The 72089-nt window shown below is 30.5% G+C and overlaps 3 protein-coding genes and 2 long non-coding RNA genes across 5 annotated transcripts; 3 read left to right on the forward strand and 2 right to left on the reverse strand.

The window, feature by feature from the left end:
• Positions 1 to 25033: 25033 nt before the first annotated feature.
• LOC140178413 (uncharacterized) lies at positions 25034 to 25641 on the reverse strand. The gene is made up of 2 exons (XR_011871620.1): positions 25503 to 25641; positions 25034 to 25406 (listed from the first exon to the last, which is right to left on the reverse strand). It is a non-coding gene; the product is annotated as an uncharacterized lncRNA (long non-coding RNA).
• A 10223-nt stretch (positions 25642 to 35864) lies between these two features.
• LOC140178443 (zinc finger BED domain-containing protein RICESLEEPER 3-like) lies at positions 35865 to 36485 on the forward strand. Its single transcript, XM_072215522.1, has one exon. It carries the CDS (start codon positions 35865 to 35867, stop codon positions 36483 to 36485), a length of 621 nt encoding a protein of 206 aa, XP_072071623.1.
• A 33-nt stretch (positions 36486 to 36518) lies between these two features.
• On the forward strand, positions 36519 to 37474 carry LOC114925177 (zinc finger BED domain-containing protein RICESLEEPER 2-like). The gene is made up of 2 exons (XM_072215523.1): positions 36519 to 37350; positions 37440 to 37474. The coding sequence occupies exons 1-2, from the start codon at positions 36519 to 36521 to the stop codon at positions 37472 to 37474; spliced, it is 867 nt and encodes a 288-aa protein (XP_072071624.1).
• An 81-nt stretch (positions 37475 to 37555) lies between these two features.
• Positions 37556 to 38089, forward strand: LOC140178801 (uncharacterized). The gene is made up of 2 exons (XR_011871728.1): positions 37556 to 37883; positions 37972 to 38089. It is a non-coding gene; the product is annotated as an uncharacterized lncRNA (long non-coding RNA).
• A 1199-nt stretch (positions 38090 to 39288) lies between these two features.
• LOC112742149 (uric acid degradation bifunctional protein TTL-like) lies at positions 39289 to 40212 on the reverse strand. The gene is made up of 4 exons (XM_025791393.1): positions 40054 to 40212; positions 39837 to 39938; positions 39617 to 39743; positions 39289 to 39497 (listed from the first exon to the last, which is right to left on the reverse strand). Exons 1-4 carry the CDS (start codon positions 40210 to 40212, stop codon positions 39289 to 39291), a joined length of 597 nt encoding a protein of 198 aa, XP_025647178.1.
• Positions 40213 to 72089: the final 31877 nt, after the last annotated feature.

Consider the following 72089-nt stretch of genomic DNA (forward strand, 5'->3'; position numbering starts at 1 on the left):
GATTGACTATACTTTTCTTTTGTGCCTTCCAAGTGTTTGATTAAATGCTTGGAAGAATGTTAGACTAGAATTTTATGTTCTTGGCTTGAGAAGGTAACTTAGGATTTCTTGAGTCACTAGTGTCCAATTGATTGATAGTTGATAGCCATTAACTCTAGCCTTCATTAATCCAATTAGTGGAAAGCTAGGACTTATGGACTAGGATTGATATAACTCACTTGACTTTCCTTTGTTAATCAATTTAAGGATGACTAAGTGGGATTAATCCTTGCAACTACCATACTTGTGGCTAGTGATAATGATGAAGACCCTTGACAACCAAACCTTGCCAAGACCATTTTGTGAATAAAGTTTTCCTACCATTTACTATTCACATTCCTCATCCAAAACCCCAAAATAAACAAGTCCATAACCAATAACAAGAACACTACCCTGCAAGTCCTTTGAGAGACGACCCGAGATTTAAATACTTCGGTTTATAGATTTTAGGGGTTTGTACTTGTGACAAACAAATTTTTGCATGAAAGGATTATTGTTGGTTTAGAGACTATACTTCAACGAGATTTTATTTGAGAAATTCTAAACCGTCAAAAATCCATTCATCAAAATGGCGCCGTTGCCGGGGACTTGCAATGGTGTTATGTTATTGGTTATTGTACATATGTGAATAGTGTAAATAGTTTGTCTTTTGCTTGTTTACTAGATTTTGCTAGTTTTATTTTGTTTTTCCATAATGAATTCTCACTTTGGCTATGAGTTTGGCTCTAATTGTGTTGTAGGGAATGTGAACTTCAATGCTAACATGTACCAAGGATGGAACATTCCAAGATGGGAGGAGCCTCAAGGAATTGATCACTCCTATTGGCATCAACCTCCGGACACTTATAGGTATAACCCTCATCCTAATGCATGTCAATTCAATGGCTATGGTGAATCACCTTGTGACTTCCAAGCAACACCACCATATGCCTATGAATCTCATCCTCAACATGAACTTCAACCATTCTCACAAGCCTTTCATCACCAAGCACCACCCTATAATCCATATCCACCACATGACCAATCACCCATATCATATTCTTATGACCACTATGAGCAAGAACCCTTAGAATCACCGCAACCCTACCAAGATTGCTACCAAGAACCACCTCAATGCACACCGTTTCCACAATTTTACCAAGAGAAACCACCTTCTTACCATAAAAACTCTCTCCAAATTAATGAACCGTCCTACTCACCCCAAGCCCCAATAGACGATCCTCTCATCTTGTTACTTCAAGGACAAGAAGCCATGAAGCGGGATACACTTGAGTTTGTGACCAATTTGACCAAGGTGGTGCACACTTTAGCCCACCAATGCTTGAATACTCAAGGTACTTCCGTGACCACATGTGAAAAGTCAAAAGAAGAGCAAAGCATGAAGGAGAAATTGGGAAATTCGGTGGAAAAGGAGGAGTCAAATTTTGTATTGGAGCAACTAGAGGAACCTATAATCATTGAAGAAAAGGAAGAAGTGGTTGAAGATTTAGGAGATGTTGAAAGTCCAAGGGAATGTAGTCTCATGGAGCACTCTTCCAAGGAGCTTGATATTGAAGTTGAAGAAGGTGCGCAACCCCCAAGGCATATCATCGTTGGAGACTTGGAAGAGGCTTATCAAGAGATGGATTCAATCATGGATGAATTTCTCTCTACAATGGAATCTTCACCCGTTGGACATGGAGTTGAAATTATAGAAGAGTATGCACAACCTCCCAAGGAAGATGAGAAGGGCATGGTGTATATTGAAATTGAAGAATATGAAGAGGTTGATCAAGAGATGACCTTGTTCATTAATGAATTTCTATCCAAAATTGAATCGCCTCTCATTAAACAAGAAGAAGTTCTTGAAGGTAACACCAAGCCACGTAACAAAGAGGATGAGGTTGAAAGTGAAAAGAATTGTGAAGAGGTGGAAACAACTAAAGAGGAGCACGAGAAAGTGGACCTTGCATGGTCCAAGTGTGGGGAAGCCCCTCTCCCCAAATTACCATCCAATACAACATTTAAGTGGGTAAAATCTCTATCCCTGAGCTTTAATCTCTCACTTGAATATGGTTTGCTTGAAAATGATGGTCAACTTAGAACCCTCTGTGGAATTAAAAGTAAAAACGAGTTGTATAGTGGTTGGAAAATAGGTGTTAAGCTTATCAAGGTCAAGGCCTCAAGGTATAGGGATGATGTTGGGGCAAGGATTACTTTATGCGGATCTAGGAGGAAGCATTGGTGGAGTAAAGAGAATTCTGTGAGTCAATCACCTTTATGTCAACCGCTCATCCGACAAAACCATGAAACTCAACTAACAGATGGGTGTGAAGACAAGATATGGGATCCCGGTTCGCTACGGGAAGATCAACTATGGGGACTCATATCTTGGGTAGAACTGTGCCCAAGCTTGATGAACATGGTTGGGAATTCTGTCAACCAATTGAGAAGCAAAAATCCTTGGAGATTCAAGGACGAGTACAAACACAAGCCACCATGACAATAGGCTTCTCAAAATGTCCAACTTAAGGACTTAAACTAAAAGTGCTAGGTGGGAGACACCCCACCATGGTAAACTCTTTCCATCCTCTTTTAGTTTTGTTTAATAAGTGATTTGAGTTGCCATTGTAGGTAGATTTTCATTTCATATTGATTTGTTTGTAAAGATTGGTTGTTAGTATGTTGTATTCATTAGTAGTAGATGAATAAATCCTAAAATCAAATTGCATTTTTGTGAATTGTTTGATATTTGATTGAATAAAGAAGAGTTTTGGACATTATAGGGAGCTCTTGGGCATTTTTTCTGCTTTTTGGGCAAAAAAAAAAAAAAAGGGCATCGGCGCGCTAGCACGCTGTGCGCGCGCGCGCGCGGATTGCACTTCTGCAACTTCTAGTACAAAAACCAGAGAGTTGTGCGCGCGTTGTGCCAGCATTGTGCTTGGAGCACAAGCTCATCCACGCGTAAGCGCGCTGTGCGCGCGCGCGCGGATTGTCCCTGCTGCATCCACGCGTAAGCGCGCAGTGCGCGCGCGCGCGGATTTGCACCCTGCTTTTCTCCTCCCTCCTTTCTCCTTCTTTCCTCTTCTCTTCTTCTTTCTTTCTCATTTTTTTTTCTTCTTCCTCTCTTGAAAGATTTTTTTTTCTTTTCTCTTTTAATGTAAATTAAAAAAAAATTAATATTAAAAAAATAAAAAAATATATAATAATAAATAAATAAATAAAAATAGAAAAAAAAATTTTTTCTCTTCTTCCATTTCCTTTTGTCTATTACATTTGCACACTTTTATTCTTTGTATTTTAATTCTATTTGTTCTCATTTTCTTTTCTAAATTTCTCATTTTAATAATGGTGTTGAATTCTCTCACTCAATTGTTGAGAATTTCTTGCATTTGTTTTGGTGCTTCATGACTTGTTACATTATTTGTAATATTTGTCAACACACAAGATTAGTGCTTTAGTCCTTCCTAATTCATTACCCTTTTTTTTTTCTTTCTCTTGTACCGCTTCATCATTGAGTTAGGATAGAACCAAATGCTTTCATGCGTATCACTAATCTTGTTTGTGTCAATTCTTATTTGATCTTGATGCTCAATATACTCGCCATGCTTTAACTTTACTCTTGCATCAAGTATCAGTTGATATGCCTTTTGCTTATATTGATTTCTCACTCACATGTTGTAGCTACCATGTAGTAGAGAATCATACTCTTATTTGGCATTAGCCCCCGCCTATGTTCTATTTACTTTGATATCTTTTTTGTAGGCTTAATTTTCTTTCTTTTTCTCTCCTTTTAGGCTGGCCACCAAGAAAGGAGGAAACGGAAAAGCTTTCAAATGGGGCAACAAATAAGTTCACCCGTACAACCTTTTGAAGGAGCTCATCAATTGTAGAAACCCGCCCACCTTGCTCTTCTTTGCATGCACCGAGGACGGTGCAAATTTCTAAGTGTGGGGAGGTCGTCCGACCGATCTCCATGGGTAACAATTTTCTTTCAACACCAATTTTTAATTTTTGTCGTTGTTAGATTAGTTGTTGCATTGCATGATAGGTTGCATGATAGTTAAAATTTGTACATATTTGAGCATTTTTTTTATGTTAGGACTACTTGGTTATGGTGATGATTTCTTTTCCAAGAAAATTGTTTTTAGGGCACCCTACCAATTTGAAAATTTTTGTTGAACTTGCTTGAAAGAATTTATTTTGGAACATGGTTTTGAGCTAAGAACACAAGCTTGTGAGATTTGAGCCTAATGGTGTGGTTACATCTTATAACCACTTATTTTCCTTCTTGCGTGTAATTGTTCTCTTTCTATGATTGTAATCTTTGATTTGTTTGAATCTATATGTCCCATTATTCCTTGTATTCATGCATTTATATGATTGAGGCCATCATTTCATTAGCTCACTTATCCAAATAGCCTTACCTTTTACTCTCCTTTGTTAGCCGATTTTGAGCCTACGCTTAACCCACTTGTTCTTATTTTAGCACATTACAAGCCTTAAAGCGGAAAACAATGAATGTCCTTTATTTGGATCTTTGATTGGCTTAGGCTAGTGAGTGTGAGTGTCATCCAAGAGTGGGAAAACTTTGGGACATTGGTTGGGATAAAAGGGTGTTTGTGGTTTGCATTTTTATATTGGGGAATTGGTACATACTCATGTATTGATTAAATGTATAGACCTTATGCATTAATGTTCTTGTATATAGTTTGAAAGAAAAAGAAATAAAAGTGAAAAAGAAAAAAAAAAGAAAAGAAAAGAAAAAAAAATGTATATAGAAAAAGAAAGAAAAAAAAAGAAAAGCAATAAAGGGGACAAAATGCCCCCAAAGTGAAGCTCAATAAGAATCAATGCATAAGTGTTGTGAAATGAAAAGAAAATACATGAGTATGTGAAAAAGTGAGGAAGGGGTAGTTAGATTAGTACTTAATTGTATAGGTCATTATATAGGTTAGGTGGGAAAGTTTAAGTTAATCAAAGATTCAAATCCTAAGTCCACTAGCCATATATGATCCTACCTTGACCCTAGCCCCATTACAACCTAAAGAAAAGACCTCATGATACATGTATGCATGCATTGAATAATTGTTGATTGTTAGATGAAAAATAAATCTTGGAAGGCATGATTAGGGGAGAATTGAGAGAATCAACCCCAAACACCGAGCGACTAGAGTGCAAACACTTCCGGTGAGGGTTCGATGCTCAATTTCTTGATTCCCGGCTTTCATGAGCGTTCTTCTCGCAAGTCTACTTGAACTTCATTTTGATATTCGAATTGGTAGGATTCATGAATCGTTATATGATCTTGACCCTACTTGTGCATGTATGACTTGGAGGATTGATTTATTTTTAACCAAGTAGGTAAAACCATTTTGCATTTAGTTGCATCCATTTAGATAATTGCATATAGTTTAGGTTGCATATAGTTTATTTACATTGAATAAATGTTGATACCCTTTGTTTCTCTCTTGGCTTAAGCATGAGGACATGCTTGGATTAAGTGTGGGGAGGTTGACAAACCCCATTTGTAGGGTTTATCTTGTATTGATTTTTGGGGATTTTATCAACTTTTACCCACATTTATTCAATGAAATAGCATGGTTTTATAACTTCTCCCTTAATTGTGCTTAAGAGTGAAAACATGCTTTTTAGGACTTAAAACAGCTAAATTTAATTCACCTTGATTCTATTAGATGCCTTGATATGTTTGTTAAGTGATTTCAGATTTAGGAGGCAAAGATTGGATTAAGGGAATGAAGAAAAAAGCATGTAAAGTTTGAGAACTCATGAAGAAATGATGGAACCAAAAAGCTGTCAAGCCTGACCTCTTTGCACTTAATTGACCATAACTTGAGCTACAGAGGTCCAAATGATGCAATTCCAGTTGGGTTGGAAAGTTAACATCCGGGGCTTCGAAACGATATAAGATTTGCCATAGTTGCATCACTCATAGGGGCGCGCACGCGCACAGTACGCGGATGCGCCGTTGGTGGCACATGACTCACTTAATGCAACACGTGGCCAGCGATTTGAGAAGCCTTGTGGGCCCAATCCAACTCATTTCTGATGCTATTTAAGCCAAGGATTGAAGGGGAATCAACATACTTTTCATACTTCACAAACTTTATTCATTAGTCATAGTTTAGTTTTAGAAATAATTAGAGTTAGAGAGAGAAGCTCTCCCTTCTCTCTAGAATTAGGATTAGGAATTAGGGTTAGATTAGGATCTCATAGTTCTAGGTTTAATTCAAGTCTCCTTCTACTTCTACCTTCAATTGATGATTGCCACACTTTGGTTCTTCTCTCTATCCCTATTCTCTTGTTGTAATTTCTCTTATTTTGTTTCTAGGTTTTGTAATTGAGATACTCTTGTTCTCTCTATTTTCTTTTAATAATGCAATTTGAGGTAATTCATGATAATTGTGACTTCCTTGATTGTTGTTGTTAATTCTTTACATTCAATTGTAGTTAGAATTCATTCTTGTTGTGATTGACTATACTTTTCTTTTGTGCCTTCCAAGTGTTTGATTAAATGCTTGGAAGAATGTTAGACTAGAATTTTATGTTCTTGGCTTGAGAAGGTAACTTAGGATTTCTTGAGTCACTAGTGTCCAATTGATTGATAGTTGATAGCCATTAACTCTAGCCTTCATTAATCCAATTAGTGGAAAGCTAGGACTTATGGACTAGGATTGATATAACTCACTTGACTTTCCTTTGTTAATCAATTTAAGGATGACTAAGTGGGATTAATCCTTGCAACTACCATACTTGTGGCTAGTGATAATGATGAAGACCCTTGACAACCAAACATTGCCAAGACCATTTTGTGAATAAAGTTTTCCTACCATTTACTATTCACATTCCTCATCCAAAACCCCAAAATAAACAAGTCCATAACCAATAACAAGAACACTACCCTGCAAGTCCTTTGAGAGACGACCCGAGGTTTAAATACTTCGGTTTATAGATTTTAGGGGTTTGTACTTGTGACAAACAAATTTTTGCATGAAAGGATTATTGTTGGTTTAGAGACTATACTTCAACGAGATTTTATTTGAGAAATTCTAAACCGTCAAAAATCCAATCATCATATATCACCGATTGTCGGGTGTATATCTCGAACTTGGCATGCGACTGTTGCTTCTAGTGACATTTTGAACTTAAATATATTTCTGAACTCATATAAAGTCATATAATCCAAAAAATGTAGAGGTATATGTGATTGATATATATATTAGGAGTTTTGAAGTCTAACTGTTACTATTCTAATTGTGCTTGACCTTAGCTTGTAGTGTCATTTTATGGATGTTTGGGTGAATTGAATATGATTTTGAACTGGTTTAATTTCGTTTAATTAAAAAAAACAAAATGGTTATGGGACTGGGTTTGGGTGTATGTGGCTGATATTGGGGTGTATTTGACTGATATATGGGTGTATGTCTCTGATTATTTGGTGTATTTTTTATTTATTGACAGCATCTCTTTTTCATTGCAGTAAAAATGGCAAGCAAAAACCAAGGTGGAAAAAAATACAATGTAAGCACAAATATATGTCTTAGAACAAGTCAATTTTTTCTAATACAAATATATCTTATTCTAATGACTCTAATTTTGCTTTCTTTACAGCAAACCAAAGACTTGAAGTGTGCAACCCATTTGTTGAGTAAAAAGTTTGAAAATATGAGCGAGGAAAAGAAAGCAATTGTTCGGGATTTAGGTTTTGGTGGACTGATGCACATCCCGCCACTAAGGGTGCATCACAAACTATTAAAGGAGTTGGCTAACTCCTTTAAGTTGGGAAAAAACACACTTGAAATCAGCTACGGTTCGTTTAGAGTTAAACCCAGCACAATAGGAGCTGCGTTTGGCCTCAACGCATCAGGTAACTCATTACAGAAAACCTCTATATTTCCATTCTTTGTAATATCTTATTCTGCTATTATATAATCAAGAAACAAACATAGGTGTATATGAGTGATATTGGGGTGTATATGAGTGATGTTTGGGTGTATTTCAAGTGATTTTCAGTGTAAGTTATTTTCTTTTTTGTAGGAGATCTATTTCCTCAGAAAGTCAGTTATAAGGAACTTTCTGAAGAGAACAAATAGATTTTTAGAAGATTCTAGGGAAAGACTTTAAAAAATCTAACAGATGAGATGATGAGTATTGGTGTTGGAAATGAACAGGATCGCTTGATATTCAAGAGGATTTTCATTCTCTATATATAGATGGTGTTTCTGTTGCCAACAAAAATAAACAAAATCTCTCATGTACACCTAGCTCCAATTTTTAAGATGGAAAAAATAACCATATACTGAATTTCATCATCAAGGGCATAACTAATTACAATCTGAAAAAGAAAAAATTAATCGACGGATGCCTGTGTGCCTTGATGATAATCTATTTCTATTTGTCAAAAAACAAAAACAAGAAAAGATAAGAAAGACCTGCACAATCCTGGATTGCCAACTGGAATAGAGAGCAGTTGGTTGAAAGGATGAGAGTAAAAATGGATGAGCATGTGGTAAGTAAACATAATACATTGGGTGTATTTTATTTCCGTGGATGCTGTTAACTAACATTTCTAATGTTTCAAAAAATTGTAAAGATGGCAGAAACAAAAGAGAAATTGAAACAAATGAAGAAAAAAGAAAAGAAAGAAAAAACAAAAACAAAAGAAGGCAAGTTCATCATCATTTGAGAGTGATACATCTGAAACTGAAGTCTATTCTTCCTCTGAGTCTAAAACTGAAGAAGACTCAGAGGAACCAAAAAGGAAACAATTTACCCGAACAGCCAAAAAGTAAGTAACATACTTGGGTATATTTTGTCACTTTTAGGGTGTTTTTCACTAATGATTGCCTTCCAGAATGGAATCCAAAAAAAGGAAGAAGATTAAGGAGGATTCCGATTCAGAAATTGAATCGAATGATGAGTAATGTTCTGAAATTATCATCGCTTTCTTTTCCATTTATTCTCAAAATTTTATGTATTAACAGAGCGTTTCTTATTAACTTTCAGAAGCGAAGAATCATCACCAGTAAAAAAATAAAAAACTAAGAAAAAAATTCAGAGAACACCCCAAAAGTAAGCACTGCTTGGGATAGTATTTTATCATCAATCTATTTTGTTTTTCTGATTCATACTTTTTTTTCCAGGGCAAAATCCAAAAAGAGGAAGCAAGTTGTTGAGGATTCGTCTCCTGAACAAACTCAATCCTATGATGGGTAAGATACTTTGTAAAGCTATATTACCACTTATCATTAAAATTATATTTGTTAACATGTTCTTTTATGCATGTACTGCTAGATCTAAAATTGAAACTGAAGTATTAGAAGAATTCTTAAGGGAATCAAAAAAGAAGAAAACCAATGAAAAAGCTGCTGCACAGGGGTTTGTTATTTTTGGGTGTATAGTAGGCATTCTAAGGTGTTTTGGTTTCTCATAATTATTTGTGGTTTCCTAGGAAGAAGGGAGCTCCACTGCCATCGACAGAAGGTCACTATGATTCATCCGAAACGTAAAAACCTTTATTTGATAAAATCTTGTTATTCTGATTTAACCGTATGGTATTTTTATGGAATGATATCTATTCTATGTTTAGAATACCGGAGGTGAACTTAGGAAGTGAGAATGATCCTTTGTCTCAAGGACACACAAATCAAAGCAGCATAAACAAACCGGCGGATAGCATGTAATTTCTCTTTCTAATACCGGTTGGTTTTATCTTTTATTACCTTCTGCTTCTAATTCTGTATATATTTTTTTAGAAAAAAGTCCTTTATTGTTTTATTCAAGAAAAAAAGGCAGGAAAAAAAGCCAAAACTGCAACTACGTAAGTTCTCAAAAAATAAAGCCTGTGTTTCTTTTGAATGCTTCCGGTGTATTTTTGAGTTTCTTTGGGTGTATTTCAGGTTGAGTCTGGTAGAAGAATCAGCCAATGACCCAGCTGAACAGAACATGATGGTTGTGCGGGTAGAGACACAGTCACAAACTGAAGCCCTTTCAATGTGAGTTTTACAAGTAAATTTTAACCATATAACCATTTTATTTTCACGGGCTTTCTTAACTTTTTATTTTTGTCTTGTTTAGAGTTCCGATTCAAGTTTATGTACCTCTGTCCTAGACAACCCCTGTGCCAGAAATTGAACCAACCCCTGCAAAGTCTCCAAGTGAAAAAATTAACGAAAAAAGAACAAAAAGGTAAGGAATAATATTAGGGTGTATTTGGTTACTGTTTGGGTGTATATTGTCCTTGTTGGGGTGTATATTTTACTTACTTGGGTGTATATCTTCACATAAGATCTGTAACTGGTTTTTTTATAATATGATTCGTTTTATCTAACCCTGCAGCACTCCAGAACCCCCGAAACCTGATGAAAGCACACCCACGGTTCCACCAGCTCCATCCAGAATGTAAGTTCAGCAGAGTAAAATTTAGTTTTTAATATCATTCATCTATTCTTATTCTTATAGTACATTATATGTCATCACGCAGTAATCCATCACCAGAAGACGCTGCTGCACTGATGATGATGGCACGGACAACATCCTACATTCCTAAAGAAGGTCCGATGCCATCATTTTGCCTTGGCTTGACGGATTCAAGCCAAGAAGAAGCAGCAACACAAGAGGGGCAGAGAGCAAAAACTCCTGAAACACCAAAACTAATCAAACAATTAGGGGAACTGGTGGAAAAAATTGCAAGCAGTGGAGTGAAAACACCATTGGATTATGCAGAAGGTAAAAGACCACAGATTGAAAAGCAGAGTGGCGAAGAAATTTTTGAAAAGTTTGAAACTCCTGCAAGGACCAACGAGATGTCGGCTGAAATGAAAGAGAAATGCTACGTCTGGGCCACACGTGTGAAGATATACGGAGACGGAAGCACTAATGAGTATGACGCCGTGTGCACACTCAATGCCCAAGATCGATACATTTTGTTAAAAGTCCACTTTGCATCGCTGAAAGCTGATACACATATAGAAGCTGAGATAATATTAGAATAACATTAATGATTTTATCATGAAATGTAACTGCAATGTTGATTGATGTAAATTGATTTGAGCTTTTTTTTTCTAGATTGTCTCTGCCATGTGCCTCATCCTTAACCAGCAAAATATTAAAAGATTTCAAGAAGAAATATACTGTCTCCCCTAAAATTGTGGTAAGATGTACTTCAACGAATTTTAGGTGTATTTCTTAAATCCTTTGGGTGTATTTCTGTAACTGTTTGGGTGTATTTCTGTAATTCTTTGGGTGTATTTCTGTAATCGTTTGAGTGTATTATATATTTCATTTGGTGTTTCACAATTGTTACAGAACATGGCCATTGGAAATCATCCAAATGGGGAATTCTTACAGCCTAAAACCAAAAAGTCATTCAGGGTGGAAGACTACCCAATGTTTATACCCTTCTTGGACCTCAAAAAAATAGCATCACATCCATATGTAAGTCTTCGTTTCTAAAACTTCTCATCACAATTCTTTACTTATGTGCCAATTAAACTAAAACACTGTTCAATGTGGACATGCTTCAGATTTTTGCACCTGTTTGCTATTCCGATCATTGGTGGTTATGGGTGGTTAATGCAAGAAAGAGAAAATTTTATATACTCAACCCGTATCATAAGACATGTCCCTCTAAAGCCAGAATGAACCTAAACAAATTTCATTGTAAGTTGTTTCTGTGTTTTGTATTTTAATATTTGGGTGTATTTCTGTTCAATATAAGGGATAGTTTGTCATTTCTTGGGTGTATTTTTTTATTAATTTATTCATATATTACTGATTTATTTTGTGTTTTAAGAAATATGTAATCTCGAGAATAAGGGTATATGCTGGGGGGCACCTCTCAAGAAAAAGGATCAGGAAATTGAACCACCATACATTAAAATCTCAGGTCAAAAAATAAGGTATAAATCTTTCACTCTGAAAATTAATCTTTCCTATATATAATTTCCTAATTTATTTTTTGTACTATAACTGTGCTATTTATGTAATGAAGTGGCTTGAAATAGTTCAGCCCGAAAACGTTAAAAAGCGGAAGTATGAGTGGGACAATTGGACTCAGGTAATTGTGTTTAATAACTATCTATTACTTTACTAAATTAACATGGTTGATTAAAAAGAATATTCTTTTAAACTGTAGGACGAGGTGGACCACTATAGAGTAGAATATGCTTCCCGGATTCTATTCCATGAAATGAATTAAGACAAAGCTGAAGCCATTAGGGGAAGTGATGCAATAAAATTGTCCAAGCCATCCTCAGTGTTATTGAGTCCATATTGTCAGATAGATTCTTATGATATTAACACTGATTAATCTAACTGTTATGTAGTCTTGTAATAATTTGAACACATGCTGTAAAATTTTACCAATATAATCCAGTTTTATTATAAAAAAAATTTCCATAATTAAACTGTCTCTGCTGTATTCAAGAGGTCTGAATTACATGTGCTAAAATATGAAGGAAAATATCAAACCAGTTATACACCCAAAATATGAAATTTTACACCCAAGGAAAGTTGAATATACACCCAAATTTCTAAACCCTAATGCTAGATCCCTAAAACCCTAAAACCCTAAACCCTAAAACCTTAAATCCTAAACCCTAAAACCCTAAATCCTAAACCCCTAAACCTTAAACCCTAAACCCCTGAACTCTAAACCCTAAAAACTAAACAAAACAATAATTTATAACATAAACACCAGCATCTGAAAATATATAAATGTAAAATGTCAAATACAAGAAAATTCAGAAATACACCCAATAAACTGAGCTTTACACTCATATTCTGTAACTATACACCCAAAAAACTATTCCCTCCTGTTGGTTCCCTGAACTGATAATTTATAACATGTCCGTGATATTGGCTGGAACTTGGACGCACCACTGATGCAGCATCAAAGAAGTTTAACTGAAAATAATAAACTCATATATTAGCAAAACTATTAACAAGAAAATTAAACTCAATCACCACATATTTAAAGAACATTACTTTTACCTCTTTTAAAGCTTTCGTTTTCTTCTTCTTTGAGGCATTTGCAATCTGTTTGTCCAACTTTGAACCTAGCCTATTTTTTGGACGTCCTCTTGTTTGAACCCTTGGAGGGCTTTGAAGCTCGTTAACGGATTTCAAGTTGGCATCTTCATGAGATAACGAACATGTCCCCTTCCTTTTGCCTTTCAGTTCTTCCATCTCAACCATGACGTTATTGTACGCACAGTGTAGAATGACAGTCAGCTCCTCCGATTCTGATACAAATTCGTAAATATTTTGCAAACAAAACACCAATTCGTCAAACCTCTTGCTTCTTGCTTCCAACAGTGGCTCATCGTGGCTGCTCTTGATGTGTGTGTGTCTCCTCTTTACCTTCTTGCTCCATCGTTCCAATATATATCTCGGTGACACTTTAGTTACTCGTTCAAAGCTTAAAATGCTTAGTGCGTGACGGCACAATATCCCTCTTGACTCGAATAATAAGCATTGGCATTTTACTTGGGCTGCTACTGAGTCGTAAATAACCACAAACTTGGTGAATATTGAGTTGAAAACTTGTTCTCCAACTTCGTATACTGAATAGCCTAGAGCGGAGTTCGTTAATCTTGTGATGCAATTCGCCTTCCCTTTGAATTGGGCTTGGACTTCCCTAAACTTTTGGTGAGTGTACACATGTTGAAACTAAGCTTCAATGGAGGATTTTGTTGCACACGGTATTACCGTATGAAAATCTGCAGCATCCGATTCTCTCTCTGCTTGCTCCCTGCTTCCGAGGCAATTATTATATTGTTTGACAAATTAAATAAACGAGCTATTCCGGGTAATGAACTTGTTAAGAAATGAATACATGCTCTCGCTTCTTTGTGTGCTTTTCATCCCTGCCCAGAAGTGGTGATCCAGATAAATTGGAACCCATATATGACGGTCTTCGTAAAGATCTGCATAATACACCCAAACCAGACTATATTACACCCAAAAACATGCAATTTACACCTCTGCTGCCGATTTTAAATAACATTACCTGAAAGCCACTTGTTGTCCACAAGACCATACTTCAGCAAAAAATCATTCCAATTCCTATCAAATGAGTCTTTGCTATGAGAGATCCAAACAACTTGGCTCATTTCTTGTTCAATTTCTGCATGTCCCTTGTACCCATTTAATTTGCTTGGAATCTTCTTCGTGATGTGCCAAATATACCAACGGTGAATTGTTGTTGGCATACAAGCCTCTATAGCCATTTTCATTGACGCGCATTGATCGGTGAGAAACCCTTTCGGAGCATTTCCTCCCATACAACAAAGCCAACATTGAAATAACCATTTGAATGATTCAATTTCTTCGTTTTTCATCAAAGAACATCCAAGAAGTGTTGACTGACTGTGGTGATTCACCCCGACAAAGGAACCACAAACCAAATTATACCTGAAAGAAATTACGAGATTGCGGAATGAAAAATCATTACGTACACCCAAATAATGATTTTGTATACCCAAAAAAATCTAATATACACCTCTGCAGTAGATTCATAAAACAAACATTAATTTAACATCATAAACAAGAACAGCATATTACCTGTTTGTATTGTAGGTGGTGTCAAATGAAATAACATCTTCGAAATACTCAAAGGCAGCTCTGCTCCTTGCATCAGCCCAAAAAGCCAGCTTAATCGACTGATCGTCCTCGAGTTCGAGCTCGAAAAAGAAATTCTGATTCTTCTCTTTCATTCTTAATAAATATTTCCTGAATTCCTTTGCATCTTCTTGTTCCGAAACATTCCGCACTTCTCTCGTGATGTAATTCCTCACGGCTTTTTCGATAAAATTTAACTCGCGGTGATCACCGACTGCCGCAATGAATGACTGGTAAGTTTTGCTTGGTCTGATACCAGCCTCCTCGTTATTCTCTATTATACGACGAACGGACATGCTTAGTTCTCTGTGCTGTTTGAGCATCTCTGCTTGAGTTGGATAGCAATGATGTGAATGATGCAACACGACCTTTGAAATAATCCAAGCACCAACATCCTTCAATGTGTGTATATAAATTCTTGCAAGACAATTTAAACCAGTTGTGGGATTTGTCTTCTCGATCGAAGATATTTTAGATTTCTATTTTCCCTCTCTACTACATGTAATCAATTGATTCTTAATTTCGTTTCCCTTCTTATTTGTGCTCCGAACTCTTGTAGAAAAATCTGCAGCCTTGGCATAGTCCTTGTAAAATTTTGCAGCATCTTCAAAGGTGTTAAAAGTCATTCCAATCTTGGGAACAAATTGGTCATCAACAACACAGAGGGGCTGCAAAATACACCATGTTAAAAACAAGGATATACTATAGAGTTTCTGCACGTCATAAAAAAATTAATAATTCAACTAAAATACACCCAAGAATTCCTGGTCTACACCCGAACGACAACAACTCAAACTAAAATAACAAGAAAATCCATAAACTGTAAATACACCCAAACTTCCCTAAAATACACCAAAAAAGTTCTGATCTACACCCGAATGTCTGGTATAAAATGCAGAAAATTAATCAAAACTAGTACATTAGATTCAATTCACAGTCAATATTCACGCATTAATTTCACAGTCAATGTTCATGGATTATTCAGCTAGACAATCATAAACGACTAACTGCATCAAATTCAGATTCAATAATTAAGTGAAACTAAATCACACCTCAGGAATTTCGTTCGATTCAAATTCAAAATCCACTTTGCCCTGGTTCAGCTGACAATCTGAAGTTGAATCATCCATTATCTTCAAAATGATTTCAAAGCTTGATTTCAAAAACCATGAAAATCGAAAAAAAAAAAAACGAAGCAAGAATACAGAGAGAAAAACGCACGTAAATGACGAAGAAAAAACCAGTGATAAATGCACGTAAAACAACAAATGAAAAGGTAAAGAGAGAACGCACGAAGGAGATCGAACAAATTTGGGAAGAAACTCGAAAAAGGAAACGAAATTTTTTGAAAAATAGAAGTTATATATTCGCGCGTTAATTAATTTGGATTGATTTAAAAATCTGTTAAAGTGGCGCGTAAAACGTACGTAACATAAGCAGCGCGTTTAGAAGTTTCGTTCTCTTAAGGGCTTGTAAAGCTTGTAAGCGCAAAACACTTGTATGTAGAAATTAATCCGCATCCTATATAACAAAAAAAAAAGTTATATTGAATTGAATTTATATTCTCTCTCTTCATTCAAATCATTATTGATCTGTTGATTTTCTGCATTCAAGTCTGCGGTGGACAATCTTTTGATTTAATGATGAGATACTCGTTTACTAATATAAAGCAATAGCAAAGGAAGGACTTTTAATTTGGTAAAAAAAAATTAAGAGCCTTTGCGTTTTTTCTTTTTTTGGTTTGATAATATCATGTTTTTAAGTTTGTAGTTTTTAAAAAAGGATAAAATATTAAATTTGGTTTTTATGTTTAGATTTAATTCTGGTTTAGTCTCTATGATATAAAGTGTCATATTTAAATTTAAAAAATTTTTATTTAATTTTAATATAATTCTGCGGTAAAATTAATATTAAATAATAATTAAAAAATTTTAATTTTTAAATATAAAAAATTTATATAATCAAACTCTTTCGTTGTCAAAGAAAATTTTCCACCGTAAAAGTGATATGGGCTTGTCCTCGTTGCCACTGACGAACTTTGTCACGAAAATTGAGTTCTCGATGATGTTCTCTATATGCTTGAACCAAGACTAGTGGATCGTAGCAATGCATTTGCGGCTGATCCTCAGCTCTCGAGTTTGTACTTCTTCTCCAGGAAAGGATATTCAAGTTCGGTGGAACTATAACGTTAATTATTTAACATTGACTTCAAAACTACATTAAAACTAAATGGCAGGACTACATTGAAGTTAAATGAAATTTTTTTTGAGTTTAAATAAGACACTTTAAACTTTAAAAATCAAAATAGGATTAGACTCAAACGTAGAGACTAATTTAGTACTTTACCTTTTTAAAAAGTAAGTATTCTTAAAAGCACTTAAGATAGAATTTTTTAAATTGTATTGTATTTATTAAAATTAAAAAATCTAACAATTAATTAATTTAGGTTGGTTGAGTGATCAATTCACTCATTTATTTAAACAAATGTCAAAAATTTTATATACAATAATTCATTAACTAATAACAACTAATCTTTAAACAGAATTTAAATTTATAGCAAATCAGTCTTTAGCCTATAAATTTCAAATATACTATAAAAAGCCAAAAAAAAATCTAAGCAGTGTCAACTATAACAACGAGATGGTTTTATTTTTTATTTTTTATTCTACTGTGTCGTGGTTTGTTTTTATCTTTGTTTTACTTCGTTGCATTGAGTTTTTCCATTTTTTTAAATAAAAAAAACATAATCTCGTACATTAATTAATTTTAAAATTAATTTTTATATTTATTTTTATTAAAATATTTTAAATTTTAAAATTATTTAATTAAATTAAATCTACATCTAATTAAAGTAAATTAATTTATCTTTTTTATATAAGTATTTGGTACTTATAAATATAACTTTAGCTAATATATATTTTTAGAACACATATTAAAATTATTATTAGTAAAAATTTTTAAATTTTATATTTTAATAAATATATAATAAATATATTAATTTTTTTATAAATACCTTTTTAATTAATAACTTTAGCATGTCCTGGAAGGGCAGGTATTTGTTAAACCTATAAATATTTTTGTTTTGATAGATCAAATAAACTTTAAAGTTATATCTCGGTTTCTGTTGTTATTTTTTTTTGTTAAATAATGATTTAAAATATTAAATAATATTGATGTGGCAAGCAAAATCTTAACATGATAATATCTGTTATTTTGGTGTCTAACTAATAATAAAGAGTAAATAGATCGTACACATTTTAAATTTAACTAAAACAAAAAAAAATTATAATGACCTAAGCAAAATAGTTTAGAGACTAAAATTATTAAATTCTAGAAAAAAAAAACTTGTTTTTCCATCTTTAATTTATGATTTTTGAATTATAGAAAAGTTTCTAAAAACTCTCTAGAAAAAATAATAACAATTGATGAAGTTCACCTCTAAAGCTTCATCGTCTTTTTTTTCCCCTTTATTATTACAAAAGGGTTGTAACTTATTTAGTTCTATGTTTCCATTTTTTTTTTCTTTTGCACTTACTACTAGTATTTTTGTTTATAGGAGAAGTGTTAATTATATGTACGGTTTTAATTTTATGTTTAATTTTGATATTAAAAACATTGAAAAGGCGGAAAAAAAATGAAAAATATGGTTATTTAATTTATCCTAAAAAATGTAAAAATTAAAAAATAAAAAATATTTATCCTAAAAAGAACCGTGTAAAATATTGATATTGAGATGTGGTATATATGGTGACAGTGATAATATTTTTAGATATGTACTAAAAATGAAGTGATTATAGGTTAATTCCGTAGGCTTCAAATTTTAATACAATAGATTCTAATTGTACAAAGATTTTGCTTTTTATTTGATAATCAATAAACTAATGAAAAAGCCAATGAATAATAGTTCAAATGGTATAAATTCTTCATACTCAATTAATAAGTTGCGGGTTCGAGTCTCATATTCTTTGATAAAAAAAAATGTCTCATATTCTTTGGTAAAAAAAAAAAAAAAAACATAATCACGTATAACAGTACACGTGACAAAATAAAGTGGTTTTTAGTTGGAATGATACTAAAAGAAATCTAAAATTAAATCTCATCAATTATATAGTATTATTTTATTTTATAATTAAAATGTTATTCCTAAATTTTAAATATCAATTATATTATTCTATTAACATACATTATTTTAATTTTGATATACTATGATTTAGATTAAGATATATACATACGTCTATCTCATCCTACCTCCATCTACACACACATGTATACACGCATCTATAAAAATATTTAAAGATAATAAAAATCAATCACACACACGAAAATATTTAACACATATACACACATGAAAATATTTTAAGATAATGAAACACACACACATAAAAATATTTAAAGATAATAAAAACCAATTACACATACGAAAATATTTAAGGATAATAAAAATCAATCATACACACATGAAAATATTTAACACACACATAAAAATATTTAAAGATAATAAAAATCAATCTAAATCATCAGTCACACATACAAAAATATTTAAAAATAATAAAAATCAATCAACACACAAATATTTAAAGATAATAAAAATCAATCACACACACGAAAATATTTATAAATAATAAAAATTAATTTAAATCAGTCTAAAATTATTTTTTTTTATATATATATAAAAATTAGTCTAAATAAATCTAAAACGGTCTTATTTTATGTTTATTAATTATATCTAAAATAAATACATAATATTATATATAATAAATATATAATTTTAAATAATATATATATAATTAGAAATATCAAGTTAAATAAAATAACTTTATATTATTATCTTCGTAATATTAATAGAGAGAGAGACACAACACATACAAAAAAAAGTTATTAAATTCTAGAAGAAAAAAAAACACTTGTTTTTCCTTCTTTATGATTTTTCAATTATAGAAAAGCTTTTAGAAACTCTAAAAAAATAGAAATAAAAAAATTGATGAAGTCAGCTCTGAACTCCGTCTTTTTCTTTATAGTTACAAAGGGCTTGTAACTTATTTAGTTCAATTTCGCTGAACTTATTAGTATTTTTTTTAAAGAATGAGAAATATTAATTATATATATTTAACGTTTAAATTTGTACATTTTATGTGTATATATATATAACTAGTATTTTCTGAATTATATGAAGCCAGTAAACAAACGTCAAATCCATGGATAACCCATTTCGTCGTCCAATATCAACAACTATCTTTTTGATTGGTACTGCAGTAGCCCTTTGGTTGGGTGTTGGAGCAACATTACCTATTGAGAAATCCAAGTTACTTTCTTTTTTGTCTAAGTTTCTTCTCTTTTAAGGGGTAAATTTACCCATTTTGGTTTTTTATTTCTAGCCCAGTTCATTTTTAATTTGGTACGGGAGCTCCCCTAAGTGTTCAAGTGGGCGGAGCAACTCTAGGACGAATTTTTAACGTACTTGGCGAACCTATTGATAATTTGGGTCCTGTAGATACTCGCACAACATCTCCTATTCATCGATCCGCGCCTGCCTTTATACAATTAGACACTTTCCTTTCGCGTGAGGAAAGGAATCTTTCTGTACAAATGAAATTCTCGAAAGGCTATACAGAAATATGTATATAGACTTATTTACGTATTTGTACTGAAATACTATTTCAATTGATTAATCAATACACTACTCGAAATCCTTATTTTTGAATTTTATATATATATATATATATATATATATATGTATATATATTAATTTTGATATTTAAAATGATTGAAACGATCGTAATAAAATGTAAAAAAAAAAATGTTATTTAATTTATACTAGAAAAGAAACGTAGACTTAATTAGTATCGTACCAAATAACTAAATATAATTTATTTTTAAGAAATTATTATTTTTCCTTTAGTTCAAAAAATAAATTGAATGAAAAATGAAAAGTATAAAATAAAAAAAAAAGAAAAATAAGATATATTGAGATTTGAGAGATTGAAGAATGAAGGAGAAAGAGAATCATGTATTCCTCATAATTTTGTTTTTTTTATTACAGCTTGCTCCACATTACAGAGGGAATGAAACAATACATCTACTACTAATTATATTATTAGCTTCATGAATCTAGTTCACAGTTTATTATTGGTTTTATGATGATAATATATGAAATAATAAGGTATCAAATAATAAATCAAGGCTTGATGGCATGGCAATCTGGGTTATAACTATGATAAAAACAATCACAAATATGATCATTATAGCAAAAACCACTTGTAAAACCCAATGCACTTGAATACTTGTGATGGCACAAATTATAGCAATCGGGTGAATTGCAATGCTGAACGGATTCTCTTGCTTCACAATAGTGAACGTCACGTCTTGCCTCTGCATCTGAACCAATAGAACATCAACACGTTTGTATGATTTTATTTTATTTCTTGAACTTATAATAATATAGGAAACATTTCAAGTGCACCGGAGACTATCGATGGACCAGTTATTTTAACTGTTGATTTTAATTAATATATATTATATATATTTTTTATAATTCAGATCAACACTTAAAATACCGGTACTCTCAGTGTGCTTGAAATGTTTCCAATAATATATATAAGGATATATTAGCATTGTAGTACTAGTACATACCAGAGCCAAAGGAGAGAGCAACCATTAATAAAACCATGATAAAGGCTGGCATAGTTTGTGTCTTCATCTTTTTTGGCTAGACAATAATGCAAGTGTATGAATGTTATGTTATTTGATTCATAGAGGTTGAGCTCTTTTTTCCCGATTATATATATTGTTTTCACAGAGGTTGAATTATTTATTAAATATGAATAATAGATGATGCAATTTTAAAGGTGTTTTTTAATATTGTTAAATTCTAATGTTATATACATATATAGTTCAAATTATTCTTATGGAGTATAATTTAATAATAATATACAATAAAACGTAGTATTATTATCAGTTATTACAAAGCGTAAAATCATTCTTCTATATATTATCTTTTTTTATTAATTGGCTCTTCCTTAAAATAAATCACTATTGCCTTTCTTTGTTTATAAAACAATTATTATTTTTATATATAAATTTAATTTTAGTGCATTTGTTAGTGTAAAACGATTTTATATGTATATTTAATTATGTAATATTATATTAACAAAAATAACTATCTTTCATATTAACTAGCATGAATAGTTATTTAAAAAAATAGATATAATTATATAACTATATATAAAATATTTTATACTGTCAATGTATTAAAATTATATTTTTTTATGTATATTATCTCTTTACTTTTTTTCCATTAATTTCAAAAAGGAAAAAGTAATGGTGGGACGATTGGAGAATGATGAGGGGATAGAAGTTTACGAGTATGTCTAAAATTGTTTTGAATAAAAAAGGAAAAAGAAAAATAAAGAATGCAGATATCTTTTATAAAAAAAAATAAAATAAAATAAAATAAAAACTATTTAAAAGTCGCGTTTAATTTGTTCCCGCGTGGTGTCTTATGGTTTATTTATTTATTTTTTAATGTACTTTTTTTATAAAAGATATACGTATTTTTTTATTCAAAATATTTTTTAAAAAATAAAAAAATAAAAATATCAATATTTTTATGTGTTATATATAATATTTTAAATAAATTATATTTTTATAAATATTTTAAAAAAATTTGTATTGTATAATAATATTTTTAACAAATAAATTAATTAATAAAATTTTAATATAATAATTTAATTATTTATCAAATAGTATAAAATAAAATTTAATTATTTTATAATTTTATGTTATAGTTTAAAATATTATTTTAATATAACTTTTGAATATTATAAAAATGTTATTACATAATAATTGATCTTAATAAATAAAAAATTATATTTTTTGTATTACTCTTTTTTATAGTAATTTTTTAATTTGAGAAAAAGACAAATAAGTCCTTAATCTTTTGTCTCGTTGGACATTTAAATTCTTAACGATTTGAAAATACATTTAAGTCTATGACATTTTCAAAATATGGACACATTGATCCTTCTGTTTACTTGGGTCTGGCAAATCCAACAAAAAAATCAAACATAACTTCCGTTGTACTGGCCTGGTTAATATACGAATGCACAAGTGGGAGAATTTTTAAAATAGGACAAATTAGACACAGGGATCCATATGTCCAGATTTTGAGAAAGTCGGGAACTTAAATATATTTTCTAATTCTCAAGGATATAAATATCCATCAATCAAAAAGTTAAGGACCTATTTGTACTTTTCTCTAATTTTAAAAATATTTATATTAATAAAATCTAATAATTTATAAAAATGTAACACATCTAATAAGATTTTTTATTTAAATAAATTAAATAAAATCAATAATTACGGAAATAGATAATTTAAAAATAATTACGAAAATTCGTCGCCCTTGCTTATCTCGTTCACAATGTAAACGAGATAATTTTGCACGTATCTCGTTTATAGTGTAAAAGAGATAAGACATATGGACGTGACACGTGTATATGTCATTTACATTGTAAATGAAATACAGTGAGATGGACCTTCAACAACTATAAAAGGATATATAACCCTTGGCATTCTCCACATACATTTCATTTCTTCTTCTGTTCTATTTTTTCCACAAAAGAGGGCAAAACATGGCAGAAATTAAACAAAACATATTACCAAGAGAATGATAAAATTAATTAAATCCAAAATAGAGCAGCTATCATGCAATAAAAAACAAAGCAGCAACACCAAATCAAAGAGCAACCATCATGCAGCACTTCCATGCTTTCTACTTTCTTTCTACTACTCTCCCTTTTGTGATCAAGAGAGGAAAAACAAAAAACATCTAACTTGAAATATGTTAAGACCTGCAACAAAGTGTCAATTTAGAGTTCAAACATCTAAATAACTGAAATTAAAAGGAGCAGTTTTAACAGTTTACAGTCATCCAAAACAAAATATAGAGTAGTTTAAAAGTAACCAATAACAATGTTCATGAGACAAAAGTGAACAGAAAGTTGCAGCAACATAAGACAATTTCAGGTATCCGAACCATCCTCTTCAGAATCAGCATCTTCTTCAGGATCAGTGACAGCATTGTCATTCTCTTAGAGATTATCAATAAATTTCAAGAAAACTGCCACTCTATCTCTGGATTTTCTGAGGAAGTTCTCATATTTGGTGGTTAATTTTCTTTGCTCTTTACTCAGCAATCAGATGATTTGACTTAGAGACAAACTCTTACACCACATCCTTAACAACCCCATATAAAGTAAATTTGTGTCCAGTAGAAGCTAGAGTACCCATGGTAGAAAGAGGAGGAGATTATTCTGGTTCATAGTCATGATCATCATCATCATCAAGAACCACCCTTTCAGAACGAGTGAGTCCTTTTTTCTGCTGTTTCATTGAACTACCTCCTTTTAGATATGAGTGTCTATTTTCATATGACTCATTTGACAAGTCAACACCAAAATATTCAAAAATACAGGTTAAGAACATGCCTAAAGAAGAGCTTTATCCTTCTTCTTACTTCTAACACAATCAAACATATACCTTACCATTAAGTAAACAAAAGAAATTTCGGTTTCGGTGAGACTAGCATACAAAACTAGAGTATCAGTGTAAGACACTCTTTGATATGAGCCACTTTGAGAAAGGATGACATGGTTCATTATGCGATGTAACTGAGCACGAGTGTAACCCAGGGCCTTGTGAGTAGAAGTAATGCCATCAATCAAAGAAATGTGTTCACATACATAGGCCAAAGCACCATTGTAAGAGAGACCTACTCCCATCATCCCACTTACTCGAACTATGTCACGGCCTATTACATAAGAATGAAGATTGTCCTCATGATAAGTTATATTTGTATAAAATTCTTTGACTAGAACTGAGTAAACTGATTTTTTCATTTTAAAAATATGGTTCCAGTCCAGAAATTCAAAATTTTCAACAAACTCAAAACCTTTTTTTTTAAATTTGGTAAATCAATAAGAAATGTGAAACACAAGGTGCGATGAGCAATAACCCCTTTATAAAAATCATTATTCATGGCAGATTTTCTTAAAAGTTTTATTAGAGAAAGATTAGATAGATGCTTGGTCTCATCAAAGTTGAAGTGAGACTATCCAAAAGCCACGTTATTGCAACCATTATTGAAGCAAAAATCAAATAAAATAATTTTTTAAATTAATTTTTTATTTTTAAATAGGATAATCGTCCGTGTTATTCACGATTTAATAGATATATAACTTATATATTTACTTTTCTACTAAGAATAATAAATTTCAATTTGAATTATTTTATTATTCTAATACATTTTTCATATTAACTTGAAAATAAAATGCCTTATACAAATACTTAAACTAAGGCACTTTTATTTGCCAAAATATTTCTTATCTAGTAAATACTAAAATAATATAAAATTTTTTCATCTTCGTTACGACAAACTATACTTCGGACAGACATATTAATACAAGAACAATAACAAAAGGAACAAACTAAAGGTATTATGAAGGTAACTTAGGTAGGAAAAGATCAAGGGTTTTTGAGGGCATTGCAATTTGGGTCGTAATCATAGTAAAAGCAATCACAAATATGAGTATTATAGCAAAAGCCACTGGTAAATCCCAATTCAGCATGTGCATACTTCCGAATACACAAATGATAGCATTCCGGTTGGCTGCAATGTTCAACGGTTTCTCTTGCTTCACAATAATGAACATCAGGTCTTGCCGTTGCTAATAATAATCCACAATAATCTGCACCAACAAACATATATATGCATGTAATCTTCATGTAATATTTTTTATTTATTTATTGCAATTGTACAATAGTGTATATGTATTATTACATACCAGAGTCAAAGGAGAGAACAAGAAGCAAAACAATGATAAATTTTGGCAGAGTTTGCTTCTTCATTGTTCCCGGCTTCACAGTTATTATTAAGATATAGATTGATTATATATATATATAGCTATAGGTGTTTCAAAGATGTGATTTTGAATTTTTGATAAACCAAACTTGTCTTTTATAGGTAAGTGCCAAAGATTGTATCTTTCTTATTACCACAAAAATTACCAGAGATAAGTACAAACATTTTATTGAGTTGTTTTGTCTTTGTGTATTACATTTAGAATAACACAATATTTATCGACATTCATTTAATATATGTGTTTATTGTGTATAATTATGTTTTAATAAAAAAATAAAAGATTTTATTCTGAACATACTTGAACATATCTAAATATCATAACGTATGAGCGTGTCTAACTTTATTCTTAACATATATTTTTAAAATAAATTTAAAAATAATATATATTATTATTCATTAAAATAATACATTAAAAATAATTAAAAAATTAATTTATATTTTAATATTAATAAAATAATAAAATATTATTACAATTTATTTAAAAAATGTTATGTTATATATATGTGTGTGTATCTCTATATTTTATAAGATTTTAAAATTCATATGTTAACGCATTTTATATTGTATCATGTTTTGTGTCTGTATTCGCGGTCCATTGTAACTAAAAACTTAAAGAAACAATAAAGGGTGTGTTTGGCAAACACGTTGGAGTGGATAAAAATGTGTTTAAATTCTTTGATGTTTGGCAACTTTTTTTTCTTCTCTTTTTACATCCTAAGAGGGAGTTCATTTGAAGTAAGAAATTGTAGCGCGTTTAGGTTTGTTGTTGGTCATTATTGGTTTTAATAATTTTTTCTATAATTTTTTTTTATCATTTTTAATACTTTCTTTTATATTTTAATTTTTTATTAATTTTTTATTGTAATTTTGTTATAATATAAATTATTGATTTTATTAAAAATAACAAAATAAATAAAAAAAATTGATCATACATAACAATAGAATCATAAGTAATAAAATTTTATCGTTCAAAATAATACTAAATAAAAAAATACTGAAAGCATTAAAATAATTATAAAATATTTTTTATTTAATATTGTAAAATTCATCATTATAATTCTTTTACACTGTTTATTATTTTAATTTTTTATTATACATATGATTGTTCTTGTTAGAAATGATAAATTAAATAAAAAAATAATTATAAATAATAATAAAAATATAACTAGTAAAAAATTAGAATTTAAAATAATAATAAAAATAAAATTATTAAAAATATTTTAAAAAATATTAAAATATATTATTTTATATATTATTTTTAATTTAATAAATAAATATTAATTTTTATTATAAAAATAATTAAAAATTGTTTATTTTTATATGTTATTTTTAATTTTATAAATAAATATTAATTTTATTATAATAATAAAAAATTATAACATATTAAAATAAAATATTATAAAAAATGCTATATAAAAAAATACTAAATAAAAGTATAACAAAATATTAAATATATTTTAAAAAATAATATTATAATTTAATATTATATTATTTTTTAATAATTAACTAATTATTTATCTAAAAATAATTTTAATTAATATTATTCAAATAATATTTATTTTATTAAAATTAATTTTAGTATAAAATTGTTAAACATAAATTATATTGACATAAACTCAGTTTTATCCAAAATTAAATTTATAAAATCATTTTTATTCAAATTTTAATTTGACAAATCTCAATCCAAAGTCTAAACACACACAAAATTATAAATAACAAAAAAAAAAAAAACAAAGTTATATTGAATTGAATTTATATTCTCTCTCTTCATTTAAATCATTATTGATCTATTGATTTTCTGCATTAAAGTCTGCGGTGGACAATCTTTTGATTTAATGATAAGAGATACTCGTTTACTGATATAAAGCAATAGCAAAGGTAGGACTTTTAATTTGGTAAAAAAAAAAAAATTAAGAGCCTTTGCGGTTTTTCTTTTTTTGGTTTGATAATATTATGTTTTTAAGTTTGTAGTTTTTAAAAAGGATAAAATATTAAATTTGTTTATGTTTAGATTTAATTCTAATTTAGTGATAATGGTATAAAGTGTCATATTTAAAAGTTTCATTTAATTTTAATGTAATTCTGTCATAAAGTCAATATTAAATAATTAAAAAAAATTATTTTTAAATATAAAAAACTTATATAACCAAACTCTTTCATTGTGAAAGAAAGTTTTTCACTGTAGAAGTGGCATGGTCTTGTCCTCATTGTCACTGACAAACTTTCACACGAAAACCGAGTTCTCGATGATGTTCTCTATATACTTGAATCAAGACTAGTGGATCGTAGCGATGCATCTGCGACTGATCTTCTCGAGTTTGTACCTCTTCTCCAAGAAAGGACATTCAAGTTCGGTGGAATCATAACGTTAATTATTTAACATTGACTTTAAGACTATATTAAAACTAAATGGCAGGACTACATTGAAGTTAAATGCAATTTTTTTTAAAATTTAAATAGGACTCTTAAAAACTAAAATAGGATTAGAGCAAAACGTAGAGGCTAATTTAGTATTTTACTCTTTTAAAAAATAAGAGTATTTTTAAAAGCACTTAAAATGAATTTTTTTTTAATTGTATTATATTTATTAAAATTAAAAGGTCTAGCAATTAACTAATTTAGGTTAGTTGAATGGTTAACTCACTCATTTGTTTAAACAAGTGTCAAAAATTCTATATACATTAATTTATTGGCTAACAACTAATCTTTAAATGGAGTTTAAATTTATAACGAATCAGTATTTAGCCTATAAATTTCAAATATACTATAAAAAACCAAAAAAAATCTAAGCAGTGTCAACTATAACAACGAGATGGTTTTATTTTTATTTTTTTATTCTACTGTGTCGTGGTTTGTTTTTATCTTTGTTTTACCTAGGGGTGAGCATGGGTCGAATTGGTTCGGGTTTAGGGTGAAATTAGAAGCGAACCAATTGAATTTTAATCAGTTCGGTTTAGTTTGAATTTATATTTTTTTGTGTATGTATCCGAACTAAACTAAACCGATTAAGAATGGATTGGTTCGGTTCGAGTAATTAGGTACTCGGTGAAACAGAAATTCATAAAAAATAAAAAATAAAAGAATGAAATTTTTATCTTAAAAATTTTGTAAGTACAATAAACATATAAAATCAATAGAAATAGTTCAAACATGTTAAACACTAAATACATTAAAAACTAAACACATTAAAATCCAAACATATTAGATATTAAAATCCAAATATATTAAACACTAAACATATTAAAATCCAAACATATTAAACACCAAACACATTAAAAGCTAAATACAAAAATACAATAGAAATAATGAAAAAACAACCATTTGTACCCATGAACTTTACGAACGCTGACAAAAGTACCCATTAAAGATGGAAACTAACGTTGTATCCATTAAAGATGGATTCCATATGACAAAAGTATCCAAATCCTAAATTTATGTTGACTTTTTAATAAAATTCCAGAATTACTCCCACCATTATCTTCAACCCCTCTTCTCTTATTTCCCAAATCTCAAACACCTCCATTGTCTAAAAATCTTAATCTCAATACCTAAAAACCCCAAATTACCATTTTCCTAATCCTAATCTCAATACCCCCTTTCAGCAAATTTCAACCCTCTCTTTATTCTTTTCATCAATTTTACCACCTCCTTCACCAACACCATCATCACCGCCACCGTCACCAACCGTCAACTTCATCTTCCTCCTTTTCCACTGTCACAACCATAAACAACAACAACTTCACTCTAACTTTTAATTTTACTTCTCATCATCACTTCTCCAATCTCAAATCCTATCAACACTCCATTACCGCCATTACCATCACCACCCTTCCTCCATCACTTTCAATACAATGTCAGAAGGAGAAGCACCTTTGGATGTTAAAAATTGAAACTTTGACAAGATTGCTTTGGTGGGATCGCATGTGAGTAACACAAGAATCTTTGCACATGATGGTGGTGATTTGGGAGAGTGAGAAATTTCAACTTCGTTAATTATATAATAAATTTGTAATTTGTACTATTGTAAATATAGGACCTTTTTCCATGGAGTCCATGAGCTTGAAGTGGACCTAGGAGGAGTTGAATCACACCACAGAACCTTGCACGCTGGATCTCGGTTCAGTCTCACTTCCGGAGCTTCTCCATCTAGCGTTGCGTGGGAACGGATGAATTGCCTGGTTGCCTTGTTGTCGTCTTTGTCATCGTCAGCGTGGAAAGATGGCGGCAGTGGTGGTTACTAGAGTAGTAGAGAATAGAAGGTGATTAAGGTAGTGGCAATGGAGGTGTTTGAGATTTGGGAAAGAAGAGAGGAAGGGTTGAAGATAAAGGATGGGGTAATTCTGGAATTTTTTAAAAATTCAACATAAATTTAGGATTTGAGTACTTTTGTCGTACGAAATCCATCTTTGATGGATACAACGTTAGTTTCCTTTTTTAATGGGTACTTTTGCCAGCGTTCGTAAAGTTCATGGGTACAAATAGTTGTTTTTCCTAGAAATAATCTTTCAAAGGAATAATCTTTCAAAGTCTTCACTCCATAATCCTTCATTAAAAGGCACATATATATATATTATTTTTTTTTTCAATTGATATATGGTCGGATTTACGGGTTGATTCAGGTTTCGCACTTCCAGAACCGTTATCCGAATCAATTACTAGAGAGAGCCATTGGTTTGGTTCGGGTCGGACCCGATTACCCGTTAGTTTCAGAATTAATTTAATTGGTTCGATTCGGATTTAGACAGGTAATCGGATACCCGCTACCTGTGCTCACCCCTAGTTTTACCTCGTTGCATTGAGTTTTTCCATTTTTTTAAAAAAAAAAACATAACCTCGTACATTAATTAATTTTAAAATTAATGTTTATATTTATTTTTATTATAATATTTTTTAATTTTAAAAATTATTTTATCATTTGTTATTATTTATATTTTTATAAAATAAAAATTTTACCAAATTAAATCTACATCTAATTAAAGTAAATTAATTTATCTTTTTTATATAAGTATTTGGTACTTATAAATATAAGTTTAGCTAATATATATTTTTTAGAACACATTAAAATTATTATTAGTAAAAATTTTTAAATTTTGTATTTTAATAAATATAAAATAATATATTAATTTTTTAATAAATACCTTTTTAATTAATAACTTTAGCATGTCCTGGAAGGGCAGGTATTTGTTAAACCTATAAATATTTTTGTTTTGATAGATCAAATAAACTTTAAAGTTATATCTCGGTTTCTGTTGTTATTTTTTTTTGTTAAATAATGATTTAAAATATTAAATATTGATGTGGCAAGCAAAATCTTAACATGATAATATCTGTTATTTTGGTGTCTAACTAATAATAAAGAGTAAATAGATAGTACACATTTTAAATTTAACTAAAACAAAAAAAAAATTATAATGACCTAAGCAAAATAGATTTTAGAGACTAAAATTATTAAATTCTAGAAAAAAAAAACTTGTTTTTCCATCTTTAATTTATGATTTTTGAATTATAGAAAAGTTTCTAAAAATTCTCTAGAAAAAATAATAACAATTGATAAAACTCACCTCTAAAGCTTCATCGTCTTTTTTTTTCCCTTTATTATTACAAAAGGCTTATAACTTATTTATTTAGTTCTATGTTTCCATTTTTTTTTCTTTTGCACTTACTACTAGTATTTTCGTTTACGAAAATGTTTGGTAACAAAAAAAAATCAGTCAAAAACAGCCATAATTTGTTTTATTTAGTATTCATTAATTATTGCGATAATTAATTAATGCTAAATAAGGCAAGTTCTAGTTTTTTTTCTTCCTATTTTGTTTATAGGAGAAGTGTTAATTATATGTACGGTTTTAATTTTATGTTTAATTTTGATATTAAAAACATTGAAAAGACGGAAAAAATGAAAAATATGATTATTTATCCTAAAAAATGTAAAAATTAAAAAATAAAAAATATTTATCCTAAAAAGAACCGTGTAAAATATTGATATTGAGATGTGGTATATATGGTGACAGTGATAATATTTTTAGATATGTACTAAAAATAAAGTGATTATTGGTTAATTCCGTAGGCTTCAAATTTTTATACAATAGATTCTAATTGTACAAATTAAAGATTTTGCTTTTTATTTGATAATCAATAAACTAATGAGAAAAAAAAAACACACACACACACACAATCACGTATAACAGTACACGTGACAAAATAAAGTGGTTTTTAGTTGGAATGATACTAAAAGAAACCTAAAATTAAATCTCATCAATTATATATTATTATTTTATTTTATAATTAAAATGTTATTCCTAAATTTTAAATATTCAATTATATTATTCTATTAACATACATGATTTTAATTTTAATATACTATGATTTAGATTAAGATATATACATACGCCTATCTCATCCTACCTCCGATCCATCTACGCACACATGCATACACGCATCTACAAAAATATTTAAAGATAATAATAATCAATCACACACACGAAAATATTTAACACATACACATAAAAATATTTTAAGATAATAAAATACACACACATAAAATATTTAAAGATAATAAAAATCAATCACACATACAAAAATATTTAAGGATAATAAAAATCAATCATACACACATGAAAATATTTAACACACACATACAAATATTTAAAGATAATAAAAATCAATCACACACACGAAAATATTTAAAGATAATAAAAATAAATCTAAATCAGTCACACATACAAAAATATTTAAAAATAATAAAAATCAATCACAAACACAAATATTTAAAGATAATAAAATCAATTTAAATCAATCTAAAATCACACACACATAAAAATATTTAAAGATAATAAAAATCAGTCATAAATACAAAAATATTTAAACATAATAAAAATCAATCACACACACGAAAATATTTATAAATAATAAAAATTAATTTAAATCAGTCTAAAATTATTTTCTTTTATATATATATATGAAAATTAGTCTAAATAAATCTAAAACGGTCTTAATTTATGTTTATTAATTATATCTAAAATAAATACATATAAATATATAATTTTAAATAATATATATAAAATTATAAATATCAAGTTAAATAAAATAACTTTATATTATTATCTTTGTAATATTAATATATAGAGAGAGACACACAACACATACAAGAAAAAGTTATTAAATTCTAAGGAAAAAGAAAACAAAACGCTTGTTTTTCCTTCTTTATGATTTTTCAATTATAGAAAAGCTTCTAAAAACTCTAAAAAAAAAAATAGAAATAAAAAAATTGATGAAGTCAGCTCTGAGCTCCATCGTCTCTTTCTTTATAGTTACAAAAGGGCTTGTAATTAGTTCAATGTTTCCAACTTTTTTAAAAGAATGAGAAATATTAATTATATATATTTACCGTTTAAACTGGTGTATATTTTATGTATATATATATATATATATATATATATATATATATATATATATATATATATATATATATATATTAATTTTGATATTTAAAATGATTGAAACGATCGTAATAAAATGTAAAAAAAAATGTTATTTATACTAGAAAAGAAACGTAGACTTAATTAGTTCGTACTAAATATAATTTCTTTTTAACAAATTATTATATTTTTTCCTTCAGTTAAAAAAATAAATTGAATGAAAAATGAAAAGTATAAAATAAAAAAAAAGAAAAACAAGATATATTGAGAGATTGAAGAATGAAGGAGAAAGAGAATAATTTATTCCTCATCATTTTATTTTTTATTACAGCTTGCTCCATATTACAGAAGGAATGAAACAATAGATATAAGGGAGCTCGTAATTAATAATAAGGTATGAAATGATGAATCAAGGCATGATGGCATGGCAATCTGGGTTATAACTATAATAAAAACAATCGCAAATATGATCATTATAGCAAAAGCCACTTGTAAAACCCAATGCACTTGAATACTTGTGATAGCACAAATTATAGCAATCGGGTGAATTGCAATGCTGAACGGATTCTCTTGCTTCACAATAGTGAACGTCACGTCTTGCCTCTGCATTTGAACCAATATATAGAACATGAACACGTTTGTGTAATTTTATTTTATTTCTTGAACTCATAATAATATAAGGATATTATTAGCATTGTAGTACTAGTACATACCAGAGCCAAAGGAGAGAGCAACCATTAATAAAACCATGATAAAGGCTGGCATAGTTTGTGTCTTCATCTTTTTTGGCTAGACAATAATGCAAGTGCGTATGAATGTTATGTTCATATATATATATATATATATATATATATATATATATATATATGTTATTTGATATTGTTTTCACAGAGGTTGAGTTATTTATTAAATATGAATAGATGATGCAATTTTAAAGGTGTTTTTTAATATTGTTAAATTCTGATGTTATATACATATATAGTTCAAATTATTCTTATGGAGTATAATTTAATAATAATATACAATTAAACCACTACAACAGGACTGGCAGATAGCGGCGGCCGGTTTGCGGCGGTTGTAGAAATCCGCCGTTAAATATAAATTAGCGGCGGTTATTACAGCGGTCGGGTGTTATTAGAGTTGCTATAAATTTCACATATAGCGGCGGTTAGGATCAACCGCTGTTAAATGTAACCAAATTGCACACGTAATTGCTGAACTAGGGGTGGCAAACGGGCCTTAATCCGCCGGGCCGGCCCGCGTAACCCGCCAAAATAGGCGGGTTGGGCTGGAAATTTGGGACCGCCGAAAGACAAAAGCCCGCCTAACCCAAACCGTTTAAACCGTGGGCTTTGGCGGGGCGGGGCGGGCTTCCCCGGCGGGCTGAAGTTTTTTTTTTTTTTTTTTTTTTTTTTTTTGGGCTGAACCCATTTACCCATTTCCACCCCAGACCCAGAACCCATGAACCCACCCACCCGGCCAACCCCCTACCCGACCCGACCCCCTACCGGCAATCCCCAACCCCAAACCCCAATTCCCCATTCGGCCATTCCTCATTTTTTCCCCAGCCAAACGGCCGAAACCCTAATGGCCTAATTTCGCCCTAACCCAATGAATCCCCAACGCTGAACGCCCCCAACCCCAAGAGCCAATTCCAGATTTGCAGCTTCCTCACTCAGTCACTCCTCAGTCCTCAGTTCGTCGTCGACTCGTCGGCAATACTCAGTCGTCTCCAGTCTCCTCGACGGCTCTCAGCTCGGTTCCTGCGTTCCTGCGTCTCCAGTCTTCTCACTCGGTTCCTGCGTTCCTCACTCGCTTACCTCTCAGCTCGAACTTCAGAGTTGCGTCCTCGCCCCTGACGGTCGCTGAGTCGGATTCAGTTTCCTCACCGTCGATCTTCGGTCGTCGTGGCCACCGCTGCTTCTCCGTCTGGCCGTCGTCGCTGCTGCCTGCTGGTCTCGGTCCTGGGCTCCTGGGTGGCTGGGTCTTGTCCTCTGACTCTGCTGGTCTCGCTATCCGTCACGGCTGCTCCTCGCCTCCTCTGTGGCTCTGTCCTGGTCGGTGGTCCTCGCCTCCTCTGGTAAGTTTTCTGGCTTAGGGTTTGAGATTCATCAATTTAGGGTTGTTTGTTGTGTTTTGTGACTGCTGTTTGATATAGGTAAATTAGGGTTGATATTTAGTTGAGTTTTGAACTTTTGATGATGGTTGATAATGGTTGAGTTTTGCCTATTTGGTTAAATCTGATGCAGATTCAGAAATTGTTTCTTATATTTTGTGTTGTTTGATAATGGCTGAGTTTTGAATATGGTACATAATGGTTGATATTTTGTTTCCTGTTTTTTTGTGTTGTTTCATAATGGTTGTGTTTTGATTATGGTTGATATTTGGTTAAATTTGATTATGGTTGAGTTTTGACTTTTGATGATGGTTGATAATGGCTGAGTTTTGCCTATTTGGTTAAATCTGATGCGGATTCAGAAATTGTTTCCTGTTTTTTGTGTTGTTTGATAATGGTTGATATTTGGTTAAATCTGATTATGGTTGAGTTTTGATGATGGTTGATAATGGCTGAGTTTTGCCTATTTGGTTAAATCTGATGTAGATTCAGAAATTGTTTCCTGTTTTTTGTGTTGTTTGATAATGGTTGACTTTTGATTATGGTTGATATTTGGTTTAAATCTGATTATGGTTGAAATCTGATTATGGTTAAATCTGATTATGGTTTTTGTATGGTTAAATCTGATTATGGTTGAAATCTGGTTAAATCTGATTATGGTTAAATCTGATTATGGTTTTTTTATGGTTTGCTAATGGTTGAAAATCCTAGTTCATATAAACAATTTTCATTTACTTTTATTTCAGGAAATATGAATTCTGAAACTGTGAGTAACCTTGTTACTACTGGAGTTGGTTCTGAGGCTGCTCCGGTCGAGTTTGATGAACCTAGTTCGAAAAGGCTGAGACCAGCAACCTCTGATGTTTGGAAATTTTTCAAAAAGCTCGGTCCAGATAAGGATGGAGTAGAACGTGCTGAGTGTAAAGGATGCAAGAAAGTGTTTAAAGCTGGAGGTAAGCGATATGGCACTTCTACTATAAAACGTCATCTTGATAGTTGTACTCAAATTAAGCATGAAGATATTGGTCAAACTATAGCAGAATTGCAACTTAAAATGGGTTCACTTAAGATTGATTCAGGAGTGGCTAGAGATATGTTTGCTGGGTATGTAGTTGCTGGGGATAAGCCTTTTAATATGGTTGATGATAGGAGATTTAGAAATTGGGTGAAATATATTAGTCCAACTTTGAAACTTCCTTCTAGGAACACGGTTAAGGCTGACATAGTGAAAGTCCACAAGAGAGAAGCTGCGAAACTTAAAAAAATTTTAGTTTCCATTCCAAATAGAATTTGCTTAACATCTGATCTTTGGACTTCAAGTACCAATGAGGGGTTTATATGTTTGACTGCACATTTTGTTGATGAGAACTGAAAATTACAGAGTAAAATTCTCAATTTTTGTCATATGCCTCCTCCTCACACAGGATATGAATTGTCTTCTAAAATCTTTACGCTTTTGACTGAGTGGAAAGTTGATAAAAAGATTTTTTCCATTACTTTGGATAATGCTTCTTCTAATGATACTTGTGTTGAACACTTGAAAAGTACTTTGGATGTGCATGGTTCATTGTTGTGTGGTGGTGAATTCTTTCATGTTCGTTGCTCTGCTCATATTTTAAATCTTATTGTCCAAGATGGAATGAAAATATGTGGTGATGCAGTGTGTAAGATTAGAGAGGGTATTAAGTTTCTGAGAAAATCTGAAAGTAGAATGGTTAAGTTTAAAGAATGTTTTGAAGATATTGAGGGACTTGAGTATACGACTGCATTATGTTTAGATGTTCCTACTAGGTGGAATTCACTTTATGCAATGCTTGCAAGTGCTATTCCTTATAAGAAAGCTTTTGAATTGTATAAAGTAAAAGAAGCTGGGTTTAGGGAGTATTGTCCTTCATCAGATGAGTGGAGAAGAACTGAAAAGATATGTGATTTCTTGTTACCATTTTACGAAACTACCAAGTTGATGTCTGGAACTTCTTACCCAACATCCAACTTGTATTTTTTACAAGTTTGGCAAATCCAGCTGATTTTAATGAATAGTTTAAAGAATGATGAAGTGCTTATAAGGAACATGGGAGAAAAAATGATGATTAAGTTCAAGAAATATTGGGAAGAATACAGTGTTGTTCTTGCATTTGGGGCAGTTCTTGATCCTAGATTTAAACTCAACACTTTGGTTCATTGCTATAATGAGATTGATCCTATTAGTGCTAAAGACAAAGTGGAGCATGTGAAGAGTAAGTTATACAAGCTTTTTGAGGTTTATGACCAAAATTCCTCTACAACTGTGGAGAGTTCTTCCCAACTTTCAAGTAATTTTTCTCAGGCAACATCTTCTGCAATTGGAACTCAGCTTATTAAAATTGTTGGTGTAAGTATTTTTATCTACTTGATTATATGTATTTTTAATTTTTCATGCTTTTTGATTCATATATTGTTTGTAATGCAAAGGATTTGATGTCCCGTAATCAAGAAGCTGAAGTGAAAAGTGGAAAGAACCAACTGGATATTTATTTGAGTGAGGCAACATTATTTTGCAATGATGCAATCATTGATGTTTTGCAATGGTGGAAAGACAATCATCATCGTTTTCCAACACTATCACTAATGGCACGAGATTTGTTGAGCATTCCTATTACTACCGTGGCTTCAGAATCTGCATTTAGCATGGGTTCTCATGTTTTGAATAAGTATAGAAGTCGTTTGTTGTCAGATAATGTTGAAGCGGTGATTTGCACCAGAAATTGGATACGTGGATATGATGATTTTGGTATATTATATTTATGACATACATACTTGAGTGATTTTGACCATTATTATGTACTATTTTGCTAATATATTTATTTACTTTTTTCTAGAGGAAGATAAAGATCAGGAAGATATTGCAAAAGGAGAAGGCTATTCTTCAGGAGTTGGTTCCAATGATGTTATTGACTTATATGAAGATGAAGATGAAAATTAAGTGTATTGAATTAAGTTTAATTTGCTTTGAAGACTATTTATAATTATGTTTTTGGACTTTGGATTATATATTTATTTTGTCTATGGGACTATTTATAACTATGACTTGAGTATTTTGGATAATTGGATTATGTTTATTTACTTTGAAGACTATTTATATACTTTGAAGACTATTTATATTTAATATTTGTATTTATATTGATTTAAATTGAAGATATTAGATATGTTCTTATAAAAAAAATTAATTAGGTGGGTTTAGCCCGATTTATATTGATTTAAATAAAAGATATTAGATATGTTCTTATTAAAAAAAAAAAAAAAAACTAATTAGGCGGGCTTAGCCCGCCAGCCCGCCAGCCCGCCATTAGGCGGGGCGGGCTAGGATTTTGGGACCGCCAGAATAGGCGGGGCGGGGCGGGCCAGCCCGCCAGAGGGCGGGCTTCCGGCGGGGCGGGGCGGGCTTGCCCGCCTGACACCCCTATGCTGAACCAATACTTACCTTTTAGCGGCGGTTTTAAATCAACCGCCGCCAAATTTGCTTAGTTCCTCACTCTCATATTTGAATATAGTCTCTTTTTTCATTATTAAGAGAATATAAATTACTTTATTTCTCATTAGTTTCATCAATCTTTTTCTGAATTTCGATTGTCTTTCGCAAATTGTGAAACTTTTTATTGGTAAATAATTTGGGTTTTCCCATATTTGATTTTTTGATATAGTCTAATTAGTTAATTTTGATCAATTTGTTTGACTCACTGTTACCTAAACCGTGAGACCAATTTCTGGATTTGTGTTATGTATAAAAGATTAATCACTTTAAAAAGAGATTTTATTTCAGTCATGTGAAAAAAAATTACAAATTAGATTTTCTCATTTACTATAAGATATTATAAGGTTGCATTCAAGCATAAATGGAAAAGAAAATTGTTAGATAGTTATCAGTTAATGGCAGCTTTAATCGATCATAAATTAAAGTAGGGCTTTTTCGAAAATATTCGTTATTCAATCCGAATCTTAAAATTCCAAAAGTAGTCACATATGTAATACTGCAACCAAACCCATTAAGCTAAGTGGATGTGACCTAATTCTTAAAATACAAGGTCAAAATTTCTCTTCAACATCGTATTGACCTGGGTGAAAATACTCTGTCAAGAATCTATGACTTTCACGTGTTATAGGATCTGGTATTTCATCTCCATACCATGGCATTTTGTTCAAATCGAAGCCCCTTTTGCAACATATACATGATCTTGTATTTGCTGGTTATCGAAAGTTTCTTTGTCTTCTTCCAAAACCTTTTTGTTATCAGACTGCATGGAGATGTCAATTCTAACAGAGAAAATTTCATCTAAATTTTCTGCTGAATCAGTCTCTATCCCATCTAGACTGTCCTTAACTACTTCGCCTGAATATTCAGTTAACACTGAAAATATGAACATCATACAACAAGAAGGACATTCGTCAGAAATTAATTTAGTGAAAACATGGTATGTTAATATCAGTAGAAACTTTTAGAACAGATCAAAAATAAACAATAGTTACCATCTCCCTTATTAGTACTTTGGGCATATCTCTTGGATAGAAGATCTGTAATGTGCAATTCTATATACTTCATTTCCTCCTTTGATGCAATATCCAACTCAACAACATGGTCGTTTCTAAAGCGCGTCTACATAATACCAGATATAGTTTATAGTATTTTTTTGTAAAATACACTAATTATTTACAATGAAATTTTTGTATTAGGAATGTATTCTTATACCTTCAATTCAGCAAGTATTTCAGAAGAACTCTTTTCAGATGCACATGTCACAAAAGTATACCCAAACCTCTTTTCGTACATTGATCCCCATTTATGAAGTTCCTACACGTTTGAATGTTAACATAACAAATATTATTCCAATACATTTGGTTCTCGTATATAAACTTAACATATACATTATTCAATTAAACAATAACTGTATACCTAATGAACGAACTTGCCTGGTATAATTGTTTGCCTTTTTTAAGTATTCCTTGAAACAAGAGCGTCCTGATATAGCCTCCAACCAACACCTAACATTCACTTTACGAAACCATATGTCTCTAGCAACAGCAATTGCATGTTCCAACAAAGAGAACGGCGCGGCTACAGCCATTTCTGTAGTAAATGTCGGGCTTGAACAGCATGATGAAAAGTCATTCATTTCCACTTGCCTTGTTATTCCTTCATATTAAAATAACTAATATTTATTAGTCATAAAAACATTAAGATTAGTTAAAGATTATCATATATGTTATCTTTAAATAAAACCGACATTAAGAACAATAACATCAAACAATATAGATACCTCATTCTGCGTAAACAAATAAAAAAATGGATGAAATGGAAAAAAAGCTTTAATTAATGAAAGCTGTGATTCCAGTAAAGAGTTCATTGAAATACGAAAATGCAAATCGTGATGTAACCAGCCAACTATATAAAAAAACTGATTGATAACTTATTAAACACACAAATCTTTTGTAAAAATTAGGTTTTACAATCTCATGTTTCATTCTGCAACATCATCAATATTTTCAGATACATTGTCTGTGGGGTCTTCTGTATCATCATCCTTTGTCAACTGTAAATCTCCAATGTCCTCTGTCGTTGACATGTTTAACCCTGGCTGTGGAGAGAAACCAACTTCAGCTTCTTCATTCTCTTCTCCCATATCATACAAGTCTCGTGGCTTCACATGAACAACAACGCTCCAACCTTTATCTACTTCATCGTCCACATAGTATACAAGATGAGCCTCTGATGCCAATATGTACGGTTCATCATCTTCTCGATCACCATTGTGTATTGAACGAGAGAAGTTAACACTAGTAAGACCCAAATGATCTTTTTTGATTCCTCTAGTAGTAGTCGTATCCGCCCAAATACACTTGAACAGCACAACTGAGAACCGACTACTGTAATTCAATTCAATTATTTCTACAATTTTTCCATAATATGGAACACTACCAATAGCCACTTTTTGGTCACGCATGCTTGCATAACTTCGTGTATTAGACGAGACATATACTCCACTATTTTGGATTTTCATCCCTTCATCCTTTGCCATAGTTCTAAACTTATACCCGTTGACATTGTACGCCCCATAACGCCTTGCTTGCAGTTTGGGTCCACATGCAAGGCATTTAAGCTCATTTGAATACTCAGTGCTCTCCATCGGTACCTGACACCATATAACAGCCATTCTTACATGCATCATAATTAAAGTATTATAGTATGACTCGCTGTATCATTACTCCTTGGCATAATGCTTACTGTATACTAACCTCTTGCTTGAACCACTGAACAAATTCCTTGTGCACAATGCTGTCTATTTTTTATTGCGACCTTGTTTGACCTCGCAGCATTCTCTTTGTTTTTTGTCTAAATGAACTATTTGAAATAGCACAACATTATTCACTAATAGTGAAAGGCTTTACAGATTTATCTCCGAGAGTTGAAATTTAACATAATATCACTTACTCAATAAATTCAGAAACAGCCTCGCAGTTGACTAGCACGTGACGATGTGCTTGATGTTGTTCCATCTGACTTAGCTTAAAATGAGTTGCAGCCCCTACCGCCTTTCCAATTTTCGGGAACATTGTTTCACATGCATCAGGGATCACTCCACTAGGTTGATCGTCAACTCGCACCGGTCGACTCATCCTTGTTTCAATGTCATCCAGATATCTAGAACAAAAGGTTAGAATCTCCTCAGATAAGTATCCCTCTGCAATTAATCCTTCTGCTTGAGCCCTGTTGCGCACATATTGCTTCAAACGTCCCAAATACCTTTGAATGGAAACCATATCATATAAGTATCCTTCTGTTTTTTTTTATTTTGTTCGTCATTATTGTCCAGCAAGTTATTAAGAATTTTTTGGGTTGTCAATCAATAGGCATATACACTACTTACAAGCTTCAGCTTCTTGTATTTGTTGTAATTAGAAGTACATAATAATTTAACCTTTTGTGGTTTTAGAATCATGGACTAACCACCATGTCAATGATAAAAAAAAGGTTAAGTAAACACTATGTGTAATTTCTTGAGGGTGATGACTTACCGTGTTTGGACAAAATGGATGAGCAGAGGCGGTAGTTTCTTCGAGCTTTTTATGTTGTATACCCAAGTAATTGTACTTTCAATCCTTCACAAAAAAAAATGTAGATTTATGATACCATTCAAATGGGGAACAATTCAACCAATTTTGATACCGAAACAAAGTAAAGTTTTTACATTACCCATATTTTAATAATCACCCATCCCAGAGAACAAATATATTGAAAGTTAAATTTTACCTTAACCGAAAATGCGTTTGACATCAATTTTAGAGCCATTGATTAGTTAATTATAACTCTCTTACTGTTGATCTCTGTATTTTTTTGGCAAATTAAATTGGGTGCATGTAATTCTTAACCAGGAAACAAATATCATTTGGGATATTCTATGTATATAATAAAAGTAAATAAATCCTCCTGCCAACATGTAACTAGTATATGATTAAAAGAGGTAAAATGCAATCTAGACTTATAAAATCTTGTATGCATAGATTCAAAAATTAAAATATATCTTGTGCATATTAATGATTTAAATACCATAATTCAATGCACAGAAAGCTTTGCCGCTTGGCATAACAGAAAGAGATGGATAGGGGAGAGCATAAATTTTTCAATACACAACTTCTTGAGTTATTAATGATAAGGTATGGTGAAAAACTAACCTGACACCTTTGACATTGAAAATTGAGAATATTGTAAACTAGCAGCATACAATTCTTTATATAGGCTTAAAGAATCTAGATTTTTATAACGGTTTCGATTTGGCTGACAAGATATTGCTACGTACCTTTTAAGTAGCTTTTATCTGTTATGGATTGTTAGGAAAAATAGCAATGTTATCGATTACAAAACTTAATTTAAATTTTAAAACCAAATGATGAGGATTGGTTTATTATGAATTTTTCATAATATGAAACGTATTTTTTTTAAACTGAAATTGGCAAGATTTGGTTCAATATAAAATAAAATTGATCTGACTACCAAGCCAATTCGAGCTTAACCCGATACTAGTTAGTATTTTCTCAATAATCATTATGTTGACCATAACAAATTTAGACTACCCTCAAAAAAGGATTAGTGAGGAAAGAATGACTCAATCACGCGTTGCATCGTTTCAGAAGGACTTAACCTTTTTTAAATGGACGAAAAAATATAAAATCCTTCTTTTTTATTTTTATGATTTTTAATTCTTTTCTCTTTTACTAAGTAAGTTAAACCGTTATAGTAGCGTTCGATTAATTTTAGGTGTAATCAATTTAATTAGAAAGATTAAAACTATTGTTTGCCCATGTTTACAGATTATTATAATTAGATAATCCTGTGTATAATAAGATCTTGTATACTAGCAGCAAATCATAAATGTACAGGTAAAGATAATGAAATATCTGAATTCGAACAATTACAAATAAATTCAATCTAAAAGGTCTTTGTCGTCTTCCAAAATTTTATTGACATCAGAATGCATGGCAAAGTTAATTCTTTGGTTGGTGAACCCCACTAAGTCGTTTTCCGGGTTCACCCGCTTTTCTTCTAATCCCCTCCGTTGTTGTACATCGTTGCTCAGTATTCTTTCGTGTCCTCTTTGTCGTTTTAGAACCTGTTTCTCTTGTTCCAACTGGCCAAGATGTCCGTGGACAAGTCCCATAATCGCTATAGGATGTCTTTGCTTCGATGCTTCAGGTCGGGACTCTTGTGAGATTACTTTGCGTCTTTCCAGATTTGAAGAATGCGCATCTTTGACCACAAGTTTTTCTGTATTAGCTTGAGGACGTATGATTGCTGCGCCCTCGTTGATATGTCCGTCAACTCCTAGGGCTTCAGAGTCAGAAAACATGTTCAAATATCTAGGGATGTCGTCCGCCATAGTGCGATACTCATTTCCGGAGGTCCGGCAAAGACGTGTTTTTGTCTTTAAATGTTGTTTGCAGGACTGAAAAATTCAATTACCCAAATATTAAGTTATTTAGGACGAAAATCATTACTAAAGTACTAACTGTAAGTACATATGGAAATTATATATTCCTTGGTATAGAAAATTTTAACGTGTACAAATTAATGAATAAGGTCAAAAATTTAGTTAAAAACTTTTACTTATATACTCAATAAAATTGAAACGGCTTATAAAAAAAATAGACACAAACGTATATGTCACACGCGCATTTTGTTTCTAGCAATTAGTTAGAATAAAAAAATTTGTGATTTCAATGAGTAGAGAAATCCTGAACAAAATATGCAAAGCGAATTCAAACGTGCTCATGAAAACTCTTGTTCATAAATGGCGAATTTATATTTTTTTATATAAAGGTAATTTGCATAAGGTTGCAATGGGTGCAAATGAACGAATGAATAGATTTGAGACCTAAAACAGAGCTCTGAGTGAATATGACAGTAAATTAATACATAAAAACATAGGAGATTGAGGGGATAATAGTTCTAGAGAATGATATTTGATAAAAGGAATTCAAAATCAGATACCATATGTGTTCGGAGGAGAGAAATGAAATATTTATATTACCTCTGTGATCAATGGAAAATTATATCTATTTAAATTAAATTTGAAATTCAAGTGACATAAAATATCTAATTTTACCTAGTTATCATATCCTAATCCCGTTTAAGAAGGATGAGGCAAATTTGTTAGGTAAGTATAGAAAAATTTAACTTTTTAAATTAATTTATTTGGAAGAGGAAAAAATATAAATAATATAGATAACAAAGTTATAACTTTATTTATATGAATACAATTTTAATTGTATTTGCAAAACATGTCAGTATTTAAAATGCAGTTAGATAATAATGCTTATGGATCAACTTAAATTTTAAACTACTATAATGGTAAAAACTCTAGCCTGTTTTATCGGAACAAATCAGTTCCGTTACTACGCTATGTTTTGTATTTGAACCCAAATTGTGTGCTCTGAGTTTTCCCAACATAAATTACCCCTCGCTGCCACTAGTTTAGCCAAAACCCTAGCCTAAGTCAATCCCCGTTCACTGCACATTCACACGGCGTCTGTTGGGGTTGTAGCCCTACAACCGTCGCCGTGCCCTTCCGCCACAATCCCGCCCAGCGTTTCCTCCTTTGCCTGATTGTTCATCGTCGCCTTCAAGTTGTTTTCCCGTTTCAAAGGTGAGTTTTTGTGTTTTTTGAGTTGAATTTTATTTGTGGTTTTGCTCTGTTTATATGTTTCTGATTAATGTACTGGTGAAAATGAATTTTTCCTCTGCTCTGTAAGTATAAAGTTTGAGTTGGGGTGGATTGGTACAAGTTTTGCAGCTACTCTATGGTGTCACTGTTCTTCTCGAGGCATTGACCTTGTGTCCCGTTTCAGTTATTTTTGGGCAGATCTGTTTCTTCTCGACGTCGCTGTTCGGCTTTGCATTTGAGGTGAGAGTTGCATGCTCTTTTTTCAGTCGACTTTATTAGTTGTTGCACTATATGGTGATGTATTTCTAACCGTGCGTATCCTCTTGACATCTTCATCTGTTGTGCTACTCGAATACTATATTGCCTTCTTGTGCATCCGTGACACCTTGGGCTGATCTGGGTGTGGGTTCAACTTGTTCCATGAAAAGCTGCTAGTGGATTCTGGATAGCTATTAGGCAAGTTTAAATCTTTGTCTCAGCTTTACATTTTGTTTCTTTGTTCTCTTGTTTTGTTGTTGTGCTTGTTGGAGTATGTTGCATTCTAGAACACAAAAATAAAAAAATACAGCAGTAGAAAACAAATAATTGTGTTGAATAAGAGAACAAATTATTAATAGTGAGTTTAGGATTTCACTGTGCAGGATAACGTGAACAATTTTCTCTTTACATCAATAATTCTTCCCTAAATGTCCCCCTTTTTTTTTATTTAATGGTAAAACACACTTATTTTTTATCTTTTAAGCATGAAATCTTTTTTTGAAATTTTAAAATAAAAACTCTTTTAAAATTCAATGTAACATGATACAGAAAACTATTTAAAAAAAACTAATTTAAAAAACTCATTCTTGTTAAGTTCCTAATGATTATGGTCTTTGTTAGCAAGTTTTGAGAAGTGGATACGAGCCAAATTTGGTAAAGATCTGGATTAGTAAGCCAATTAAAAGGTAACTTTATAAAATAATGAAACTCAATAACAAGAGTGGAGTTCAAAAGATAATTAAAGAAAAGGTCTTCTTTGTATAAATTTAGTTTTTAAACTAGATATAGTGAAAGCTAATTTTTTATAGTGTTGACACTAACAAAACTTATATCCAAAGCTTGTAGAAAGTATCATGGGTGTAGAGCCACTGTAAATATGGTATTGACCATGTTGAAAACTTATGAAACACCTCCTTTTTTATTCTTAAATATTTTTGCATTTCTTGAATTAAAGTTATATCTGATAGGAATAAAATTCTGAAGAAGAATGTCTATTAAGATTTACAATTATAGTATAGTGGTGGTCAAATTCTCCATTCAAGTATTTTATCTTCTAATGTGAAACTCACTATTCTTTAAGATGCTATTTATTGTAATTTATTAGTACACAATTGATTTAGTTAATTGTTAACTTTCTGTAGTTAAATTTTTGTTAGTAGAGTTTCTATGAACAACGAATGTGAAATTAATTGATCAGATCAAGGTACGTGAATTTGTGCACTATTCCTCAACTAATCAGATTGGAATAATAACATCTTTGAATATAATTATTTATGTATCAATGGATTATTTAGGTTTTCATTTCATATTAAGAGAAAGAAAATCAGCATTGAAAAAATTAAGAGTCTACTTAACAGAACTGCAAAAAGGTTATCTAGGGAGGAAAGACTTAACATTGTTAAACTAATTCCATGTACCATGAATGTATCCAGAATGTTGCAAAACCCAATTCAAATCCAAATAGTCTTATTATTATTAAATTTATGTGATATAAAGGTCTAGCTAGATTGTATTCGTTGAAATGATCTATTGCACAACTCAAAATGCTATAATAATTAAGTACTTGTTGGTCTATTCAATCATTTTCAACTTTCAAGTGGCAACATGTGACTAATAATTGATGCTAACAAACCAAGGATCATGCGAACATTTGAAAATTTTATACATACAAGTTAAGTGGCTTCATGTTATAATTTTGTATGCCTATTATCATTTCTAATGTTTAAAAATAGGTGCGATGTGCATGTATCAATGTGTGTCTGAATTATTTCGTTGTTGGGCTAATTTGACCGATTACAAATTTCAATTGTCCTAGGTTTCCTTTCTTAGCTTTATTATATAACTTTCATGTGATTTTCTTTTTAGCTTGTTGAATACAAATCTTTTCTTTAAACATATACTTGAGTGGAGATGTTCTTGGATTCAAAATTCATGGTTCTGAAAGGAAGCATGCATTTGTGACTTGAGTTTTTAATAAATGTAAGAAGTTAGAAATTGTGGTCAACATTTCAAATTCTACTACCGAATGGAAAAAATGTTGTATTTTTTAATCATATTATTTAAGATTTTTTAAAATTTATAACTAACTAATGATTTTTGCAAATATGAATCGGTGATGCTTGCCAATTTTTCATCATACATGTGATTTCTAGATTAGCAATATAAATTTGTTTAACCTTGAAATGTTACCTTTATAACCTCTTTATTATTGGTTTTTTGGTAGATTCGACTCTCTAATAAGTTTCATTAGTTTATGTGAAGGTTTGAAAAAATGCCTAGAAAACCGCAGTACAGCTCTATCCCCGATGCCGGCACTGCTGACAAAACTCAGAATGTCATTGCTCCGACATCCGGAAAAAATACTTCATTCCGTCCACCGCGTATTGAAACACGGGTAGCTCCAGCAACTCAGAAAGATGCCGGTGATGCTACCGCACACCTCACAGAGACTGAAAATGTTGCTGGGCATGCCCAAATATCTTTGGAGGATGAAGATTATGATCATGAGGCAGATGAGGTTGGGTCATGGGATGACTTTGTTGATAACTTGTATGCCGAAGAAGAAACTGTAAGCCGTAACAAGCCCTATAAAGGCAAAGATACGGATTATTGGACTGTTGTAGTAAGCGGTAAAAATTTTTTCCCTGCATCCTATATTTAATTTTTAATGAATGGCCACTCAACTAAACCTTGTAAGTTGTTTCTTAGATGGTGGCGTCACAAGAACGATGAATTTGAGCGTCAGGGAGGCTATAATACTACCTCCTGGTAGACAAATCATTCTGGAGTTTAATACAGAGATGCAAGCGATCGGTCAGGCAGCGGGATTATTAAGTGGATTTCTAGGAAATTTGGGAGCTGACTTTTAGCATTTTCCCATTAACGAAGAAAGTTGGAAGACAATGGACAAAGCTCTGAAGGAACATGCATACGAGACAATTAAGGTATAATATTAAATTTCGTAGTTTTTTACGTTATGTAAAATTGGAGCAAATTCCTTTACTTTCCCTTTGTTGATGTTAATCGCATTTTTGGTCAAATATTTAGCGGACCTTTCTGTATGAGGAGGATGACCGTGGGAAAAGAAAAAAAGGTCATGATTCAAAGGCTAGGAAAAATTTGGAAAGAAGCAAGAAATCACTTATACCATAAGTGTTATAACGAGCAACTGAGTTGGGAAGATAATTTAAAGAAGAAACCATCAGGAATAAATGTATAGCAGTGGAGATGGTTCGTCAACTATCGTTTGAAGGAATCTACTAAGGTAATTAACATTGGATTCATACTCCATTTAGTGTTGTTATTTTAATCATTTTGCAAAACTGAATAAAATGATTGATTGAAAGTGATAGTTGTAAAAGGCCAAAAAAATCAGTCAAATAAGTTTCTAATCGTTCAAAAAAATGGGATAATATTAACGGGGCATTACTTTCTTAAGAGCCTTCTACATGATTAATTGTATTTTTATCTTTATCTATAGGAAAAGTGTAGACAAAATGCTGTAAATCGGTCGAAGCAACTTTTTACACATACTGAGGGCTCTAAGACAACTGCCAGGCTAAGGGATGAAGAGGTAATTATGTGTGTATTATCTTTCATACAAGTTTTTGTGGTTTGTGATATAATTCTGTAACATGTATGATTGTATGCATATTTAATGTGGGTACAGGAGAAAAAACAGCAAAGGCGCATTGGTATAGGAGAGTTGTTTATTATGACTCATAAAAAAAGGAATGGATCTTATATGAACGATGCTGCGCGTGTTGCTGGGGTAAGTGTTGGCTAAGAATTATTTTTGCTATATTCATGTTGCAAACTTCAACATGACAACAACCAAACTATTGTATGACTGTAGGAAGCGATTGCGAATATCGAGAGCCAAGATGGTTCCTCGAAGGAGATTTCACTTACTGATTCGCTTGCGCAAGTTCTTGGAAAGGAGCATTCAGGACGAGTTCGGGGGTTAGGTTTTGGACCATGTCCGACCGAACTTATTCATAACACGACCCAACAATCAAACTCTGGAGCGCAGATAGAGGAGTATCAGAGGGAGATTACAGAATTAAAGGCAACCGCAGCAGAACAAAAGGCAGAGATTACAGAATTAAAGGCAGCGACAGCAAAACAAAAGGCAGAGGAAATGGAAAAGAGACAGACCATGGTAAATCTGGTAAAATACATGTTACAACAGCAAGGAGACACTTTGCCACCTGAAATTGAAGCACAGCTGAAGTCTTTGGGGAATGTAGCACAATAGGGATCTTTTAACAATTAACTGTTTTCTTCTTTCCTTTATGAATAGTATACTTTGAGGTCAAATTATTATCAACTATTTTATTTTGTCATCTATATATATGGATCATTTGGGATATCTTAGAATTGTGTTTTATTTTTTATATGGTTTTTTTTAATTGTAATTGCAGACATAATCAGTTAAATTAATACGAAACAATTTTAAATTAAAATATTTCATGAATGTTGTTTGTCATATGAACACAAAATTCAAATAAAGTATTTGTTTGAAAAAAAAGTTATTGTTAGCGGCGGTTATGTTTGAATGCTGCAAAATCCGGTTATTTAAACAAACTCGGATAGCGGCGGTTATCTGACCGCCGGGAAACGTGTCTCAACGACTCAACCCAGACCTGGAAAGCAGCAGCAGTTCCAAACCGCCGCAAAACGTATTCGCCGGTAAATTGAGGTTTGGCAGCGGTTATTCCGGCGGTCGAAAAAAACCGCCGCTAAAGGTTTGCCGGCGCCCTTAATTTCAACGGTTTTTTAACCGTTGCTGTATGTTTAGCGGCGGTCAAAAAACCGCCGCTAACTGCGTTTTTAACCGCCGCTATCTGCCGGACCTCTTGTAGTGAACGTAGTATTATTATCAACTATTACAAAGCGCAAAATCATTCTTCTATATATATATATATATATATATATATATATTATCTTTCTTTATTAATTGGCTCGCTCTTCGTTAAAAATAAAACAATTATTATTTTTATATATAAATTTAATTTAAAGCATTGTCAATGTAAAATGATTTTAATATTTTATATATATATATTTAATCACGTAATGTTACATTAACAAAAATAATTATTTTTTATATTAACTAACATAAATAGTCATATAAAAAAATAAATATAATTATATAACTATGTAAAATATTTTATATATACTGTCAATATATCAAAATTATTTTTTTATGTATGTTTATCTTTTTACTTTTTTTTCCATTAATTTCTAAAAGGAAAAAGTAATGGTGGGACGATTGGAGAATGATGAGGAGATAGAAGTTTACGAGTATGTCTAAAATTGTTTTGAATAAAAAAGGAAAAAGAAAAAGAAGATAAGGAATGGAATGCACATATCTTTTATAAAAAAAATTAAAATAACTATTTAAAAGTCGCGTTTAATTTGTTCCCGCATGGTGTCTTATGGTTTATTTATTTATTTTTCAATGCCCTTTTTTTTATAAAAGATATACGTATTTTTTTATTTAAAATATTTTTTAAAAAATAAAAATGTCAATATTTTCATATATTATATATAATATTTTAAATAAATTATACTTTTATAAATATTTTAATAAAAATTGTATTGTATAATAATATTTTTAACAAATGAATTAATCAATAAAATTTTAATATAATAATTTAATTATTTATCAAGTAATATAAAATAAAATTTAATTATTTTATAATTTTATGTTATCGTTTAGAATATTATTTTAATATAATTTTTTAATATTATAAAATATTAGTATATAATAATTAATTTTAATAAATAAAAAATTATATTTTTTGTATAATACTTTTTTTTATAATAATTTTTTATTTATATTTAATAAAATCTAATAATTTATAAAAATGTAATACATCTAATATATATGAAATTGTGCTTATTTTAAAAATGCCTACAATTTTTTGTAGAAACTAGGAGAAATAAAAGGGAAAGATTCAACAAGAGTTAAAAAGAATCTCATTGTGCCAATGAGCTATAACTTAAATGGCAATATGGTATGATTTTTTTGATCATATTCATTTAAGAGGTTACAGATTTAAATCTCTCTATTTTTAATAAAAAAAAATCTGACTAGCATGTGTATGTTTAGGTATTGTTTTAAATGAAAATTTTAATATCAAATTAGCTCAGTTATTATAAATTCAGAAATAATATGCAAAATTGAAATTGTTCTAAAAATATATTTTAAAAATATAATAAAAATATCTTATTAAGAAATATTATAAAATAATCTTTTTATATTTTCCTTACATTAAATATATCAAAAATGAATAAAATATCGTTTTTGTCTCTAACGTTTGGGATAAGTCTCAAAGTTATCCCTAACATTTCAATCGTTCTATTTAAGTCTCTAACGTTTCAAAACTGACTCAATGTTGTCCTACCGTTAGAGATCCTTTAAAAGAATTGACGTCGGGACAAAATTGAGACGATTTTGAAACGTTAGGGACTTAAATATGACGAAAACGTTAGGGACAAAAATGATACATAGAAATAAATTTTAATTTTATCCTTTAATAATATTAATAATTTTTTACTATACATAGTATTCAATTATTGAAAGATAAAATTAAATTAAAATTTATTTTTATGTATCATTTTTGTCCTTAACTTTTCGTCCTATTTAAATCCCTAACGTTTTAAATCGTCTCAATTTTGTCCCGCCGTCAATTCTGTTAACGGATCCCTAACGGCAGGATAACATTGAGTCAATTTTAAAACGTTAGGTACTTAAATAGGACGATTGAAACGTTAGGGACAACTTTGGGACTTACCCCAAACGTTAGGGACAAAAACGATACTTTACTCATTTTTGATATATTTAATGTAAGGAAAATATAAAAAGATTATTTTATAATATTTTTTAATAAGATATTTTTATTATATTTTTAAAATATATTTTTAGAACAATTTCAATTTTGCATATTATTTCTGAATTTATAATAACTACTGAGCTAATTTGATATTAAAATTTTCATTTGAAACAATACTTAAACATACACATGCTAGCCAGATTTTTTTTTTTTTAAAGATAGAGAGATTTGAACCCACAACCTCTTAAATAAGTATGATCAAAAAGCGTAAAACATTCTTCTATATATTATCTTTTTTTATTAATTGGCTCTTCGTTAAAATAAATCACTATTATCTTTCTTTGTTTATAAAACAATTGTTATTTTTATATATAAATTTAATTTTAATGCATTATCAGTATAAAGTAATTTTATACGTGTATTTAATTACGTAATATTATATTAATAAAAAAAATTATTTTTTATATTAATTATGTGAATAATCATCTAAAAAAACAGATATGATCGTATGATTATACAACTATGTAAAATATTCTATACTATGAAGTATGAACGTTTCAAATATTTAACTCTTTCTATATATGTTTATCGTTTTTACTTTTTTTTTTCCATTAATTTCTAAAAGGAAAAAGTAATAATGGTGGGACGATTGGAGAATGACGAGGGGATAGAAGTTTACGAGTATGTCTAAAATTGTTTTGAACAAAAAAGGAAAAAAGAAAAAGAAGATAAGGAATGCACATAGCTTTTACAAAAAAAGAAAAAGAAAATAAGAAAGCTATTTAAAAATCGCGTTTAATTTGTTTCGTCGTTGTCTTATGGTTTGTTTATTTATTTATTTATCTTTTAATATACTTTTTTCATAAAAGATATACGTATTATTTTATTTAATATATTTAAAAAATAATAAAAAAATAAAAATGTCAACATTTTCATATATTATATATAACATTTTAAATAAATTATATTTTTATAAATATTTTAATAAAATTTGTATTATATATTAATATTTTTAACTCAAATTTTAATATAATAATTTAATTATTTATCAAATAATATAAAATAAAATTTAATTATTTTATAATTTTATGTTGTAGTTTAGAATATAATTTTTGAATATTATAAAAATTTTATTGTATAATAATTGATCTTAATAAATGAAAAAATTATAAATACTTTTTTTATACTAATTTTTTATTTATATTTAATAAAATTTTATCATTTATAAAAATACAACACATTTAATATGTATAAAATTGTGTTTATTTTAGACATATTTAAAATTTTTTATATAAATTAGGAGAAATAAAAGGGCAAGATTCAACCAGAGTTAGAAAAAATCTGGCTAACATGTGTATGTTTAAGTATTGTTTTCAAATGGAAATTTTAATATCAAATTAGCTCAGTTATTATAAATTCAGAAATAATATGCAAAATTAAAATTGCTCTAAAAATATATTTTAAAAATATGATAAAAATATCTTATTAAAAAATATTATAAAATAATTTTTTTATATTTTTTGTATTAAATATATTAAAAATATAATCTCGTCGTATATTAATTAATTTTTAAATTAACTTTTCTATTTATTTTTATTATAATATTTTTAAATTTTAAAATTATCTTACCAAATATATTTGTTATTGTTTGTATTTTTAAAAAATAAAAATTTTACTAAACTAAACTAAGTCTATATCTAGTTAAAGCAAATTGATTTATCTTTTTTTATATAAGTGTTTGGTATTTATAAATATAAGTTTAGTTAATATGTGTTTTTAGAGCACATATTAAGATTAGAGTAAAGATCCAATTCGGTCTTTGTCCATTTTCACGAAGGACAAAGTGATCCCTGTCCAAAAAAAAGAGATACTTCGATCCTCAACTTTTTTATTTTGGGACAATACGGTTCTTCTGTTAAAAAATTTATTAAATAATAATAAAAATTAGTTTTGTGTGGGATTTTAAAATGTGTACGATCTATTTATTTTTTATTGTTAGTTAGACATCGAAATAATATATATTATCACGTTAAGATTTTGCTTGCCACATCAATATTTAAAGATAACAAAAAACAATCTAAAGCAATTTAAAATTATGTTATTTTATATTCATTAATTACTTCTAAAATAAATACATCGATGAGTTTGAAAAATTCTAAATTTAATCTGATGATGAACAAACATTATTAATTTAATTAAATTATAAAATTGTCAATTTGATTTTAATTCATATGTATTAATTAATAATTTTGTTTGTACAAATTTTTAATGGGCCGAAGAGAAAAGAAAAGATCCTAAGTCCAATGAAATCAAATTTCAGCTTTGTGCAATATTGTCATATGAATGTTGGCTAAAGCATTTTATTTGTTGAGCCAGTCTGAATCATTATTGCTGCAAGCCCAATATGCTTGCAACATTCAGTCTTGTTCAAAATCTGTTATATTAAGTGGTTGAGGCAATTTATGATTAATTGGGCCAGAATCATGTTGAACTAAGTCCAAAACTAAATTGTTTGCTACAAGCAATCTTGCATGGTCCGAAACCATTAAGAAAGCAAAGTTTCATTGCTTCTAACGGATCTCATTTTTCATCATGTGATGGAATTCAAATTCTATTAAGATGAGTTAATGCAACCTTGGAACCATGAGAGAGAAATTTTAGTTGATTTGATTGATGGCCTTAATGAGGCACGCTACCTAAAACAAAGGGAAGTGGAAATTTAATTTACTTTGTCGAAATCCATTAGTTAGTGTTCAAATTTCTCTCTCCTTTCTTTCTCATCTTACTTCTTATTTTCGGTCATTACACAGCAGCTATGGAAGAAACTTTGAGTCACCGAAAAGAAGAAAGTGCAAGCAACAAGACCATCACAATGATGGCAAAAAAAAGAAAACAAAAAGTATGTTGTGGCTGAGATTCTCATCACTTTTGGTAGGATTTGGTGAAGAGATCTTAGCTTCTCCATACCAAAAATGATTGAAGAAGATTTCGGTCAGAGGAAGAAGATCCTTGGAGGGATGGCTTGACTCTGATTTTGCTCAACCACTACAGTAGGTAACTACAATGGCTACGTGATGGAAGAGGCAGAGATTGGAGCAGATGAAGCTGTCATCATCAAGCATGCATCAAGGGCTAGGAGTTCATCTTAGAGTGCAAGGCAAGATAGAAGGCTCGGATTGATGATTATTGGTGACCAAAGAAGAACCAGAGGTAATTGCATGTTGGTTATTGCATTCGGTTACTTCTCCTCTCTCTCTGGCCGAACCGGTTTGTATGAAGAAGAAGAAGATTAGCTTGGTTTGTTTGGTTTCAACCGGAGGCTTCTCCCTATATATAAGGGTGAACAGCCAGGGCTTGAAGTAAGGAATGAGAGTGCAAAGAACAGGGTTCTCAGAGCTACCTAAGCTAACATAATTTTTTCTCTTTCAATATTTTCTGTTTTGTATTTTTCTGTTTAATTTTGTCTGTCTTGAGTCTCATGGAAAAAGACAAACAGTGAGGTTTGTAAGAAAAAGCCATAGAGCGGAAAAAGGCAGAGCGTGCAAAATTAAAAGAAAAAGTCATAGATGTCCTTAGAGGTCCTTTGTACATCCGTGTTGTGTTTCATGATTATATGGAAATTCCCTTGCAAGTTGGGTTAGCACTTACCAGTGAAAGCTTGGCAGTAACCAAGTCAAGTTCAGGATTAAGGTTTAGATTCTGGACTTGTCCTGGATAGGAAGGGTAGTTCCTAGGGAGAATTTGTGTCTGTAATCAAGGATGATTATAGTGAAATTCCATCATTGTTGTGATGGAAACTGGATGTAGGCTACACTGCACTTAGCAGCTGAACCAAGATATATCTGGGTGTAATTTTCTCTTTCTTCTACTCTATTTCTGTTTCTGCTACACAGGAGATAAAACTGAAAAATATCTCATGCCGGGTCACGAGATAAAAAGGAAAAGTCTCGTGGTTGGGTACGAGACAAAAATAAAAAATTCTCCATAAATTATTTTAAAAACCAGCAAATATTATTAAGCAAAAAAGGAGCTAAGATTCAACCCCCTTCTCTTAGCCACTAAAACCATCATACATAATATTATGTATAATAAATATATAATGTTAAATAATATATATATATAATTATAAATATTAAATTAAATAAAAAATTTTAAATTATTATCTTCCTAATATTAATATATATACTTTACATAGAAAGAAAGCGAGAGAGACACAAGAGTTTCGACAGATATCAACGGTTTAATAATTGCAGTTGTTTCTAAAACTTCCGCTATCTACCCATTTAGTGGCAATTAGAGCGACCATCTAGAGAATAGCAATTAAATAAAGAAAAAATATAAGTAGACAATATAAATAATAGATATATCGGATATTCGTTTTATTAGGGGTATGGATAATTATTTTAATATTAAAATTTAGATATTTAATTTAGAGGTGTAGTGTGTTTTTATTTGATTGGTGGTTGTTCATGTTATTTAATATGGTCATTATTTACCTAGTATTAGGAGTGAACGCGAATCAGATCGGATATGGTCAAAATTTTGATCCGATCCGCACTAAAATCATCGGATCTCATATCCGCAGTTTTTTAGCTTGGATCCGATTGCAGATGGGATATCGGATCGGATATCAGATATATCCGCAAAACACAAAAATATTTTTAAAAGTTTAATTTTATTAAAAAAATATCAATAAAATTCATTTTTTCTATTCTTTTAAATATGTTTACTCTTAAAATAATATTAAACATATTTTTCTTAAATAATAAATTAAAATAATACAACATATATAATAATTATTAGTTGAAATAAAACATAAAAAGAATATTTACTTATTTATTTCGTTAATTTTGCGGATACACAAATATACAGATTGAATATGTGGATACCTACACAAAATCTGCTATCCGATCCGATTAGTGTGCGGATTGAATCCGATCTCATTCGATAGCCTTACAGATCAGATCTATATCTACAATTTTCAAATAGAATTCGAATAAATATCGCGAATATGCGAATCGAATTCAATTCATGAATATCCTACCTAGCATTTCCCTTAAATAAATTATAGATACGTGCTACCAAAAATTTAATTGTGCTGCCATAAATTTTACCCAACGAAAAGAGAAAAGCATTTTGTCGACAACCGAAAAAATGCATGTATTTCGCTCCAATAAAAAGATGTGTTATCATATACCAATAATTTACACAATTAAATTGTTTTTTTTTTATTTTAAGAAATATGCCGATAAACTTGTCATATTTAATTTTGATTTTTCAGCCAGAGATGTATATCTATACAATTTTTTCCTTTATTTATTTATTTATTATTTTGGAATTCCGTTGTCATTATTTTGATGGGTGTACTTTTATAAATTTTGCAGACTGAAATGTAAAGTAATTGTATGACCGAATATTTCAGTCAACTAATAATAACTAATAAGTCAAGGTCACCACACATTAAAGCTCGGGAAGACGGGAACCAACAAATTTTATTTATATTATCTAGCATTTTTAGTAAGCATTACTAGTATTTTATTAGTGTATTTAGAATTTCTTTTGACATTAATAAAATTGTTGATAATAAAAAATAATAAATTGTGTTGGCCTACTGTAATATTATTGTTTAAATTTATATAAATATTTGGTACCTATAAATATGAATTCAGATAATATGTGTTTTTAAAATACATATTAAAATTATTATTAGTAAAATTTTTTAAATATTTTATTTTAATAAATACATAATAAATTAAAAATTATATTTTTTATTTTTTTCTATACATTTGTTTTATTAATAACGTTAGCATATTATCTAATGACACGTTATCTAAACTCTATAAATATTTTTGTTTTGACCAAATAAACTTTAGAAGTTATACGAATAACGACCAAGCGAGTAAATGATATCAAAATTGATTAGTTTATTATGTCTAATAATTCGACAGAGTCCTCTCATGTTATCTTTTGAAAATGTTACATAAGTAATTAGGTTTGACAACTATATGGTCATAAAAAAAAAATGTTATATATGACTAATAAAATTTATTATTTTCGAATAATATTCTATATTGTAAGTACTAAATTTTAAATTATAAATAGTATTAAATCTTAACTCCTAATCATATAAGTAAAGTATTGACTAATATGAATAAAAAATATTAATCCCTTAATATTTCTAAAAAAAAAGTGAGATATTTATTTTGGCCATATAAAAAAGATAAAAAATGGTGTTTGAAATGTGAGGAAAAAAAAAAAAACAGAATGCTGAAATAACAAGACTGAAAATAAAATTATATTATAATATGAATGTTCTTCTTTTTGAGAGGCATACACTGAAAATAATTAATTTAAAATTTTATCTCTATATAAATGCTACTTGTTCTTGCTGAGTTTGGCCGGTGTATAGCTCGTTCGTCGATGAATGTCTTCAAGCTTGTCGTCGGGATGAGTTATACGTCGGCAAGGAGAGAATAATGGGGTGGGTACATGCAAAAGACACTCTGAGGCTCAAGTCAGTAAGTGTTTAAGAGGTATAAGAATAATTCTATGAATATAGAATGTAAGACATGAAATAGAAGTTATCATGTGTTGTGTGTAATAATTCTATAATAATTCTATGAATATAGAATATAAGACATGATATAGAACTTATAGAACTTATCATGTTGCCTCTTGAGATTAGATATAGAAGGTTCCTTTTATAGGCATAGAATTGATGAATGATATTCATGTTATGACCGTTTGGTCATTAAGATTGAAATGATGGTCATTAAGTCGGTAATGAAGGTGTCGGTTACAAGCAAAGAATAAATGATAATTAACGCCGAGTTATAACTCATAATGCACAATAAAGACCGAATTATAAGGTGACGGATCACTACTAAACATATCTGCATAATGAATGGTAAAAATTCACAATTGTTATTTAGATTTCCCCCTTTAAATGAATGGTATAAAAAATTTAAAATTCACACAGAACAAAAAATGATACTGACTATGCACCCAGAAAATATGACCGACCAGAATTAATGCTATGAAGATACATACCAGGATCAAAGGAGATAACAATATTAATGCTATAAAGGTGCGTGGTGGTTTGAGTCTTCATCTTCTTCTGCGTCACAATTAATATCGTCTAGAATTAATTAACTGTATAAGGACTTAGAGTTTAAAGATTCACCGTGATATGTATATTGATTAATCATTATTATAATATATATATATATATATATATATATATATATATATATAGTGTTAATAAAAAATAATTATATTATTATAAAATAAGTTTGATTATTTTTGTTTGAGAGGTTTTATTATTCTACTATGAAATATTTAATTATTCTAACTATAGCAGTTAATTATTTTATTAGAAAGATTATGTAAAATAATAAAAATTAAATAAATACATACAAATATTTATTAGTAATTGATTCGGCATGAATATATTTTATATTCGCAATATATTTTTGTCTAAGAACCACCGTATAAATTTGACATTTAAATGTAACGCCGCCATACATGATTTTTAATTTTTGTATGCATGCATGCTTTCATAGTAAGAAATTTGCTTATTTTTCATAACAACTATTTCAATAGTCAATTATATAATTAATTTATAATTGGTTGACATTAAAATATGTTTCCTTATAATTAATATGTTAAATCCTAAATGTTTTTTAGTTAATTATTTGTTAGTGCAAATATAAAGGAAAAATTGTATCCCAGGAGTACTATAACAAGAAAAATCTGAATTCTATTGGTGGGTTCGCTCTTGCTGTTTTATTGCTTGGACTTTGGGTTTATAGCTTTATCTATAGAGAGAGATGTTTTTATTATTGGGACCATATTATTAACTAATTATGGATGGGACAAAATTCACTTTACTTAACTCTATAATTTCATATAGAATCAATAATAAAAGAGAGATATGCTTTGTATCTTAGGTGAATTTTTCATTTTATTTGATTTTGAGATTATCTGATTGTTTCTTCCTTTCAAAGCCAACAGATCTCATTTGTTTGTTTTTTTTTTCTCTTGAAATATTTGGAAAAATAAAAAACAACTCTTTTTTATTCTTTCAAATATTTTTTTTTTTGTTTTACTGTTATATCTTTGAATAGATATAGTAGTGTTCACAAGCTAAGGTGCAATCTATTTATATTGTCGTATTAGTCTCTTTTACTTAAATTAATTAAGTCTACTACATTATCTTGTTTGATATAACATAATATATAAATCACAGATAATTTGCGTTGTCTACGAATTAGTAATTTAAATGATCACTTATGTATGCTATAATATTCTATGATTATTATAATAAAATAATAAAAGACATGTGGTCATAAAATAATAGATTAAACCATTAACATTATTATTGAGTAAGTCATGTTTTACTATTTGATAGAAATAATTATTAATACATTAGACGTATTTTTTCTTAATAATTATTATTTAAAAATTTAATGTAAAAAATCCCAAACCAGGCTTTTTCGTCAACCACAAACCAAGCTTTAGGCCCAGATTGTCTGTTAAATGAGGATAGAGAAACTGGCCCAAACCTAATCCATTCTATTTATAAGTTTCCTCAAGAAAAGAGTATAGATATAATCCTAATTGGGCTTCGGCCCAGAAATGTCCAAAATATTTATATACATACCATCCAAAAATAGTTTCTTTGGGTTTAGGATCCGTTTCAATAACCAAAAATCCATATCCGTACTTTTTCTTAAAAAAATCTGACTAATATAGAATTACTTCAAATAATAATCTTTGTATTTCTTAGGTATCCCCTAATTTGGCAAGATAATAACTAATTCGTTACGAATCGCAGTTTCATTATGAATTTGTAGTTAGTTAATGAGTTGCTGCATATACAAGATATGATTTCAATCTCCTAACACTTGTTTAAGTATATCGGAAAAGCTCTGCATACAAGCCCTAATGGCTTGTATGCCATACAAGTTCATTAAACAATAAGATCAAAATACGCGCTGCTTCAGGTACGTTGATTACACGCGCTATATAACATCGCGCGTATATCTAACTACCAGATTTAAAATATTTCTTTCCCTTTTCGTTTTCGTTATTTTGAGATTTCGTTCTTCTTCTTCTCCCGCGTTTACCCTCCTTCTTCTCCATTGTTCTTTTCTTCTCCTTTTCTCACTAGCATCTTCTTCGTTTAGGTTACCTTTGTCTCTCTCTGCAACTCCATCTTCGTTTTCTATTTTTGATTTGTTGTTTTTCGAAATCAAAGTTTGATCTCGTTTTGAAGATAATGGTTCATTCAACCTCAGATTGTCATCTGAATGCAGGCGAAGTGGATTATGAGTCAGAATCTAACGAAGTCCCTGAGGTTTGATTTACATAGGATTAGTATGAAATTTCTTTCAGTAATTTGTATAGCATTGTGTAGTTGAAAAATTGCTGAACATTACTGTGAAAGTAACACGTTTACGTGAATCTGTCGATTCAATGTATTAGTTGTGATTAATTACCTGGAATTTGTAGCAGACGCTCGGGTGTAGATCAATTCTTGTTTGGGTGTATTTTAGCTAGAAGTGTGGGTGTATCTACACTTTACTGGTTTTTTGTTATTTTAATTTACTTGTTGTGGTTCAGCTGTATTATAACAGACATGATTAGGTGTGTTTTTAGAACTGTATTATATCTGCATGCTGTGTATTTACAGTTTATGGCTTTAAAAGTCATTCTGTAGTTGAGTTGTTGCGGTTAGGGTGTATCGTATTAGAAATGATTGGGTGTATTTGAATCATATCTATGGGTGTATTTACAGTTCTGACATGGTGTATTTTGCAGCCTCTCTCAGTTGTTGATGACGAGCTTGTTCCAAAGGTCGGAATGACCTTTACCACCCTTGAAGATGCTGGAAAATTTTACAGGAACTACGCCAAGGCTGCAGGTTTCTCTACAAGAGTTCGGTGCACAAATAGGAAGGGAAACGAGATTAAGAACCAATTGATTACATGTAGCAGAGAGGGAAAATGGAAATCTAAAATATCTCCGACCGAGAAGACCAATCCGACAGCCGGTCTAAACTGTCCTGCAAGAATTTATATACACACATTGAAGGATATCGGTGCTTGGATCATTTCAAAGGTTGTGCTGGATCATTCACACCCCTGCTGTCCAAGCAAAGCAGAGATGCTCAAACAGCACAGGGAACTAAGCATGTCCATTCGTCGTACGATAGAGAACAACGAGGAGGCCGGTATCAGACCAAGCAAAACCTACCAATCATTTGTTGCGGCTGCCGGGGGTCACCGCGAGTTAAATTTTATCGAAAAGGACGTGAGGAATTACATTACGAGGGAAGTGCGGAATGTTTCCGAACAAGAAGATGCAAAGGAATTCGGGAAATATTTGTTAAGAATGAAAGAGAAGAATCCAAATTTCTTTTTTGAGCTCCAACTCGAAGAGGATCAATCGATTAAGCTGGCTTTTTGGGCCGATGCAAGAAGCAGAGCCGCCTTTGAGTATTTCGGAGACGTCATTTCATTCGACACCACCTACAATACAAACAGGTAACAAACTGTCCCTGTTTATGATGCCAAATTAATTTATTTTTACGAATCCGCAGTAGAGGTGTATATTGGCTGTTTCATTGGGTGTATGCGAAGCATTTGTTAGGGTGTAGCTAATGATTTTGCATTCTGGACCATGGTAATTTGTTTCAGGTATAATTTGGTCTGCGGTTCTTTTGTCGGGGTGAATCACCACGGTCAATCAACACTTCTCGGATGCTCTTTGATGAAGAACGAAGAAATTGAATCATTCAAATGGTTATTTCAAAGCTGGCTTCGTTGCATGGGAGAAAACGCTCCGAAAGGGTTTCTCACCGATCAGTGCGCATCCATGAAAAGGGCTTTAGAGGCCTGTATGCCAACAACAGTTCACCACTGGTGCATTTGGCACATCATGAAGAAGATTCCAAGCAAATTAAACGGGTACAAGGGACATGCCGATATCGAACAAGAAATGAGCCAAGTTGTTTGGAACTCTCACAGCAAAGACTCATTCGATAGGAATTGGAACGATTTTCTGCTGAATTTTGGTCTTGGGGACAACAAGTGGCTTTCAGGTAATGTCTTTTTAAAATCTGCATCAGAGGTGTAAATTGCATGTTTTTTCGGGTGTATTTATAGACTGTATTTGGGTGTATTATGCAGATCTGTACGAAGACCGTCACATATGGGTTCCTATCTATCTGGATCACCATTTCTGGGCAGGGATGAGAAGCACACAAAGGAGCGAGAGCATGCATTCATTTTTTAACAAGTATATCACCCGGAACAGCTCGCTTATTCAGTTCGTCAAACAATACGATAATTGCCTCGGAAGCAGGGAGCAAGCAGAGAGAGAATCAGATGCTGCAGATTTTCATACGGTCATACCGTGTGCAACCAAATCCTGCATTGAAGCTCAGTTTCAAGATGCGTACACTCACGCAAAGTTTAGGGAAGTCCAAGCGCAATTCAGAGGAAAGGCGAATTGCATCACCAGACTGAAGAATTCCGCTCTAGGCTATTCAGTATACGAAGTCGGAGAACAAGTTTCCAGCTCAATATTCAACAAGTTCGTGATTACTTACGACTCGGTTGCAGCCGAGGTAAAATGCCATTGCTTATTATTCGAGTCGAGAGGGATACTGTGCCGTCACGCACTAAGCGTGTTAAGCTTCGAACAAGTAAGCCAAGTGTCACCGAGATACATACTGGAACGATGGAGCAAGAAGGTAAAGAGGCGACACACACACATCAAGAGCAGCCACGACGAGCCACTAATGGGGCCAAGAAGCAAGAGGTTCGACCAATTGGTTTTTCGTTCGCAAAATATATGCGAATTTGCCTCCGAATCGGAGGAGCTGACTGCAATTCTGCACCGCGCGTACGATAACGTCATGGCCGAGATGGAAGCATTAAAAGCCAAAAGGAAGGGGACATCTTCTTTATCCCACGAAGACGCCAACTTGGAATCCGTTAACGAGCTTCAAAGCCCGCCAAGGATTCGAACAAGAGGACGTCCAAAAAACAGGCTAGGTTCAAAGCTGGAGAAACAGATCGCAAATGCCACAAAGAAGAAGAAGACGAAAGTTTTAAGCGAGGTAAAAGTAATGTTCTTTAAATTTGTGGCGATTGAGTTTATTTTTCTCGTTAATAGTTTAGGTAATGTGTGTGTGTTATATTTCAGATAAACCTGTTTGATGCTGCATCAGCGGCGCATTCAAATTGCAGCCAATATCAAGGACACGTTATGAGTTATCAGTTCAGGGTACCAGCAGCAGGGGATAACTGGTTGGGTGTATAGTTTTACAGAATATGGGTGTAAAAGCACCGTTATTTTGGGTGTATTTTCGTTAATTCACAATTTAGATATAGACACATATATAGATATATATAAAACAAAAGCTGTAAAAATTCTCAGGTTATGGGTTTATATTTGATTTGATGTTTTTCTTCATATTTTAGTACATGTAATTCATACATTTTGAATACAGCGCAGACAGTTTGGGTGTATATTTTATACAACCTTGGGTGTATTATTAGACTTGCGTTGGGTGTAGCAGTTTATAATTTGTGTTTATATAGGCCTTGATTTTTTCCTTCATATTTTACCACCTGTAATACAGCTTTTGAATACATCACAGACAGTTTACCAGCACAGATAATTTAACTATGGGAAAAAATATACATGGAATAGAAGTTGTTGATAAATGGCAAATATTTACATCATTTGTTCAATTTACAAACTACCCAGTTTCTATATCAGCAGAATTAATCTGACAAAATGGACTTAATAATATAGAGGATGGCTTCGACAGCCTTATAGCACTACTCTCTCTAATTGCCTGATCTCTCTGTGTATTCATCTCACTGAATAGTATCCGGGATGCGTACTCCACTCTATAGTGGTCCACCTCCTCCTACAATAAAAAAGTATATTCTGTTTAAACAGCAATATTAATTCAGTAAAGTAATACAGAGTTATATGGTTTTAAAGACAGTTACCTGTGGCCAATTATCCCATTGATACTTCCCCTTTTTGATGTTTTCCGGCTCAATTATCTCCATCCACTTCATAACGTACACAGCGCAGTCATAGCTGAAAACGAAGAAAATAAATTACAAATCTCATTTACAAAAGTTTAATGTTCAGACTCACAAATTTATACCTTGTTTTTTGGCCTGATATTTTAACATATGGTGATTTAATTTCCTTCTCCCTCTCCCCTTTCTGAAGAGGTACCCCGCCGGCATATGTTATCAATCTTGAAAATACGTATCCCTTAAATACGAAAACAAATCAGTAATACACCCGAATGAATGGACAAGATACACCCAATTGAATGGACAATATACACCCAAGCATCAACCTTAAATACACCCAAGCATGAACTTAATATACACCTATAATTTTGAGCTAGTTACCTGTTGCATTGATGCCAAGCGCATCACCTATTGTCTTTGGTGTTATTTGGAAAGAACCATATCCTGTCTTCAGTTTGTTCTCCCCAAGTTTGAAGTTGTTTGCCAGTTCCCTTAAGAGTTGGTGATCCACCCTTAGAGGTGGGACATGCATCAACCCACCAAATCCGAGATCCCTGACAATTGCCTTCTTCTCCTCAGCCATGTTTCTGAACTTATCACTCAGGAGATGTGTGGCACACTTAAGGTCTTTCGTTTGGTTTCTTGCTGCCATTTTGTCTGAAACAAAAAATACACACAAATATATTCCCATTAGTAACAGTAAGATACACCCATATGTAAGAATCAGATACACCCATTGATAACAGTGAGATACACCCATTCAAATTATTCAGATACATTCATATATATCAGTCAGATATCAGTCAAACATGTTTCAATATCAAGCAACATTACAAGGTCTAATAACAGTAAGATACACCCATATGTAAGAATCCGATACACTCATTGTTAACAGGGAGATACACCCAAAGATATTATTCATATAAATCCATATATATCAGTCAGTTATCACTCAAACATGCTTCAATATCAAATTAATTCAGATATCAGTAAGATACACGCATATATGAGTCAGATACACCCATTGATAAGAGTAAGATACACCCATATGTAAGAATCAGATACACCCATTGATAACAGTGAGATACACCCATTGAAATTATTCAGATACATTCATATATATCAGTGAGATATCACTCAAACATGCATCGATATCAAGTCACATTACAAGTTCAAACAGTATACAACCCCCAATCTACGGAATAAAGCCCCAAAAATCAACAACAGTAGCAAGAGAACTTAGAACAAGAATGTAGAACGACGTAGAACTTAGAAGAATGACGTAGAACTTAGAACAGTGTGACAAAGAAGCAAGAATAATAGCACAGTAAACCCTAGAGAAGAACGACGTAGAAGAAAACTAAAATTGGGAGGTTTTCTTGATGAACTTACATTGAGTGTATTTGCTTCGTTTTCTCTTCAGATTCTTCACGGAGAGTTTGATGTTGTTTTGATGGAGGTTTCGAACAACGATTTGTATATTTTGAACTTTGATTTTTGCTCGAAATTGGGAGCGTTTCCTTGGTTTCGAAGCGTTTTGAGAAGTGGAGGAAGTGGAAGAGTCTGCCTTGAGCGCGTGATTTTGACGCGCCATGTTATGCTTCCTTATGCGCGTGTCTTCGATTTGGGCTGGGCCAACTTGGATGCTTGGATACTTGTATGTGTAGCAGGCCCGTAAGTATATTAGTGAGTTAGACCAATTCAAGTTGATTAATAATAATAATTATTTTAATATTCAGGCCCTTTGTCTAAGCTATATATGATAAGCCCAACTATTTTTTCACACATTTTCTATTTTTACTATGCGCAAGTAAAATGATTCAAATTTAATTGCATAGGAGCACATGTGATTTTATTTCTTAGTTTTAAAATTAATATTGATCCTTATTAGTTCAGTTAATCAATAATATAATACACTCTTTACAAGAGCAACACTGAATTATTCTTTCTTTTCTTCCTCACTCTTTTTTTTAATATATATTTCATTGACATTACTCACATTATATCCAAAATAATAAATTCACAGGTGATATACCTAAGCACATGTTTCTCTAGTATTTTGTGGTTGCATGCTGTAGGATTTCTTTTTTTTTTTTTTTTGAGTTATAAAAAATATATAGCCTTGGGCATTATTGATTACCTATTAAAGGTGAAGTATAGTTTATTTGTTGCGCTTGATCCAAGTATGATAATATAGTATAGAAAAGTTTTTAGATATATCCGAAACACTAGTATTCTAATAATCTTAACAGTTGATATTAATTAATATATTCTATATAATTTTTATAATTAAAATTAATTATCAAAATTATTAAAATATTAATATACTTGGTATACTTAAAATTTTTCTGAAAGTATAATTTCATGTAACTATAGGATACAACAGTAAACAATAAAGAAACTATATTTAAAGGGCTTGTTTGTATTGGGTGAATTTTTAAGAAAAGGTTTTTTTTTTAGTTATTTTTTTAAAAGATCTTATGAAAAAATAAAAGTAATTTTATGTTTTGATATCTTATATAAAATTTTTTTTTATTTATTAATTATGTTTGGGTATAACAATATAAAAGTATTTTTTTGTTTATTTATTATGTAAAAAATATTTTTTTTTTAAGAAAAAAAGATTGTAACTTCTCAAAAAAAAGATATTTTTTTATTTTTCTAATATTTTTATTTTTACTATTAAAAATTTGTCAAACACTCTAAAAAAAATTATTAAAAAAGTATTTTTTTTATCAAAATAATGACACTCAAAAAAAAAAAAAAGAATAAGTACAATGTAAATCATACAAAATTTGAGGAGAGATATATAGAATTATAGATCATAGTTATAGAGGATTTGCAGCGCATAATCCTTTCCATATATATTATTGGTCAGCGTCAGTCACTGAAAACTGTGTTATTAACTTATTATATCTTCTTGTGGCGTAGTTTAGACTGTAGAGTGTAGAGACATATTTTTTACTTACAGTGCAAGAAATTAATGTCATAAAGGGGATACATATACATACACATGACAACTGTCTCAAAATAAGGAGATTCCTTGCTTTAATTCTCAATCATGCTCATGATGGATCTTGATTATGTGATCAAATTAGAATTAGTGATGCTCTTTTAACTTTCAAAATAAGTGTTAATAATGAGTGCAACAATGCAATTCAACAACATTTATAGGTGAAAAATACATATCAATGTTAAACAAACCTAAGTAAGATACGTAGTAGACTGAATATTAACATAGAGTTCAATGATTTGGGTAATATATTTAGGAAGAACTGAAAAATTCAACTGAAATTATAATTCTAATCCTTCTGCGCTAGTTTTACTAACAGGACGTTCCTTAAAATTAAACAACTAATTAAAAAACGGAAAAAAAAATATTGTTTTTTAACTTATTCAATGCATTACAAATTTTGAATATATTAATTTCAATCCCGTTATGTTACCAACAGTATTTTTGCCAACTCTTATTTATAACTGTGTTTAATAAAAGTGTCTTTATAAATGTGTCTAATAAAAATGTCTTTTTTATGATTGTGTTTAATAGAAGTGTCTTTATAAATATATTTTTTAGATGTATCTCTTTATATATGTGTTTAAAATATAATAATTAATTATTGTTAATAATAAATTGACAGATATTATGTTGGTACTTATATTTTTTTTTATTAATTTTCAATTTGATTCCTTAACGAGTACTCTAAATAAATAAATATACTTAGAGCATTCTTATCAAAACTTATTATATATACACTTTGTGCATTGTGCACCACGTTCAAGGTGTTTCATTTATCGCAATCTATATGGTCTTCATTAAGTCTTCATTATTCAAACCCTAATTTCCCAGCAAAATATGGCTGATGATGACTCATGTCTTGGTATTCTGTTTTTTAATTATAATATTAGCTGGTTCTACCAATCTTAGTAGCTAGGTTCTACTATTTATAATATAAATCAGATCGTTGATGCATTGACTACGTATTCCAAACGACGCTGATAAAAGCTACGAATAGATGTTAAGAATTAGTTATTATATCTATTATAAATAATTAATTAACTGATTTTTTTAGAATAATATAATATTACATGATCAACAAAATTGTTTTTGTCAATATTTGACCAACTCTAAATACTAAAGATTAAATTTTAAAAATTAAAATTTAATAGTATAAAAATAAAATATTAACTAAAAAAATTGACTAAATTAGTAAAAAGTGTTGGCCGTTTAATATTTTTTAATTTTATATATATAATATAGTCGCTTATTAAGCCTCCCTGGAGTTTATGTATGTTGCTTGTTCCATAATCCGTGATAGATTGAATCCAAATATCAAATTAAGTCATCATCAATGTTGATGATAAATATATTGGAGTTATGCATATGTATCCCGAGTCTTGCCATTTGCAAAGTCATGTGATAGGTCAGGGACAATAATGTATCAATCAATTAATAATATTAGAGATATTTGGCGTTTACTTCAGCCTCAAAATTTTATAAGAGATTTTTTTAACATTAATCAGATGGAGTTGCTTATTCAGAATTTGTTAATTCCTGATAATTAACCTGTTCAATTTGAAGTGATTTTATTATTTTTGTGATATTCTAGAAATAAACATGTGTTTGAAAAAAAGAATTTTCATCCTAATGAGGTGGCTGGATTTATGATCAGTAGGAACTTTGATTTTGTTCTGGTGATGAAGGCCAGTATTATTTTAAAGAAGACTAATATTAATTGAGAGCTGATTCTTTCTTTAATCAAACAGGTAATGTAAACTGTGGATATATTGTCTGTAATTATTTGGGTAGCTAAGTTTGTCATGGATTTTTCTTACAATTTAGAGGAAAGTTTGATCATGCAAATTGAACTATGGAAGATAATTAAAAGACTATAAATTGCTACTGCTAATGAGTTTCATCATGTGATTATTGAATCAGATTTGTTATGGCCATTAATTTTGTTAAACATGAGTGTTCTATCCAACATCCATGTGCAACTCTTTTTAAAGACATTGCAATTTTTGTAAAAATAATTTTTCATATGTATTGAAATCATATTTTTCAAAAAGCAAATTCGATGATAGATTTTTTAACCAAAAAAATAATTTTTTTTATGGACTTTATATTTTCTATGCTTTCCCTCTAAATACTATTTATACAATCTCCTCCAACACTATAAATATCCTCAAGTTGAAAAGTTGTAAATAATATTTATTTTTAGTATTTATTTTAGTTTGTGTTTTTCTTGCTACTGTTGGGGTCTATGACCCCTTCTCTACCAAAAAAAAAAAAAAAAAAAAAAAAGCTTAGGCACAGCGTTTGACATTTACATCTTATGATCGATTTCTCTAGCTACATGATGATCTTTGTAAATACTACACTAATATATGTTGTAAACACTTGTCATGTTGTCACACACGCACTATATTTTGCTTTGGGTTAAAAAAGAAAAAAAAAAGCTTCTTTAATTAATTTCCTACCGGCTAGTTACAAGATAAACTTTGTGACTAGAATCTAGAATACTAGATAGCATTTACTTTCGTAAGTTATAAATATTTTTGGCTGATTTTCTTTGGTTATTAAATATTTTTGATCTATAAAATATGGATTTTTTCTTGAATTGTGTTATCTACATTTTGAATATATTTTAAACATAATATTTTTTTTATATTTATTCGACACGTGTGTCTATTATGTTCAACGAATAATATTTTAATAAAAAATATTTTTTGACACGTTTAAATATATTTAAATGCTCTCACCTAGCAGTGTATTCAATTTTATTATTAATATATATTTTTAAAATAAGTTTAAAAATAATATATTATTATTTATTCAAATAAAAAATATTTTAATTTTATATAATTAAAAAAAATATTAAAAATAATTATAAATTATTTTATATTTAATATCAATAAAATATTAAAATATTATTATAATTTATCTAAAAGATACTTTATATTTTATATATACGTTATGTTTTTGTATCTTATAAATTTTAAAATTCTTGTATTGAAATATTTCGTGTCATATTATATATCATATTAGCATCTGTGTATCATAAAGTTATATATAATATAATCAAATTGTAATGCTTGCTATAATAATTTTGACAGAGAAGTCGGTTATTGTTATTAATATGAACGCATTGGATCCTTCAAAGCTTATGATTGTTGTTAAAGTTAAGGACTATTAGTGGTTAAATATATGATTCCATGCATATTATCAACTAGAAAATTAAAATTGGTATCAAGTTGATTTTTACTTATGTTCAAAGCATGAGTCGCTGTTTAGAATAAGGGTGCCTAGCTAGGGGGGGGGGTATATATAAAAATATAAATGCTAATTATAATATTCAACAATTATAAAATATAAAGAGAGAGAAAAAAAGATAGATTAAAAAATAACTATCTTAAATATATAAAAAAAATCAGTCATCTAATTAATCGATATTCATATAAAATATATATTAAAAATAAATTAAACAATATATATTTATTATAAACATAGTGATTTATTTGATGACTAATTTTTAACGTGTATATATATAATATTTTTTATTAAAAAATATGGAGTTATATATATATATATATATATATATATATATATGTTGTAGTTGTT

Source organism: Arachis hypogaea, chromosome 14 (assembly GCF_003086295.3).
Source record: "Arachis hypogaea cultivar Tifrunner chromosome 14, arahy.Tifrunner.gnm2.J5K5, whole genome shotgun sequence".
In the NCBI taxonomy this organism is placed as follows: Eukaryota; Viridiplantae; Streptophyta; class Magnoliopsida; order Fabales; family Fabaceae; genus Arachis; species Arachis hypogaea.

What these genes read in the sequence shown, in the direction of transcription:
- LOC140178443 (XM_072215522.1), top strand. Translation starts at nt 35,865, where the DNA reads ATGAATTCTGAAACTGTGAGTAACCTTGTTACTACTGGAGTTGGTTCT.
- LOC112742149 (XM_025791393.1), bottom strand. Translation starts at nt 40,212, where the DNA reads ATGGCTGTAGCCGCGCCGTTCTCTTTGTTGGAACATGCAATTGCTGTT. An exon ending in AAATACTTGCTGAATTGAAG is followed by an intron (nt 39,744 to 39,836) that starts GTATAAGAATAC and finishes GGTATTATGTAG; the next exon opens with ACGCGCTTTAGAAACGACCA. An exon ending in AAGTACTAATAAGGGAGATG is followed by an intron (nt 39,498 to 39,616) that starts GTAACTATTGTT and finishes TCATATTTTCAG; the next exon opens with TGTTAACTGAATATTCAGGC.
- LOC114925177 (XM_072215523.1), top strand. Translation starts at nt 36,519, where the DNA reads ATGCCTCCTCCTCACACAGGATATGAATTGTCTTCTAAAATCTTTACG. An exon ending in CAAAGTGGAGCATGTGAAGA is followed by an intron (nt 37,351 to 37,439) that starts GTAAGTTATACA and finishes AATTTTTCTCAG; the next exon opens with GCAACATCTTCTGCAATTGG.